Here is a 72,089-nt window from a genome sequence, read left to right as displayed (position 1 = left end):
TCAGTGTCTTATCAGTTTTGCATTTGGACTTAATTACTTTCTCCCCCTTTTTGGCATCAGCAGGTAATAGAAGAGAGACAAGCAATTGCACTGAGGCTTGGATTTCATTAAGTTGAGATTGCTGAGAAGCTTGATTTTTCAGAATATCATCAATCTGAGCTTGTTGGGTCTCTTGAGTCTTCTCAATATAAGCAAACCTGTCAAAGGTAGGTTGCAAGAACTTTTTCTTATCAATCTTTTGAACTTGTTCTTGCTTCATGAGTTCTTCCCTTAAGAGATGTAACTCTGCATGAGTAGTTGAATGGAGACCTTGTAAATATTTAGTACTCAATGCAGTGACTCTAAGCTATGTTTTGAAATCATCAGTATTTAAAAGTTCATCAGCTTTTGTCAAGTGCTCAGCCAGATTCTGTGCAGATGGAGCACAGGTTACTGAGTTCCATTCCTTAGTCCACTCCTGTCCTGCAGGAGTTTCACTCCAAGGAACTGGTGCTTCTCTTGTAACAAACTTCTTAACAAGTTCAGATTTAAGAACAGTTTGTTGAGGGGGCATGTCCTGAAGGACCTGCTTCATCAGCATCTGCATTTGGAGCAGCATCACCAGTATCTCCAGCATTTGCAATATCTGAACTTACATAATCAGTATCTTCTGATAAAACAACAGTATGAGTGACAATGGAGGCTTTAGCAGCATCCTCTAATTGCTGATCTGGTTCTAAATTCTTATCAACAGCCATGTCCTGATGTTCACCTATATTCTGATCATCAGTATCTAGATGCAGAGAAGGTGTAGTAGATAATTCTGGAGTTTGAGCAGTATCAGTAACAGGTGTTGTTGATGGATTAGTTGTTGTTGGAGCTTCTAAGCAAATTACTTCAGGCACAACCAAGGTCTGGATATCAATATCAGCACTTGTGCCTGTATTAACAGGAGATACAGTCTTTTGAACAGGAGACATAGATGGTGTGTTGGCCTTTTCAGTAACAGCTTCCTGAGTTGGAGTTGATGAAGAAGTAGTGACTGTAGTAGATTCTTTTTCTTATGAGATCAGAGATTCTTGATCTCCTTCCTTAGCTGCTGCTTCTTCATCATCTGAAACTAGCCTTTTTGCCCTCTGTTTCTTGTATCTCTTTGAAGATATGGATTTCTTGGGAGTTGCAGCAACAGTCATTCTTCTAAGTCGTTTGAGAAGCTTAGATCCCCCAATTCCAGAATCCTTCTGAGAAGAAACTTTCTCAGCTTCTTTGACAACAGGTTCTGATGTAGAAAACTGTTCCTCACTGTCTGACTCGTCTTTCAAAGCAATCCTCCTTCTCTTCTGAGGTGTTTGAGGAACAGTCTTTGTCCTCTTTGGCTTAGAGGATGAGGGCTTCACAGTAGGTCCTGAGGATGAAGATTGAACTTTCTGTGAAGTGATGAGATATGATTTGAGATATTGCCTGAGGGTTGGTTTAGTAGTATGGGTGGTATGTTCTGTTGGTTGTTGTGGTGTTTGGGAGGTGGTTGTTGGTTGAACATCAGGATAAACAGATCTATAGGATTCAGGATCAGCATTTACTAAGATCTGTTTTACAGATTAAGAAATCTGTAAAGGTCTAACCACTTATTTCTTAGTGTCAGCATTTACCAGGTCATTAAAGTAACGTTTTGCAACTTTGAAAGGTGGAGTTAAGGTACTGGCTAGCCGAGGTTCATCAGTACAAAAAGTATATATAAGCTGACAGAATCTAGCAAAGTAGACAACATTCCTATCCTCTGTCATCCTATCCCCAATAAAACCTATCACAGCAGTTGCAAAATCAAAATGAGTTTGGTTAATGATAGCATACCCGATGTGCTGACTCATTATAGGGATGGCATCAAAATTTGAACACTTGTTCCCAAAAGCTTTAGTGATACAGTCGAAGAAGAAACTCCATTCCCTCCTGATATGAGCCCGTTTCAACTGCCCAAGCTTTGCCAAACTCTGCTCATACCCCAAACTGGCCATTAACTCCTGAAGAGCTGATTCCTCTGGAGTTGAAAAAGTACATCCTTCTGGTAGATGTAGAGCCTTGCGTATTGTACCAGGAGTGACTACATATGTAGAATCACTCACTTCGAAAACAATACTAGGAGTACCATTTTGACCACCATTATCAAAGTTTCCAGTCCTCCAAAATGTCAGAACTTGTTGGCTTGAGAAGACTGAAGGTCGGGTCAATGCATACCCGATTTCACTGTGTGCAAGAAGATCTAGCACAAAATGCAACTCAGACGGAGCTTCAGCATTATCAAGAATTGCAGAATAGTTGTTTGGAACAAATTTAGCTCCATCAATGATTAAATCCTTAGGTGCCATGAAAATAATCGAGATTTATAAGTGCCTGTTAGGTGTTTGATAGAATGTCTATATGAAAAACCAACGTTAGAAGAAGAAAGAGAGTAAAAGCAAATAGAGAGAAAAAAATATAAAAGTGAATAAAAGATTAGAAAATCCTCTCTCTGTCTTACTTATACTTTTGAAAAAATAAATGTAACCGTTGGACACCTGTCAGACATGCAGTAATAACGAATAGTTAATGGGCACGGGAAAACAGTAATCATTACTTACCCACTTGCAGTTTTTCAAGGAAAAAAACTGTTCCATTTACCTAGTTATTCCGTTAATCAAGGTAAATCGGTTTTAATTCAGAATTGAAACTGTTTTCACTTATTCAATTATTTTTCACTGCAACACCAATATTCTGAAGAAAAAAAATTCGAGTGAGTATGACCAAAATAAATCAAGGGAACAAGTACTGATAGTGTAAAATCAGAACTTAAGTTAAATTTAGATTATAATGGTCATCAGAATATGAATATTTATCAGGATTTATCAATATATTTCAGATGATCTCAGAGACAAGAACTTGCAAAAAAAAAATCATTAATATATTGAGAGAATACATTCATTCATGAAATTTAAAGTACATCAGAACTTTTACAAGATTGTCCTAAGCTGCTAAACCTAACATCAACAGCCTTAGTCCTAGCTCAAGAAGCAGAGCAAGGCTGACGATGAAGAAAAACAGGAAGAAGAAAATAAATCATTTCTTCTTCCTACTCTCGACAAACAGAATCACGAGTCGAATGATTCGCTCTTGCTGGCGGAGAGCTTCCAACCTTTCCTCCTCCAATCGCTCCAGATGGCGATGGTAGTCCATGTAGAAGAACAGGAGGTGGGTGAGTACCTCCTGGGGAACTGAGTCCCATATCTCATCAGGAATGGCAGTAACGTGCCATTCCTACTGCCAGGCTTCACAGCTTAGCTCCATGTTAAATGTTTCATAGTTCAAAAACATATTGTAATTGACTATGGTGTATTTGATATAAAGATTATGAAGGTGAGTTTGTGATAAAAGATTTGATGTGAAGGCTGATGTGAAGTGGTTGTTTATATAGATAAGAGAATGTCAAGAGACACAAAGAAATTTAATGCTGATAGGTATAATTAATCCTACCTCGTCTCCCCAGACTTGGAAAAAGAAAAACAGTCATTGGAAAGGTAAAACATGGTTTAATGCGCACAAGTAGCAAAAAATTAATTGTGCATGTACGAGTACCACTATCCCTAAATATAGTGACTGTTAATCTTCCACTTCAACATATTCTGGTTTAAACTGAGACTGTTTTTCAAATTTTATCCACAAATAAGTCAAGTAAAGAATCAGAATTTAATATCAGAACTTAGACTTATATCAGAACTTAACGGTCATCAGAACATAATTTCTTGACTCGAAAAATGAATGCCTATATTAGTAAGTCCTCACACAAATTCTGATTTAGATTCTTCAGAACTTAATCATCAGAACATGCAATCAGAACTTGTCCTCGGAATTTGTGCAATGTGACACAGAAACTGTTCATCTAAAATAACATAGATCACCACAGTTATTTTCATCATTCATATGGAGTGTTGAGTGTGTGCATTAAGCTAAATATCAGACAAAGAGTAAAGTCTGATTCACTTCAGTACATCTTAGAAATAAGGCATAACTAAAACTTTACTAAAAACCTGTCATTATTCTGAAACCTACTGTTGAATGAGTTCATGCTGGAGTCCACCTCAACTATTTTGTGCTAATTTTGTGCATCTTTTTAAATTCCATTTTACAGTGGCTTCTCAGTGTAAGTGAGTCACGACTGCTTATCAGAATTTATGCTATTATCAGAGTATTTCTCCAGTAATCATAGAGTGTGAAAAGTCACCAAGAAAATATTTTGCTTTTCTGATGCACATTTACTTAATACCAGCAATGCACTTGGGTCGTTCCTTCCACATTTGTACTCTAGATCTCAAAGGAGTACCTGAATTTTAATCCTTGATTCTTTTTCTTTTTCTTTTGATAAGTGAGGTTTATCAGCACTTAGTACATCCAAACAGATTTACTAGCATCAGAACTCAACAGATAAGAAACATATTCTAGTTTGTGAGTTAGTAATAAGATAGACAAAGTAAACTCAACTAAGCTCAATATCAGAATTTGCTTGTGTCAATGAATTTCCACAAGAATAATTACTTCTAACATAGGATCCCTTGTTTATTGAAGACAACTAGGTCAGCATCTAGCACAGGTATCCTCATATGATTGAATAGTTACCTAAACAGACATATCACTATCAGAGTTTAGAAAGTTACATCAGACAACAGTCAGTACTTAAGCAAGTTTTCAATTAAGCACAAAATACACAAAGAGAGTAATTTCTGTAAATACTGATCATAAAGTCTGATGCATCAGAACAAAACTAAGCAGATTTAGAAAAAGAACCTGAAACCATTTCATGTTTATTTACCAATCTTGTAAAAGTAGCTTCACATAATGGTTTGGTGAAGATATCTGCTAGTTGTTGATTTGTTGGAACAAAGTGCAATTCCACTGTACCTTCATCCATATGTTCCCTGATGAAGTGGTACCTGATGCTGATGTGCTTTGTCATAGAGTGTTGAACTGGATTACCTGTTATAACAATAGCACTTTGATTATCACAGTAAATAGGGATTTTGAAATATGTTAACCCATAATCCAGTAACTGATTCTTCATCCAAAGAATCTGTACACAACAGCTTCCTGCAGTAATGTACTCTGCTTCTGCAGTTGATGTGGAAATTGACTTTTGTTTCTTGCTAAACCAAGAAACCAATCTGCCTCAAAGAAATTGGCAGCTTCCACTTGTGCTTTTCCTGTCAATTTTGCAACCTGTAAAATCTGCATCTGAGTAACCTATTAGTTTAAAATCTAATTCTCTGGGATACCACAATCCTAGATCAGCTGTTCCTTTAAGATACTTGAAAATTCTTTTCACAACTGTTAGGTGAGGTTCTCTTGGATCTGCTTGAAATCTTGCACAAAGACAGGTAGCATACATGATATCAGGTCTACTAGCAGTTAGATAGAGTAGAGAGCCAATAATACCTCTATAATCAGTAATATCTACTGATTTACCAGTATCCTTGTCCAGTTTTATTGCAGTGGCCATGGGAGTGGATGCACTTGAACAATATTGCATTCCAAATTTCTTCAGCAAGTTTCTGGTGTACTTAGTTTGACAAATAAAAGTGCCTTCTTCATTTTGCTTGACTTGAAGGCCCAGAAAATAGCTAAGTTCTCCCATCATACTCATCTGATACCTTGACTGCATCAGTTTGGCAAACTTCTTGCAAAGTCTATCATTTGTAGACCCAAAAATGATATCATCAACATAAATCTGGACCAGAAGCAAGTGCTTTCCATGGTTGAGGTAGAACAGTGTTTTGTCTATAGTTCCTCTGGTAAATCCACTTTCCAGAAGAAACTGAGCTAAAGTCTCATACCATGCTCTAGGAGCTTGCTTAAGTCCATAAAGTGCTTTATCTAGCCTGTAGACATAATCTGGAAATTTGGAATCTACAAAGCCTGGAGGTTGTTCAACATATACTTCCTCCTCCAATTCTCCATTGAGAAAAGCACTTTTCACATCCATTTGAAAGACGGTAAACTTTTTGTGAGCAACATAAGCCAAAAATATCCTTATGGCTTCTAACCTAGCAACTGGTGCAAATGTTTCATCATAATCAATTCCCTCCTGTTGAGAATATCCTTTTGCAACCAGCCTTGCCTTATTCCTTGTAATTATGCCATCACTATCAGTTTTGTTTCTGAATACCCACTTTGTACCAACAACAGATCTATTCTTTGGTCTTGGCACTAGGGTCCAGACTTTGTTTCTTTCAAATTCATTTAACTCTTCCTGCATTGCTTGCACCCAATCAGCATCTTGAAGAGCTTCTTCCACTTTCTTTGGCTCAGTCTGAGAGAGAAAAGAATTGTAAAGACATTCGTTTGAAGTACCTGTTCTAGTTCTGACACCTGCATCAGGATTTCCAATTATCAAATCAGGTGTATGTGATTTAGTCCACTTCCTTGCAGATGGAAGGTTTTTTCTAGAACTGGATGCTCCCCCATGATCCATGCTATCTTTATTTTCATTTTCTGTTGCTCCCCCTGAAACTATGCTCTCTGAGTTGGATTCTTCAGAATTTAGATTTTCAGAACTATCAGAACTTGGAATATCAGAACTTGACGGATCAGAACTTGAAGAGCTAGATGTATGTTCTGATGCTTCTTGAGATATGGTAAGATCTTGAGTATGCTCCCCCTGCATAGGTGCATCTTCCTTTGGCGTGGTTACCACAGTTTCAATAACATCAGAGTTTAATCCATCAGAGTTTACAGTATCGGGACTTAGACTGTCAGGATTTTCAGTATCGGAATTTGAGTCTTCATTTTCAAATCTCAGCTAATCATGATCAATAAAATCTTCAAGTCCAGTAATCTTCTTGTCATCAAAAGAGACATTGATAGATTCCATGACCACTCTTGTTCTCAGATTATAGACTCTGAAGGCTTTTTTGGAAAGTGGATATCCAACAAAGATTCCTTCATTAGCTTTTAGATCAAATTTGGATAGTTGTTCAGGATGAGTCTTGAGAACAAAACACTTGCATCCAAATACATGAAAATACTTCAGATTTGGCTTCTTTTTCTTCACCATCTCATATGGTGTCTTTCCTTGCTTGTTAATGAGTGTTGCATTTTGAGTAAAACAAGCAGTTTGCACAGCTTCAGCCCAGAAATAGGTTGGAAGCTTTGCTTCTTCAAGCATTATACGTGCAGCTTCAATGAGAGTTCTATTCTTCCTTTCAACAACTCCATTTTGTTGTGGAGTTCCAGGAGCAGAGAATTCCTGCTTGATTCCATGGTTTTTGCAGAATTCTTCCATTATCAAATTCTTGAACTCAGTGCCATTATCACTCCTTATGGTTTTCACAGAGTCTTTGACCAATTTATCCAGTTGTTAGACATGATCAATCAAGATAGATGCAGTTTCACTTTTTGTGTGCAAGAAATACACCCATGTGTATCTGGTGAACTCATCCACTATGACCAAAGCATATTTCTTCTTTGCAATAGACATGACATTCACTGGACCAAATAGATCAACATGTAGTAGATGATAAGGCTCAAGAATTGATGATTCAGTCTTGCTCTTGAATGAGGATTTTCTTTGTTTGGCCTTCTGACAAGAATCACAAAGGCTATCAGGAGCAAATACTGACTTTGGCAGTCCTCTCACAAGATCTTTCTTGACTAGTTCATTTATATTGTTGAAATTTAAATGAGAGAGTTTCTTGTGCCAATTCCAGCTTTCTTCAATTGATGCTCTACTCATCAGACAGATTGCAGAACCATCAGTACTTGTTGAAAGCTTAGCTTCATAAATGTTACCACGCCTGTATCCTTTCAGAACAACTTTGCCTTTAGATTTACTCACAACTTCATAGTGTTCTTCAAAGAAATCAACATGATAACCTCTGTCACAGATTTGACTTATACTTAGCAGATTGTGTTTAAGTCCTGAGACCAGAGCTACTTCTTTAATGATGACATTCCCAAGATTGATATTGCCATATCCCAAAGTTTTTCCAATGTTGCCATCTCCATAAGAAACACTTGGGCCAGCTTTCTCCACAAAGTCTGATAGCAGGGCCTTATTTCCAGTCATATGTCCTGAACATCCACTGTCCAGAACTAAAATATTTTTCCTGTTGCCCTGCAATCACAAAGACCACTAATGATTAGTTTTAAGGACCCAAACTTGCTTGGATCCTTTGGTCTTCAAGTTTGTTAACATTTGCAGCGAATTTAGCATCAGAGTTTATGTTAACATTTTTCTTATCAGAATTTACACTATCAGACTTTGAATCAGAATTTACACTAAAAGGAACAATGGAAACTTTCTTTAAAGAAGGTTTTATTTGATAATAATCATAGTACAAACTATGATAATCCTTACAAGTATAAATGGAATACCATAAACTACCACAATGAAAACAAGGATTTTGTGGCTTATATCTAATAGACTGACTCTTAACTCCTGACTTTGAAGGTAAGGAGTTTATGTTCTTATTATTCCTGTAAAAAGAAGCCAGATGGTTAGAACTTCCACAGTTATGACATGTTTTCCTAGGAGCTTTAGGAACAGGCTTATAATCATTGCTTTTATTCACACCTTCCTTTCCATTCCTATTTTCCTAGGTGATTTTACCTTGTTTGTATTCTTAACATCTTTCAGCTTATGCTTAAGCTGCTTCTTTGTCATTAAACCTATGTTTACTTCAGCTGTCTTTTCCTGTTTTAGTTTGTCAGAAGTTAATCCCTCTTTAACTTCTAATTTCTCATTATCAGACTTTACAGTTACAAACTTAACAGGTTTTAACTTTGGATTTTGCTTAACAATGGGCTTAATTTCTACAGTTCCTTTATCATTCTTATCCTCTCCATAGCCTAAGCCCTCTTTCCAATTTTCACTAATTGTCACACCCCCAACTTAAACAGCAAATTAAATATAACTATTACAATATTTTAAAAAGAAGTAGACATAACCAACTCCAAGATCTTACAGTTTAGGGTTAGGAACAGCCCAACACTACCATCTATTACAACTGATTTTAAATAGTGAGTCCTCACACAAAACTACTATCTCTTATTCTACCTGAGCTCGAACATAAGCATCAGCATCACAGGTCTTAGGGGCAGTCTGCTTAAATCTAACCATAGCTATTAGCTGTAATATCAGGGTAAAGCAAGGAGTGAGCCAAATGCTCAACAAGTGCTAAACAGTACGATACAAAACATAAATCGAGATATACATTAAAGAATGACAATGGAAAGACATAACCAATGATAACGAGAGATAAAACTATGGGTGATGGCATCATTTTGCTTGTATCAAAACAATTTTAAAATCATATCTTAATTAAAATCATTTTATGACGCTACGAATTACAGCCGGTGATCAGCCGCGAAGTAATCCCGAACCTCGCTGGGTTCTAAAACATTAATGGGATCCCTAGGCAACTTTTAAGCCTACAATATAAGTGTGGAAAGGACTCGCGTCTCAGTCCAGATCCACTATTCAAAGAAAACATTTATCCCCCTTTGGGACTGAAAATCCATATTTTATTTATTTCAAAAACTGATGCCGATTTATGACCAAAAATCTCTTTTAAAAGTAAACATTTTTATCAAGGGATTATAGTTCAACTCGAAACATGGGAAATATGGTACTAAATCTCAGGGCCATGATTCACAAAACTATACTCTATTAAAGTAACTGATTGGTTTTCATATATCAAAGATTGGACAAGGGGATTTAGTGAGGCTATTGGATATTATAAAAGGGTAATGCCAAATTGGGCTTTAAGCAATGGTTTCTCATCAAGGTTCAAGTGCTGGATCATCAAGAAGATAAGCTTTATGAATACTATGGGTGTTAAGGTATGCAGAAATGATCTTTAACTCAGGATATATCAGAATTGTCAAGCTTCAGGATAAGAAAGAGGGGTATCAATCAATGAGGAATCACTTTGATAAGTATCTGACTATCAGGGTTCAAGGTAAGCTTCTATAGGGGTTCAAGTATCAGGATGAGATATCAATACTTAGGAATCATCAGCATGTTAATCAAGAGAATCAACCAAGAGTTATAACTACCCTTTATTTTATCATGGCATTCATCTTACTTTAATATACTATCATGATAAGATTACTTTGCAATACGTACTCGAGGGTTCATGGAATTTCTATATGATTCAAAGATGAACATAAGATATATTGATTTAAATATATTAAAATGACTCAGGATAGTTACGTCAATATATATGAACTATTTGTTACACAATTGCAGTGGATACGAAGATAGGTTGAATCACTTGCCTTGAGAAAGGCTGGTTTGGTCTGCCTGGTAGGAGCAACTGGAAGCTTCACTCGACCTTTATGGCAAGTTTTCCCTCTTCTCGAGATCCTACATAATAATAATAATCCTCATTATAATATATTCTCACCAACTTAACCTATTTACAACCCGAATTTAAACACGGATGGCACTTAGGCCTATATGCACTTAATTTATATTCACCTTATAAATATAATTGCACACACATAGCCACATATACTCACATATCATATATTAATACCAAATAACACCATATACACCATAAAGCAACACTAGGCTTGGATGATCTCGACTCACAACTTAAGTCACTTGGTCGCTAAACTAGACAAAGTCTTCTAATTTTGGCTTCCTAACTCGATGTGCCTTTACTAAACTATCCAAGACCTATTGACCCTCACTTGGGCCTTTTTCTCTACTGACCTTATACTATCTTACAACTATGGTGGTCAACCTAGATCTCACTCCTAAATGTTCTAAAACTATGTGTTAAGTGAAAGTGCTCACTGGTGTAAATTTCAGAATGACAACTATGGTTTCTTAAGTGCATTAGACACTCTTAAACTACAAGTTTTCCTTCAAAACTCTTACACAAGACTCTCCTGACCTTAGGGCATCTTCAAAACTTGATGTGGCTCAAGGGCATAGCTTGGGCCTTCTTGGGCCTAAGCTTAAAGTCCAAGGTTCCCCTGTTTTCCTGGGCAGAAAACGCCCTGACTTGAATTAACTTTTGACACATGATTCTAACTCATATCCTATGAACTATGGATGGAAAAACTTCTCTGACACTCCCTCTAACTAAGGCCCAACAGGGCCTAATGAGGGCCTACCCATGACATGGTCAAATCTCCCTATTTCTAAGTTGCAACAAAACTGTCCCCTGCTGGACAGATTTTGTGATTCTACTTGTGCACCTAACCAAACGACATGCAAACCTCCAACCAACTCCTAAAACCTTTTATATACTCCCAATACTAACGTCTGGTGGCTTGGGCCTCAAAGTGCACAACAAATGCTCATTCAAAACTTCCCCATAAACTAGTGCATCAAATCTGGAAAAAAATGAAAACACCAACTAATCCCTTTTCACCTTAACTCCAACTTAAAAACCAAGCACCCAACTCTTTCCAAAGCAAACCTAGTGTCTTAATGTCCTAAAATAGTATCTCAATAGAAGGGGAGATCATCCATGCCCAAAAATTAACAATATGCAACTAAAAATATGACATGGAAAACACATAACAAGATTTCGGCTAGGCATAAAGTTTTAAATGCTTGCAAAATCGACTTGCACCTATTGCTCATCCTTAATAATTATGAAATATAACTTCTTTTAACTATTAATAAGAAATTTATCATGGAAACTGTCATGCCCCCAACTTAAACAGCAAATTAATTATAACTATTACAACATTTTAAAAAGAAGTAAACATAACCAACTCCAAGATCTTACAGTTTAGGGTTTGGAACAGCCCAACACTACCATCTATTACAACTAATTTTAAATAGCGAGTCCTCACACAAAACTACTATCTCTTATTCTACCTGAGCTCGAACATAAGCATCAGCATCACAGGTCTTACGGGCAGTCTGCTTGAATCTAACCATAGCTGCTAGCTGTAATATCAGGGTAAAGCAAGGAGTGAGCCAAATGCTCAACAAGTGCTAACAGTACGATACAAAACATAAATCGAGATATACATTAAAGAATTACAATGGAAAGACATAACCAATGATAACGAGGGATAAAACTATGGGTGATGGCATCATTTTTGCTTGTATAAAAACAATTTCAAAATCATGTCTTAATCAAAATCATTTTATGACGCTACGGATTACAGCCGGTGATCAGCCGCGAAGTAATCCCGAACGTCGCTGGGTTCTAAAACATTAATGGGAATCCCTAGGCAACTTTTAAGCCTAATATAAGTGTGGAAAGGACTCGCGTCTCAGTCCAGATCCACCATTCAAAGAAAACATTTATCCTCCTTTGGGACTGAAAACCCACATTTTATTTATTTCAAAAACTGATGCCGAATTATAACAAAATCTCTTTTTACAGTAAACATTTTTATCAAGGGATTATAGATTGTCACACCCCCAACTGAAATAGCGAAATAAATATAGTTATTACACCATTTTAATGAAGGATACACAACCAATCCAAGATCTTACAGTTTAGGGTTTGGAACAGCCCATCACTACCAGCTATTACATCTGATTACAAATACCGAATCCTCACAGCTATTATTACTTATTCTACCTGAGCTCGAACATAAGCATCAGCATCACAGGTCTTACGGGCAGTCTGCTTGAATCTAACCATAGCTGCTAGCTGTAATATCAGGGTAAAGCAAGAAGTGAGCCAAAAGCTCAACAAGTGCTAACAGTACAACGCAAAACATAAATCGAGATATACCTTTAGGAATGACAATGGAAAGACATAATCAATGATAACGAGAGATAAAACTTATGTGAGTTGGCATCATTTTGCTTGCATCAAAACAAATTTTAAAATCATTCTTAATCAAAATCATTTTATGACGCTACGGATTACAGCCGGTGATCAGCCGCGAAGTAATCCCGAACCTCGCTGGGTTCTAAAACATTATTGGGAATCCCTAGGCAACTTTTAAGCCTAATATAAGTGTGGAAAGGACTCGCGTCTCAGTCCAGATCCACCATTCAAGAAAACATTTATCCCCCTTTGGGACTGAAAATCCACATTTTATTTATTTCAAAAGCTGATGCCGAATTGTAACAAAATCTCTTTTAACAGTAAATATTTTTATTAAGGAATTATAGATCAACTCGAAACACGGGAAACAAGGTACTGAATATCAGAGCCATGATTCACAAAACTATTCTATATTCAAGTAATTGAATGGTTTTCATATATCAAAGATTGGACAAGAGGATTTAGTGAGGCTAATGGATAATATGAAGGGTAATGCCAATTTGGGCTCAAAATAATGGTTTCTCATCAAGGTTCAAGTGCTGGATCATTAAGAATGTAAGCTTCATGAATATTAAGGGTGTTAAGGTATGAAGAATGATTTTTAGCTCAGGGTATATCAGAATTTTCAAGCTTTAACAACATGAATCTAAATGATCAAAACTTCCAAAAAAATCAAAAGTGATTTACATGCATGCATGCTTTCGGATCTTTCAAGCCAAAGCAACATGATTTTCAAATAAATTTTTATCATAATTCAACATGCAAGCCTAACATGGATTACAACTAAATGATCAACTAGCATGCAAAAGGGTTTTATCAAGCTTTTACTATAAAATTCACGTTATCATCACAAAATACACAAAAATGTAACAAGGCAACAAAACACCATCCATTCGGCTCCTATCAAGTCATGGCCGAATGGATTAGGGTAAGAACAACATTTCATAAGTGTAACACTCTTATGTCTAGCCATTCTTGACCCTATGATACTATATCTCATGGTGAAAGCCTTAGATTTACAAGAATCAAGGAGGTTCACTTTGAGTTTAACAAAAACATCACCATGCAAGGTCAAAATATAGGTTTTTCACTCTAAACTTTTGAAATATATATAAGAATAACATATAGGGAGTAAAATTACTTGGATATAAGATGATTGTTTGAGTGAGAGTTGAAGAAAGAAGGGGATGGGGCTCAGTTTTGGTGGTTGCCGAGAGGGGAGGGGAAAACCGAGAGGTGAGGGAGGAGGGAGGGAGAAGAGAGTGAAGTGGTGGGGTGAAGTGAGGTGATGATCACTTCTTGGACTTGTTTTTATGCATTGATTTGACTATAATGTGAGTGGGTTTGAGATTTTACAAGAGTAACCCTCCAATATAGTTAGGTAGATTTGCATGCAAGGGTAAAGGGGTAAATTGGTTAGCAAAATGTGAGTTAGTGGGGTTGAGAATGTCTTCTTTGCCCTTTGATTAAATAAAAGAGAGTTTGCATGCAAGGTTATTCATGTAATTTGATAAATATGGCAACTAGAATTTATAATGATTTATTTTTATAAAATAAAATACAAGTTCAAAAATTATAAAATTTATACCATAAATTAACTTGTATTTTTAGAGATTTTATAAAATCATTTTCAAAATTTGTGAACAAAATGCCTTTTAAAAGAAGATTTTTCCAAAGCTTAGAATATTCCTTATAAATCAAAAATAAAGAAATTAAATAAACTCTTGCTTTGAAAAATCATATACTACCCAAAGCAAATTTATAATGCAGAAATTTTCACTCACACAAACGTACAATCATTGAATATATTTTCATTTGACTTAATATTATACCAAATTCACAAATAATATTACATAAAATGCCGGTCGTAACATCCTCTCCCCCTTAAGGGATTCTGTCCCTAGAATCTAAGAGAACAGATGAGGATACCGGGAACGCATATCAGACTCTAACTCCCAAGTCGACTCTTCGACCTTAGGGTTCCTCCAAAGTACTTTTACTAACTTTACTGACTTATTTCTAAGCCTCTTTACTTGCCAGTCGAGTATTTTAACCGGTTGCTCCACAAATGACAGGTCTGCCTGAATTTCTACGGGTTCATATTCTATCACATGGCTAGTGTCAGGATTATATTTCTTAAGTAACGACACATGGAACACATTATGCACATGCCGATACTGAGGTGGTAAGGCCAACTCGTAGGCCACCTTTCCTACTTGACTCAAAATCTCAAAAGGACCTATGTATCTAGGTGCTAACTTTCCTTTCTTGCCATATCTCATTAACCCTTTCCTAGGTGACACCTTTAGCAACACAGCTTCGCCAATTTGGAATTGAATATCCTTACGCGCTGGATCCGCATACTTCCTCTGTCTATCTTGAGCAGCAAGCAACCTTTTCTGAATTAACTTGACTGAGTCATGCAACTGTTGTACCAATTCTGAGCCGAGAATTCTTCCTTCTCCTACTTCATCCCAACTTGTTGGTGATCTACATTTTCGCCCGTACAAAGCTTCATATGGTGGCATGCCGATACTGGAATGATAGCTGTTGTTATATGAGAATTCAATCAATGGCAGGTGGTCGTCCCAACTTCCTGCAAAATCGATTGCACAACTGCGCAACATGTCTTCGATTGTTTGAATCATCCTTTCGCTCTGACCATCAGTCTGCGGGTGATACGCCGTGCTCATATTCAACTTCGTGCCAAGACATTCCTGGAATTGCTTCCAGAATCTCGAGTTAAATCGGGGATCTCTGTCTGAAACTATTGATACGGGTACTCCATGCCTTAATACGATTTCGTGCACATACAGATGAACCAACTTGTCCAGTGACGACTTCTCATTTATTGGAAGGAAATGCGCCGACTTCGTAAGACGATCAATTATAACCCATATTGCGTCATGTCCGGATTTTGTTCGCGGTAGTCCTACTATAAAGTCCATAGCGATATTTTCCCATTTCCATTCTGGAATCTTCAGGGGCTGAATTAATCCACTTGGTCGTTGATGTTCTGCCTTTACTTTCTGACAAGTATAGCACTTCGCAACCCATTCTGCCACGTCTCGCTTCATATTTGGCCACCAAAAGTTCTTCTTTAAGTCTTGATACATCTTGGTGCTTCCCGGGTGGATTGAAAATTTCGAATGGTGGGCTTCACGGAGGATCTTATTCTTTAATTCAGGTACATGAGGAATCCATATTCTGGATGAAAACCTTAGTATTCCTTGCTCATCCCTTTTAGTATTAATCTCTTCTCCAGATAACTGATTTTTCTCTTTTTCCATTACTTCCTCTTGACACTTCTTTATCTTTTCCATTAGTGTTGGCTGAAAGGTCATTGCACGACAAACTTCTTTGACTTTCCCATAAGCACAAAGTTCCAATTCCAATTTTCCGATTTCTTCAGATAACTCTTTTGATGTTATCATCATATTCAATCTCTCCTTCCGACTCAGCGCATCGGCCACTACGTTCGCCTTTCCAGGATGGTAATTTATCGAATAGTCATAGTCCTTGATCAATTCCAGCCATCTCCTCTGCCTCATATTGAGCTCTTTCGGAGTAAAAATGTACTTTAAACTCTTGTGATCCGTGTAGATTTCACACTTCTCTCCATAGAGATAGTGTCTCCAAATCTTGAGTGCGAACACTATGGCGGCTAGTTCCAAGTCATGCGTCGGATACTTTAACTCGTGCGGCTTCAACTGTCTTGACACATATGCTATTACCTTACTATGTTGCATCAACACACAACCCAAACCCTTATGTGAAGCGTCGCTGAATATTACAAAATTCCCTTGATCATCTGGAAGTACCAACACCGGAGCTGTTACCAACTTCTATTTTAACTCTTGAAAGCTATTTTCACATTCTGCACTCCATTCAAACTTTTGATTCTTTCTGGTTAACTTGGTCAATGGCGTGGCGATCTTCGAGAAATCCTTGACGAATCTTCTATAGTATCCGGCCAATCCTAGAAAACTTCGCACTTCCGTAGGAGTCTTTGGCCTCTCCCAACTCATAACTGCCTCAATCTTCGCCGGATCCACTTTAACTCCCTCATTTCCAATAACATGCCCCAAAAATTGAACTTCCTTTAACCAAAACTCACATTTGGTAAACTTGGCATACAACTTCTCTTGTCGGAGTATCTCCAATGTTATCCAGAGGTGCTGCTTATGTTCTTCTTCTGACTTAGAATAAATAAGGATGTCATCAATAAATACCACGACAAATTTATCCAAATACTTCTTAAATACTCGATTCATCAGATCCATAAATGCGGCCGGAGCGTTGGTCAATCCAAACGGCATTACTAGGAATTCATAATGCCCATATCTGGTCCTAAATGCGGTCTTGGGAATATCTTCTTCCTTGATCTTTAATTGATGGTATCCCGATCTCAAATCAATCTTTGAAAAGCATTTTGCTCCCTTTAACTGATCAAAAAGGTCATCTATCCTTGGTAGCGGGTAGCGGTTCTTGATCGTTACTTTATTCAACTCCCGGTAATCTATGCATAGACGCATACTCCCATCTTTCTTCTTCACAAAGAGAACAGGTGCTCCCCATGGCGACGTACTTGGTCGTATCACTCCCTTATCCAATAATTCTTGTAGCTGGCTCGCCAACTCTTTCATTTCTTCTGGTGCCATCCTATACGGAGCCTTTGAAACTGGTTCCGTGCCTGGAGCAAGGTTGATCTCGAACTCAATTTGTCGATCTGGTGGTAAGCCTGGTAGTTCGTCGGGAAACACATCGGGGAACTCATTAACTACAGGAATATCTTCCATGTTGGGGCTGCCTCTCTCTGAATCCACTACATATGCTAGGAATGACTCACAACCTTTTCTAAGTAACTTCTTAGCCTGAATAATTGTAAGAAATAGTTGCTCTTGCCTCTGCCCCTTAAATACTACCTTCTCTCCACTCTTCGTCTTTAAATACACTCTCTTGGTCTTACAATTTATCCGAGCGCTATTCTCTCCTAACCAATCCATTCCTAAAATTATATCAAACTCTCCCAGCTTGAAGAGTATCAAGTCGGCTGAGAACTTATATCCCGAAATATCAATCTCACATTTTGGACAAAATTGATTCACAGGAATCTTCTCTTGGTTCGCAATTATCACATTTACTACCTCACTCATAACCGTTTTATCACATTGGAGCTTATCAACAAAAGATTCTGATATGAAAGATCTTGTTGCTCCCGAATCAATCAATACTTTAGCTTTGACATTATTGAGTAAAAGTGTACCTGCTATCACCTCAGAATTCTGAACAGCATCTTTCATCTTTAGATCAAATGTCCTTGCTGTTGCTTGCGGGGTTGGTGCGGGTGGTGGAGGTAATGCCAATACCTCAGCTGGCACGCTTGCACTGGTACTTGCCACGTTCATCAGAGCTCTGACTGGTCCTGTTGCCTTACACTCCCTAGCCATGTGTCCAGTCTTCCCACACTTGTAACACGTAACTCCTGGCTTCGGCATCTTGCACTCGTTTGCCAAATGTCCCTTCTGATTGCACCTATAACAGGTCATACTTAGCTTATTGCATACTCCGGGGTGCCTTCTTCCACAGTGCTTGCATCCCGGTCTCTGGAACCTGTTTTCTCCAACTTGCCCTTGGCTTGCCTGATTGTTCCCCTTCGATTCTTGCCTTTTGCCCAAATTTCCTTTCTTTTGAAAATTTCCGCCCTTATGGAAACCAATCCTCTTTACATTCCGATCTTGTGAACTTCCTGCTTCAGACTTTTCTCCATAAAATGGAACCTTCCTCTTCTTGTTATCCCTTTTCTTCCTTGACTGCATCCCATTATTCTCAATCAGAGCAGCTTTCTGTACTACTCCCGCGTAAGTTTCAAGCTCAAACATAGCCACTCTATCTTTGATCCAAGGCTCCAATCCTTGCTGAAATTTTTTGCGTTTTCCTCCTCAGTGCTGGTATACTTTGTCACAAACCTTGACAACTCAGTAAACTTCTTCTCATACTCCAGTACAGTCATATTCCCTTGCTTCAGCTCCAAAAATTTAAGCTCCATCTAATTCTGCATGTACTTAGGGTAATACTTGTCCAGAAATAACTTCTTAAATCTCTCCCAAGAAACCTGCTGAGTGACTTCCATAGCTTTTACTGATTCCCACCAATAGATGACTTCTCCCTTCAAGAAGTAAGTAGCATACGGTGTCTTCTAATCATCTCCTAACTGTACCAACTCAAAAGCCCTTTCCATCTCCTTGATCCATGTGTTAGCTATCACTGGATCAATGGTATCATGAAATGCAGGTGGATTCACATTCTGAAAAGCCTTGAAAGTGACAATTTGTCTAGGTGGTACTGGTGGTTCAGGTGGTTGGTGTGGTTCGCGGTTATCTTGGTTTTCAATTCGTTGTTGAAGAGTTAGTTGTTGTTGAGCTATAGCATTGGTTTGCTGTTGCAAAGTTTCCAGTAGTCGAAGAATGTTTGGGTCTGTGGTGGATGTGGTTGTTGGGTTCTTCTTTTTGGGAGGCATGATCCTGAAATAAGAGTTATGTCAAAACAAATATGAATGATAAAATGATTCGAGGGTATCGCATGGCATTCTTATTTACATATGGGGTCAAGTTTCCAAATTAAGCAGATATGGTGATGCATATAAAAACGTAAAATAACAGTTGGGAGCAAATGGAACAATAGAACATAATTATTGAAATTTTTAAAGGTCACAATACATAGGATTAGGACAAAGTCTGATTCTAGGAATAACAGGCTTATTTAAAGGAAATAACGGAAACAACTGGGGATTCCACAGAGTCCTATAATTCAACAACATGAAAGGTAAATGGAAAGAACTAAGGCTCCACTTCATTTGAACGGGGCTTGGTAGTCTTTTCCTCTCAAAGCGTCTTCACAATGCTCTGGAGCTCATCCGCCACCATCTGAATGACATACTGGCTGGTACGGTCCCGATGCACTGGCATCTCCTCAAGCTTAGTGTTGACGTACTGAACCAAGGTCTCAAGTCTCGCAGTCTTATGCTCCTTGAGCTTCCCTTCGTAGTTTCGGCTGTCCGGATACACGTTCTTCAGTCGGTCTATCAGTCGGTCGTACTTGCCCTAAAGCATGTCGAACTCGCGCCTCAACTCAGCATACACAGTGAAAGAAATAGTGTCGTCCGACCCAGAGGATGACGAGGAATAAGCCCTTTGCTGACAACCAATAAGAGGAGTATTAATAATAAATCGACTTAACCTACTCTCTCGCATATTATCTATAACCTACACACATATCCAATAACCTATTTGGGCTGTCCAGGGACTCTAAACCGTAGCTCTGATACCAAAACCTATCACGCCCCCAACTTAAACAGCAAATTAATTATAACTATTACAACATTTTAAAAAGAAGTAAACATAACCAACTCCAAGATCTTACAGTTTAGGGTTTGGAACAGCCCAACACTACCATCTATTACAACTGATTTTAAATAGCGAGTCCTCACACAAAACTACTATCTCTTATTCTACCTGAGCTCGAACATAAGCATCAGCATCACAGGTCTTACGGGCAGTCTGCTTGAATCTAACCATAGCTGCTAGATGTAATATCAGGGTAAAGCAAGGAGTGAGCCAAATGCTCAACAAGTGCTAACAGTACGATACAAAACATAAATCGAGATATACATTAAAGAATTACAATGGAAAGACATAACCATTGATAACGAGGGATAAAACTATGGGTGATGGCATCATTTTTGCTTGTATCAAAACAATTTCAAAATCATGTCTTAATCAAAATCATTTTATGAAGCTACAGATTACAGCCGATGATCAGCCGTGAAGTAATCCCGAACCTCGCTGGGTTCTGAAATATTAATGGGAATCTCTAGGCAACTTTTAAGCCTAATATAAGTGTGGAAAGGACTCGCGTCTCAGTCCAGATCCACCATTCAAAGAAAACATTTATCCCCCTTTGGGACTGAAAACCCACATTTTATTTATTTCGAAAACTGATGCCGAATTATAACAAAATCTCTTTTTAGAGTAAACATTTTTATCAAGGGATTATAGATCAACTCGAAACACGGGAAATATGGTACTAAATCTCAGGGCCATGATTCACAAAACTATACTCTATTAAAGTAACTGAATGGTTTTCATATATCAAAGATTTAGGCAAGGGGATTTAGTGAGGCTATTGGATATTATAAAAGGGTAATGCCAAATTGGGCTTTAAGCAATGGTTTCTCATCAAGGTTCAAGTGCTGGATCATCAAGAATGTAAGCTTCATGAATACTAAGGGTATTAAGGTATGCAGAAATGATCTTTAGCTCAGGATATATATATCAGAATTGTCAAGCTTTAGGATAAGAAATAGGGTATCAATCAATGAGGAATCACGTTGGTAAGTATCTGACTATCAGAGTTCAAGGTAAGGTTCTATAGGGGTTCAAGAATCAGGATGAGATATTAATACTTAGGAATCATTTGCATGTTAATCAAGAGGATCAATCAAGTATTATAACAACTCTTTATTTTATCATGGCATTCAACTATCATGAAAAGACTTTTGAACTACTTGCAATACGTACTCGAGGATTCATGGCATCTCTATATAATTCAAATATAAACATAAGATACGCTTGATTTAATATATCGAATGACACAGGATAGTTGTAGCAATGTATGAACTATTAGCAGTAAATACGAAGGTCAAGTTGAATCACTTGCCTTGAGAAAGGCTGGTCTGGTCTGACTGGTAGGAGCAACTGGAGCTTCACTCGACCTTTATGGAAAGTTTTCCCTCATCTCGAGATCCTACATAAATAATAATAATCCTCATTATAATATATTCTCACCAACTTAACCTATTTACAACCCGAAATTAAACACGGATGGCACTTAGGCCTATATGCACTTAATTTTATATTCACTTTTAAATTACAATTGTACACACATAGCCACATAATCACATATCATATATTAATACCAAATAACACCATATACACCATAATGCAACACTAGGCTTGGATGATCTCGACTCACAACTTAAGTCACTTGGTCGCTAAACTAGACAAAGTCTTCAAATTTTGGCTTCCTAACTCGATGAGCCTTTACTAAACTATCCAAAACCTATTGACCCTTACCTGTGCCTTTTTCTCTACTGACCTTATACTATCTTACAACTATGGTGGTCAACCTAAATCTCACTCCTAAGTGTTCTAAAACTATGTGATAAGTGAAAGTGCTCACTGGTGCAAATTTCAGAATGACAAATATGGTTTCTTGAGTGCATTAGACACTCTTAAACTACAATTTTTCCTTCAAAACTTTTACACAAGACTCTCCTGACCTAAGGGCTTCTTCCAAACTTGATTTGGCTCAAGGGCCTGGCTTGGGTATTCTTGGGCCTAAGCTAGAAGTCCAAGGTTCCCCTATTTTTCTGGGCAGAAAACGCACTGACTTGAATTAACTTGTGACACATGGTTCTAACTCATATCCTATGAAATATGGTTGGAAAAACTTCTATGACACTCCCTATAACTAAGGCCCAACAGGGTCTAATGAGGGCCTACCCATGACATGGTCAAATCTCCCTATTTCTAAGTGGCAACAAAACTGTCCCCTGCTGGACAGATTTTGTTATTCTACTTGTGCACCTAACCAAATGACATGCAAACCTCCAACCAACACCTAAAACCTTTTATATACTCCCAATACTAAATTCTGGTGTCTTGGGCCTCAAAGTGCACATCAATGACATGGTCAAAACTCACTCTAAACCTCAGGGTACTAAACTGATTTTCTGCAGAAATTATAACTCTCATTTCTCCAAGGTTTTGACTTGACAAACTCAACTACCAACAACCCAATACCCAAACCAAGACTTAATCATGGTGATCTAATGAACTAAATCCCTTATTCTCAAAATAACTTTGGTGGAGATCATCCTTACCCAAGGTGCAATTATGGCAAAACAAAAGAAACTACACTTCACAACTCACAAATCATCAAGTTTTTGAAACAACAAGATATACATTTTTATAAAAGATAACCACAAATTATTACCATGCATCAAGGAGCATTAATCAATATTAACACCTTATTCCTACTGAAATTAAAGCTTACTAACAAAATCTTTCCAAATGATCAAAATCTCTCAACATTCCAAGAGAAATTTACATGCATGTATGTCTTCGAGTTTTACCAATCAAAGCAACATGTTTTCTAAATATATATTACCATGAAATTGACATGCAAGCCTATAATAAGCTATATCTAGATGATCACTTAGCATGCAAAGGGATTTATCAAGACTTCACTAAGATTTTCATGTTATCATCACAAAAACACACAAAGTGGAACATGACAACCAAAACACCATCCATTCGGCTCCTATCAAGTCATGGACGAATGGATTAGGGTGAAAACAACAATTACATAAGTGTAATATACTCATGTCTAGCCATTCTCAACCATTTGCTACTATAACTCATGGTGAAAGCCTTGAATTCACAAGAATCAAGGATATTCACTTGGAGTTTTAACAACACACCACCATGCAAGGTCAACACATAAGTTTTTCTATTCTAAACTCTTAAGATATACAAGGACAACATGTAGGGAGTAGGATTACTTGATAATAGGATGATTGTTTGAGTGAGAAATGAAGAAAGAAGGGAATGGGGGCTCGGTTTTTGGGAATTGCTGAGAGGGGGGGGAAGCCGAGAGGGAGGGGAAGAAGGAGATGAGAGTGAAGTGGTGGGGTGAAGTGAAGTGATGATCACTTCTTTGATTGTTTTTATGTCTTGATTTGACTATAATGTGAGTGGATTTGAGAAATGACAAGGGTATCCTTCTAGTTAGAACTAAGCTAACTTACATGCAAGGTCAAGGAGGTAATTTGGCTACTAGTTCATGAGTTAGTGGGTTTGGAATTGTCCTCTTTGTCCTTGAAAAGAATGAAAGGGTGGTTTGCATGCAAGGGCTTTCTTGTAATTTGCTAAATATGACAACTAAAATTTATAAAGATTTATTTTTATAAAATAAAATACAAGTTCAAAAATTATAAAATTTATACCATAAAATAACTTGGATTTTTAGAAATTTTATAAAACTACTTTTGAATTTTGTGAACAAATAACTTTTTAAAAAGATATTTATTCAAGGTTTAAGATATTCCTTATAAATCAAAAATAAAAGAAATAATTAAACTTTTAATTTGAAAAATCATATACCACATACCGAAAATTTAAGACGCAGATATTCTCATTCACACAAGCATATAATAGTTGAATATATTGGCATTCGGCTTTATAGTTACACCAAATTTTATAATTAATATTACACGGAAATGCCGGTTGTAACAGAAACAATCTATTTTAAGCACACATATTTCGAATTTATAGATTTTTAAACATAACAACATGATTTCGAAAAGAGTAGTATGCAAAACATGGTTGATCATCATTTTAATGTTTTAAAACTAGCATGCATGGCTAAACATAAATATATAATGAAATTTCAGTAGCATGCAAAGGATTTTAAAGCATGATATCTCCATAAAACACTTAGTTAGTACATATACATAATATATCTCATAGAGAGCTCTTGAATTCACAAGAATCAAGAGTTTCTCTTTGGAGATCACATAAGAACTACACATGCATCCATGGAACTTCAACTTCCAAGTCACAAAACACTTGGAAAGTATATAAGATGAATGTAAGTAGAAGATTTACACTTGGGAAGATGAAGAATGAATTGAAAAATGGAAGGGGGTGGGGAAATAGGCCTTCGGCCGAGAGCAATGGTGGGGGGGAGGAGAAAAATTTGTGGGGTGTTGGAGTGTGGAATGAGTGGAATGACTTCTCCCACTTAAACTTTTGTTTTATGCTTTTTGGTTGACAAATAATGAGTGGAAGTGAGAACTTACAAAAATGTCCTTTAGCTAAAGTTAGGCCATTTTGCATGCAAGGCTAATGTAGTAATTTGGTAATAATCAAATGAGTTAGTGGGGTTGGAAAAGTCTTATTTGCCCTTTGAGAGAATAGAAGGGTGATTTGCATGCAAGGTCTCTTATGTAATTTGATAATTATAACCAATAAAATTTGTAAAGATTTATTTTTATAAAATAAAATACAAGTTCAAAAATTATAAAATTTATACCATAAAATAACTTGGATTTTTAGAAATTTTATAAAATCACTTTTGAAATTTGTGAATAAAATAACTTTTAAAAGAAAATTTCTCCAAGGTTTAGAATATTCCTTATAAATTAAAAAATAAGGGAAATAAATAAACTCTCGCTTTGAAAAATCATATACTACATAAAGCAAATTTAAAATGCAGAAATTTTTCATTCACACAAGGTACAACCATTAAGTAAATTCACTTACAACTTTAATATCACACAAAATCCACATATAATATTACATAAAATGCCGGTCGTAGCATCCTCTCCCCCTTAAGGGATTCTGTCCCCAAAATCTAAGAGAACAGATGAGGATACCGGGAACGCATATCAGACTCTAACTCCCAAGTTGATTCTTCGACCTTGGGGTTCCTCCAAAGTACTTTCACTAACTTTACCGACTTATTTCTAAGACTCTTTACTTTCCAGTCGAGTAATTTGACAGGTTGCTCCACAAATTACAGGTCTGCCTGAATTTCTACAGGTTCATATTCTACCACATGGCTAGCGTCAGGATTGTACTTCTTAAGCAACGACACATGGAACACATTATGCACATGATGATACTGAGGTGGTAAGGCCAACTCATAGGCCACCTTCCCCACTTGATTCAAAATTTCAAAAGGACCTATATATCTAGGTCCTAACTTCCCTTTCTTGCCAAATCTAAACAACCCTTTTCTAGGTGACACCTTCAGCAAAACAGCTTCACCAACTTGGTATCAAACATCCTTACGCGCTGGATCCGCATACTTCCTCTGTCTATCTTGAGCAGCAATCAATCTTTTCTGAATTAACTTGACTGTGTCATGCAACTGTTGTACCAATTCTGAGCCGAGAATTCTTCCTTCTCCTACTTCATCCCAACTTGTTGGTGATCTACATTTCCGCCCGTACAAAGCTTCGTATGGTGGCATGCCGATACTAGAATGATAGTTATTGTTCTAAGAGAATTCAATCAACGGCAAGTGGTCGTCCCAACTTTCTGCAAAATCGATTGCACAACTGCGCAACATGTCTTCGATTGTTTGAATTATCCTTTCGCTCTGACCATCAGTCTGCGGGTGGTATGCCGTGCTCATATTCAACTTCGTGCCAAGACATTCCTGAAATTGCTTCCAGAATCTCGAGTTAAATCAGGGATCTCTGTCTGAAACTATTGATACGGGCACTCCATGCCTTAGTACGATTTCACGGACATACAGATGAACCAATTTGTCCAATGATGACTTCTCGTTTATCGGAAGGAAATGCGCCGACTTCGTAAGACGATCAACTATAACCCATATAGCGTCATGACCGGATTTCGTTCGTGGTAGTCCCACTATAAAATCCATAGCAATATTTTCCCATTCCCATTCTGGAATCTTTAGGGGCTGAATTAATCCGCTTGGTCGTTGATGTTCTGCCTTCACCTTTTGACAAGTATAACACTTCGCAACCCATTCTGCCACGTCTCGCTTCATATTTGGCCACCAAAAGTTCTGCTTTAAGTCCCGATACATCTTGGTGCTTCCCGGGTGGATTGAAAATCTTGAATTGTGGGCTTCTTGTAGGATCTCATTCTTCAATTCAGGTACATGAGGAATCCAAATTCTTGAGGAAAACCTTAGTATCCCTTGTTCATCCCTTTGAGTATTAATCTCCTCTCCAGATAATTGATTCTTCTCTATCTCCATTACTTCTTCTTGACATTTATTTATCTTTTCAACTAGTGTTGGCTGAAAAGTCATTGCACGACAAACTTCTTCAACCATTCCATATTTACAAAGTTCTAATCCGAATTTCTTAATCTCTTCAGACAATTCCTTTGGTGTTGCCATCATATTCAATCTCTCCTTTCTGCTTAGTGCATCGGCCACAACATTCGCCTTTCCGGGATGGTAATTTATCGAGCAATCGTAGTCCTTGATCAACTCCAACCATCTCCTTTGCCTCATATTGAGCTCCTTCTGAGTGAAAATGTACTTTAAACTCTTGTGATCTGTGTAGATTTCACACTTCTCTCCATAGAGGTAATGTCTCCAAATCTTAAGTGCGAATACTATGGCGGTTAGTTCCAAGTCATGCGTCGGGTACTTCAACTCATGCGGTTTTAACTGTCTTGACGCATACGCGATCACCTTACTGTATTGCATTAACACACAGCCCAATCCCTTATATGAAGCGTCGCTGAATATCACAAAGTTTCCTTGGTCATCTAGAAGCACTAAAACCGGAGCTGTTACCAATCTCTGCTTCAACCCTTGAAAGCTATCCTCACATTCTACACTTCATTCAAACTTTTGATTCTTTCTGGTTAACTTGGTCAATGGCGTGGCAATTTTCGAAAAATCCTTGACAAACCTTCTGTAGTATCCTACCAATCCTAGAAAACTTCGCACTTCCGTAGGAGTCTTTGGCCTCTCCCAACTCATAACTGCCTCAATCTTTGCCGGATCCACTTTAACTCCTTCATTTCCAATGACATGTCCCAAAAATTGAACTTCCTTCAACCAAAACTCACATTTGCTAAACTTGGCATACAACTTCTCTTGACGAAGTATTTCCAATGCTATCCAGAGGTGCTGTTTATGTTCTTCTTCTGACTTAGAATAAATAAGAATGTCATCAATGAATACCACGACAAACTTGTCCAAATACTTCTTAAATACTCGATTCATCAAATCCATAAATGCGGCCGGGGCGTTGGTCAATCCAAACGGCATTACTAGGAATTTATAATCCCATATCTGGTTCTAAATGCTGTCTTGGGAATATCTTCTTCTTTGATCTTTAATTGATGGTATCCCGATTTCAATTCAATCTTTGAAAAGCATTTTGCTCCCTTCAACTGGTCAAAAAGGTCATCAATTCTTGGTAGCGGGTAGCGGTTCTTGATCGTTACCTTATTCAATTCCCGATAATCTATGCATAGCCGCCTACTCCCATCTTTCTTCTTTACAAACAGAACAGGTGCTCCCCATGGCGACGTACTTGGCCGTATCACTCCTTTATCCAACAATTCTTGTAGCAGGCTCGCCAACTCTTTCATTTCTGCTGGTGCCATTCTATATGGGGCCTTTGAAACTGGTTCCGTGCTTGGAGCAAGGTTGATCTCGAACTCGATTTGTCGATCTGGTGGTAAGCCTGGTAGTTCGTCTGGAAATACATCGGGAAACTCGTTAACTACAGGGATATCTTCTATGTTGGGGTTGCCCTTTTCTGAATCCACTACATACGCTAGAAACGACTCACAACCTTTTCTAAGTAGCTTCTTAGCCTGAATGATTGTAAGAAATAGTTGCTCTTGCCTCTGCCCCTTAAATACTACCTTCTCTCCACTCTTCGCCTTTAAATACACTTTCTTGGTCTTACAATTAATCTGGGTGTTATTCTCTCCTAACCAATCCATACCTAAAATTATATCAAACTCTCCCAACTTGAAGAGTACCAAGTCGGCTGAAAACTTATACCCCAAAATATCAATCTCACACTTCGGACATAATTGATTCACAGGAATCTTCTCTTGGTTCGCAATTACCACATTTACTACCTCGCTCATAATCATTTTATCACATTGAATCTTATCAACAAAAGATTCTGATATGAAAGATCTTGTTGCACCCGAATCAATCAATACTTTAGCTTTGACATTATTGAGTAAAAGTGTACCTGTTATCACTTCTGAATTCTGAACAGCATCCTTCATCTTCAAATCAAATGTCCTTGTTGTTGCTTACGGGTTTGGTGTAGGTGGTGGAGGTAATGCCAATACCTCAGCTGGCACACTCGCACTGGTACTTGCCATATTCATCAGAGCTTTGACTGGTCCGGTTGTCTTGCACTCCCTAGCTATGTGTCCAGTTCACCCACACTTGTAACATGTAACTCCTGGCTTCGGTATCTTGCACTCATTTGCCAAATGTCCCTTCTGATTGCACCTATAACATGTCATGCTCAACTTATTACATACTCCAGGGTGCCTTCTTCCACAGTGCTTGCATTCCGGTCTCTGGAACCTGTTTTCTCCAACTTGCCCTTGGCTGGCCTGATTATTCCCCTTCGATTCTTGCCTTTTGCCCAAATTTCCTTTCTTTTGAAAATTTCCGCCCTTATGGAATCCAATCCTCTTTACATTCCGATCTTGTGAACTTCATGCTTCAGACTTTTCTCCATAAAATGGAACCTTCCTCTTCTTGTTATCCCTTTCCTTCCTTGACTGCGTCCCATTTTTCTCAATCAGAGCAGCTTTCTGTACTACTCCCGCGTAGGTTTCAAGTTCAAACATTGCCACTCTATCTCTAATCCAAGGCTCCAATCCTTGTTGAAATTTCTTTGCTTTTTCCTCCTCAGTGCTGGTATACTTTGTCACAAACCTTGACAACTCAGTAAACTTCTTCTCATACTCCAGTACAGTCATGTTCCCTTGCTTCAACTCAAGAAATTTAAGCTCCATCTGATTCTGCATGTACTTAGGGTAATACTTGTCCAGAAATAACTTCTTAAATCTCTCCCAAGAAACCTGCTGAGTTGCTTCCATAGATTTTACTAACTCCCACCAATAGATGACTTCGCCCTTCAAGAAGTAAGTAGCATATGGCGTCTTCTGATCGTCTCCTAACTGTACCAACTCAAAAGCCCTTTCCATCTCCTTAATCCTTGTGTTAGCTATTATTGGATCAGTGGTATCATGAAATGCAGGTGGATTCACATTCTGAAATGCCTTGAAAGTGACAACTTGTCTAGGTGGTACTGGTGGTTCAGGTGGTTGGTGTGGTTCACGGTTATCTTGGTATTCAATTCGTTGTTGAAGAGTTAGTTGTTGTTGAGCTATAGCATTGGTTTGCTGTTGTAAAGTTTCCAGTAGTCGAAGAATATTTGGGTCTGTGGTGGATGTAGTTGTTGGGTTCTTCTTTTTGGGAGGCATGATCCTGAAATAAGAGTTATGTCAAAAGAGATATGAATGATAAAATAATTCGAGGGTATCGCATGGCATTCTTATTTACATATGAGGTCAAGTTTCAAATTAAGCAGATATGGCGATGTATATAAAAGCGTAAAATAACAGTTGAGAGAAAATGGAACAATAGCGCATGATTATTGAAATTTAAAGGTCACAATACATCTGGATTAGGACAAAGTCTGATTCTAGGATCAACAGGCTTATTTAAAGGAAACAACGGAAACAACTGGGGATTCTACGGAGTCTGATAGTACAACAACATGAAAGGTAAATGGAAAGAACTAAGGCTCCACTCCATCTGAACAGGGCTAGGTAGTCTTTTCCTCTCGAAGCGTCTTCACAATGCTCTGGAGCTCATCCGCCACCATCTGAATGACATACTGGCTGGTACAGTCCCGGTGCTCTGGCATCTCCTCAAGCTAAGTGTTGACGTACTAAACCAAGGTCTCAAGTCTCGCAGTCATCTGCTCCTTGGGCTTCCCTTCATAGTTTCGGCTTTCCGGGTACACATTCTTCAGTCGATCTATCAGTCGGTCGTACTTGCCCTGAAGCATGTTGAACTCGCGCCTCAACTCAGCATACACGGAGAAAGCAACAGTGTCGTCCGACCCAGAGGATGACAAGGAATGCGCCCTTTCCTGACAAACCAATAAGAGGAGTATTAATAATAAATTTACTTAACCTACTCTCTTGCATATTATCTATAACCTACACATATATCCTATAACCTAATTGGGCTGTCCAGGGACTCTAAACCGTAGCTCTGATACCAAAACCTATCACGCCCCCAACTTAAACAACAAATTAAATATAACTATTACAACATTTTAAAAAGAAGTAGACATAACCAACTTCAAGATCTTACAGTTTAGGGTTTGGAACAGCCCAACACTACCATCTATTACAACTGATTTTAAATAGCGAGTCCTCACACAAAACTACTACTCTTATTCTACCTGAGCTCGAACATAAGCATCAGCATCATAGGTCTTACGGGCAGTCTGCTTGAATCTAACCATAGCTGTTAGCTGTAATATCAGGGTAAAGCAAGGAGTGAGCCAAATGCTCAACAAGTGCTAAACAGTACGATACAAAACATAAATCGAGATATTACATTAAAGAATGACAATGGAAAGACATAACCAATGATAACGAGAGATAAAACTATGGGTGATGGCATCATTTTGCTTGTATCAAAACAATATTAAAATTATATCTTAATCAAAATCATTTTATCATGCTACGGATTACAGCCGGTGATCAGCCGCGAAGTAATCCCGAACCTTGCTGGGTTCTAAAACATTAATGGGATCCCTAGGCAACTTTTAAGCCTACAATATAAGTGTGGAAAGGACTCGCGTCTCAGTCCAGATCCACTATTCAAAGAAAACATTTATCCCCCTTTGGGACTGAAAATCCACATTTTATTTATTTCAAAAACTGATGCCGATTTATGACCAAAAATCTCTTTTAACAGTAAACATTTTTATCAAGGGATTATAGTTCAACTCGAAACACGGGAAATATGGTACTAAATCTCAGGGCCATGATTCATAAAACTATACTTTATTAAAGTAACTGATTGGTTTTCATATATCAAAGATTGGACAAGGGGATTTAGTGAGGCTATTGGATATTATAAAAGGGTAATGCCAAATTGGGCTTTAAGTAATGGTTTCTCATCAAGGTTCAAGTGCTAGATCATCAAGAAGATAAGCTTTATGAATACTAAGGGTGTTAAGGTATGCAGAAATGATCTTTAACTCAGGATATATCAGAATTGTCAAGCTTCAGGATAAGAAAGAGGGGTATCAATCAATGAGGAATCACTTTGATAAGTATCTGACTATCAGGGTTCAAGGTAAGCTTCTATAGGGGTTCAAGTATCAGGATGAGATATCAATACTTAGAAATCATCAGCATGTTAATCAAGAGAATCAACCAAGAGTTATAACTACCCTTTATTTTATCATGGCATTCATCTTACTTTAATATACTATCATGATAAGACTACTTTGCAATACGTACTCAAGGGTTCATGACATTTCTATATGATTCAAAGATGAACATAAGATATGTTAATTTAAATATATTAAAATGACTCAGGATAGTTACGTCAATATATATGAACTATTTGTTACACAATTGCAGTGAATACGAAGATAGGTTGAATCACTTGCCTTGAGAAAGGCTAGTCTGGTCTGACTGGTAGGAGCAACTGGAAGCTTCACTCGACCTTTATGACAAGTTTTTCCTCGTCTCGAGATCCTACATAAATAATAATAATCCTCATTATAATATATTCTCACCAACTTAACCTATTTACAACCCGAATTTAAACACGGATAGCACTTAGGCCTATATGCACTTAATTTATATTCACCTTATAAATATAATTGAACACACATAGCCACATATACTCACATATCATATATTAATACCAAATAACACCATATACATCATAAAACAACACTAGGCTTGGATGATCTCGACTCACAACTTAAGTCACTTGGTCGCTAAACTAGACAAAGTCTTCTAATTTTGGCTTCCTAACTCGATGTGCCTTTACTAAACTAGCCAAGACCTATTGACCCTCACTTGGGCCTTTTTCTCTACTGACCCTATACTATCTTACAACTATGGTGGTCAACCTAGATCTCACTCCTAAATGTTCTAAAACTATGTGTTAAGTGAAAGTGCTCACTGGTGTAAATTTCAGAATGACAACTATGGTTTCTTGAGTGCATTAGACACTTTTAAACTACAAGTTTTCCTTCAAAACTCTTACACAAGACTCTCCTGACCTTAGGTCATCTCCCAAACTTGATGTGGCTCAAGGGCCTAGCTTGGGCCTTCTTGGGCCTAAGCTTAAAGTCCAAGGTTCCCCTGTTTTCCTGGACAGAAAATGCCCTGACTTGAATTAACTTGTGACACAAGATTCTAACTCATATCCTATGAACTATGGATGGAAAAACTTCTCTGACACTCCCTCTAACTAAGGCCCAACAGGGACTAATGAGGGCCTACCCATGACATGGTCAAATCTCCCTATTTCTAAGTTGCAACAAAACTGTCCCCTGCTGGACAGATTTTGTGATTCTACTTGTGCACCTAACCAAACGACATGCAAACCTCCAACCAACTCCTAAAACCTTTCATATACTCCCAATACTAACTTCTTGTGGCTTGGGCCTCAAAGTGCACAACAAATGCTCATTCAAAACTTCCCCATAAACTAGTGCATCAAATCTGGAAAAAAATGAAAACACCAACAAATCCCTTTTCACCTTAACTCCAACTTAAAAACCAAGCACCCAACTCTTTCCAAAGCAAACCTAGTGTCTTAATGTCCTAAAATAGTGTCTCAACAGAAGGGGAGATCATCAATGCCCAAAAATTAACAACATGCAACTAAAAATATGACATGCAACTCATGGAAAACACATAACAAGATTTCGGCTAGGCATAAAGTTTTAAATGCTTGCAAAATCGACTTGCACCTATTACTTATCCTTAATAATTATGAAATATAACTTCTTTTAACTATTAATAAGAAATTTATCATGGAAACAATCTATTTTAAGCACACATATTTCGAATTTATAGATTTTTAAACATAGCAACATGATTTCGAAAAGAGTAGCATGCAAAACATGGTTGATCATCATTTTAATGTCTTAAAACTAGCATGCATGGCTAAATATAAATATATAATGAAATTTCAGTAGCATGCAAAGGATTGTATAGCATGATATCTCCATAAAATACTTAGTTAGCACATATACATAATATATCTCATAGAGAGCTCTTGAATTCACAAGAATCAAGAGTTTCTCTTCGGAGATCACATAAGAACTACACATGCATCCATGGAACTTCAACTTCCAAGTCACAAAACACTTGGAAAGTGTATAAGATGAATGTAAGTAGAAGATTTACACTTGGGAAGATGAAGAATGAATTGAAAAATGGAAGGGGGTGGGGAAATAGGCCTTCGGCCGAGAGCAATGGTGGGAGGGGGGAGGAGAAAAATTTGTGGGGTGTTGGAGTGTGGAATGAGTGGAATGACTTCTCCCACTTAAACCTTTGTTTTATGCTTTTTGGTTGACAAATAATGAGTGGAAGTGAGAACTTACAAAAATGTCCTTTAGCTAAAGTTAGGTCATTTTGCATGCAAGGCTAATGCAGTAATTTGGTAATAATCAAATGAGTTAGTGGGGTTGGAAAAGTCTTATTTGCCCTTTGAGAGAATAGAAGGGTGATTTGCATGCAAGGTCTCTTATGTAATTTGATAATTATAACCAATAAAATTTGTAAAGATTTATTTTTATAAAATAAAATACAAGTTCAAAAATTATAAAATTTATACCATAAAATAACTTGGATTTTTAGAAATTTTATAAAATCACTTTTGAAATTTGTGAATAAAATAACTTTTAAAAGAAAATTTCTCCAAGGTTTAGAATATTTCTTATAAATTAAAAAATAAGGGAAATAAATAAACTCTCGCTTTGAAACATCATATACTACATAAAGCAAATTTAAAATACAGAAATTTTTCATTCACACAAGGTACAACCATTAAGTATATTCACTTACGGCTTTAATATCACACAAAATCCACATATAATATTACATAAAATGCCGGTCGTAACACTACTTAGCAAATTTTGAGTTGTTCTGCCAGAGTTAGTCCAAGTCCTGATAATCTCTCTTTCCTTTTCTACCTCAGTTTTTAGAGATTCATTCATTTTTAGCACTTCATCCCTAACATAAAAAACATCATCTCTATCCTTCTGAGTTTGATGGAACATAACTAACTCTTTTTCTAAGAAATCATTTCTTTTCTTAAAAGCAAGATTTTCAGAAGTTAATCTTTCACATGTTAAAGTTTGATCTCTATAACTAACAAACATGGTTTTAAGATATCTTCTCAACTCATTAATATCATCAGTATGAAAAGCATAAGTAGTCTGAGGTACCTTTGATTCAGCAGCTTCAGAACTGCTTTCAACACTTGCTTTATCAGCATTTGCCATCAAAGCATAATTCTCCTCACTTTCAGCGTCTGAGGTGTCTGTCCTGCTTTTCTTCTTTGTGACAAGAGCCTTGCCTTTGTCACCCTTCACTTTCTTGCAATCAGGAGATATGTGGCCTTTCTCTCCACAGTTATAGCATTTGACATTGGTATAATCTCCTCTATCGGTATAATCTTCTGAAATTCTTCTTATCAGAACTTGTGCCTTTCCTGGAAAACTTCTTTCCCTTCCTGAACTTTCTGTTTGGAATCTTTGTGATCCCTTTCACCATAAGAGCACACAGGTTCATCATCTCCTTATCAGCATCAGTCTCAGGTAAGCTTTCAGAATCTGAGTCATCATCACTCTCAGAACTTGATGACTCAGTATCAGACTTTGTGAAAAAAGCTTTACCCTTGTCTTTCCTTGAGGTAGCTGCCTTGGGGGATTCTTCTTCAGCCTTAAGAGCAATTGTCCTTGACTTTCCTCTTTTCCTCTTGCTTCTTTGTTCCATCTCAAGTTCATGAGTCTTGAGCATTCCATAAATTTCATCAAGAGTTGTTTCATCAAAATTGTAGTTGTCTCTTATTGTTGTTGCCTTCAAATCCCAGCATTCAGGAAGAGCTAACAGGAATTTAAGGTTTGAATCTTCAAGATCATACTCTTTATTAACCAATGACAAATCATTCAAGAGTTTGACAAATCTATCATATAAATCAGTCAATGACTCATTAGCCTTTGAGTCAAAGTGTTCATACTCTTGAGTGAGTATTGTCTTCTTGTTCTTCTTAATTGTATCAGTTCCTTGACACCTTGTTTCCAGAGCATCCCATATCTCCTTTGCAGTCTTGCAGTTAATTACCCTATTTGACATTACATTATCAAGGGCACTATGCAGTAAGTGTCGTACCTTAGCATCCTTAGCAATTTATGCGATATCTTCAGCAGTATAATCACTCTTCTCCTTTGGTACAGTCTTTGCTGCTTCACCTGCAACTGCAACAGCGAGCTTGGTTGGTTTGTGAGGTCCTTCCTTGATTCTATCAAGATATTCTGGATCTGTAGCTTCCAGAAACATGGTCATCCTCACCTTCCATATGGCATATTCAGATGGTCTCAGTATGGGAACTCTGATGGTCTCATACCGACTTTGAATTTGTGTCTTTGGAGGTTCTTCAGTTTTGGTAGGCTTAGTTGGAGTTTCTGTGTTAGACATGATTGTGTTTGGATCTTAAACTATATGTGCGTTAACAGAAGGGCTCTGATACCACTTGTTAGGTCACACACACTGTAGAGGGGGTGAATACAGTGTAAAGTATAATCAAATCGAACTCTAATAACTCAAGTAACAGAAAACAAACTTTATTGAAACAATAAACTCTGTTACAGTATGGAACTGTTACCTCTCAGTGATGAACAAATATCACGAGAGTTGCTAGGGTTATATTGAATAATCTTCTCGAATATAATAACACTTATAGTGTAAACCCTATGTCTGTGTTTATATACTACACAGTTACAAGATAATCACTAATTGATATGGAATATAATTCTGCTTCCTAAAATATATCAATCATATATCTTTTCTTCCAAGCATTCTATTCTTCATAGAACTCCTTCTTCATGCATATCTCTTCTTATGTTTATCTCGATCTTCTTTCTTTTAATCAGCTATTGTCCTTATCTGAACGTCCTTCAGTACTTAAGTTCTGATATCCATCTTCTGATGATTATCTCCTGATAATATAAGTACTGATATCCTTAAGTCCTGACTTCCAGTAAGTACTGATTTATCCTGTTTAAGTAAGATCTGAAAACTAAACATAAATCATATTAGCCATGACATTATCAAATATATCTAACAATATCAATTTGTTTATATAATTGTATCCAACCCCCATAAAAAATTATATTTTTAATGGGTAACAAGAAATAATTAAGTTACATATTCAAAACAAAAAAGATATAGAAAAATAAATATGTAACTAAAACTTTAGTTTAACATGATTGTATTAGATTCAAAATAATTATAAAAATATCATTTACGAACGTTGAGATGCAATTCTTTTTGTGAAGTTAATGTATCTATATTTTCCTTAATTTTCTTTTTGTTACAACGGGCATTAACCTGACAAAACATAATTATAAATCAGTATAATTGTTGTTGGCTCAAAAGATGTGATAAGAATGGGTATGATAAAGAAACATGTACATTATTTTGTTTTATTATATATATTATAACATGTGTCGGGTTAACAAAACTTGACATAAAATTAGCATCGACAATTATATGATTAATTTTTTTTATAGTTTATAGGGATGATCATTTGGTCGCTTCGGTCCAAAACCAGACCGAACCAAATAGACCGAAAAATTGAATTGACATTTTTTCTTGGACCGAACCAGTCTTAAGTTATATTCGGTTCTGTCCTGTTTTAAATCAAACAGATGATTTTTAAAAAAAAAATCATATCAAAAATTAAACCAAAAATTATAAAATCTAAAACATAATTATAGTAATGTGATAAATACACTTCTAAGAGTGTATAAATACTTTGAGTTAATAAATATCAAAAACTATAATTATTTTTCCTAAATATATTATCATTATTCGTAATATTCTCCTAAAGTTTCTACAAAATCTTTCATTTAAATTTTTGAAATCAACTTTACCATTATAACATTCTCCTAAAATTTCTACTTTCTCTTTAAATGAACTTACTATATTGATATTCTACTAAATTTCGTTTTCAATACCATTTTTTCTCTTTCTCCTAAAATCAACTTATTATATTATATTTTCCTAAAATATTTATGTTAATTTTTATCCTATAAAACATTACAAGATAAGTAATTATAAATATTTATCATCATTTGTAATATTCTCCTAAGGTTTCTACAACATATTCCATATTTTTCAAATCAATTTACCATCATAATATTTTTTCCTATAACCTTTCTTTTATCTTTAAGTCAATTTACCATTTTGACATTTTCCTAAATTCTTTTTTAATACAATTTATCCTTTTTCTCCTAAAATCAATTTATGGCATTATATTTTTTTCTAATTTTTTTTTAATTTTTAGCCAATAAAATACTACAAAAACAAGTATCTATTAATATTTTTTTCAATATTTCTTTCAATCATTGTGCCTGTTTGGAAACATCCACATTCACCTTAATCGGACCCAAAACACTTTCAGAATTTTGGTAGGCTGTTTGGCAAATAATGAAAGAACCCAAATTTTTGACATCGGTAAAAGACCTTTATGAATGGTAATATAATAACTTGAATTTTTGAGACCTTGTAAAACGTTTAATGAATAGTAACCCTGACGGACGGGAAAAACTTTTGAGCCCACACTATGTAGTGCATGAGAAAATGAGTTTCGGAATTGATATTACGATTATACGTACTAAATGAGTGTATGTAAATGCTATTAGTTTTCGAAGAAAACGAACTTTGAAAAACGACCGTATTTACGACTCATCGAGGATTACGGGAATCACAATATAATTACGAGATTAAAACCCTACGGATTTATATTCAAGTATGATAATTAAAATATAAGGAATAAATACGAAAGGAATTACGTCGCGAACCATTTACGAGTAAGTATTACGAAAACATTTAAGCAACCGAGCGAACGCGTAAATGATTAAATAAACGTAACGCACTAACTAAACCATGGTAAGAAAGTAACCATGGTTACTTTATCAAATAGTAAACTAACCATAGGATTATCAAGCAAGCTATCCAAATAATGTGCTAAGGAAACTAACATAAGTAGTTTCTAGGAAGCTACCAAAGATTTGTCCCTAAGATTTGCAACAAAAATAAACCTAGGATTCAACCTAGGAGAATAAAAATCAAGTGCAAGATCTTCCACCCCATTTCCTAGAAGCAACCTAGCAAATCAACCAAACTAAGTAACCAAGGGAAGCAAGTATAAATACCCCCCCTGCACATTGTTCCATTTGGCCTTGAAGAAAAAGAAGGGAAAATTCAATTTCAAATCTCAAAATCTATCCATGGTAAAATCATCCCATTAATTCTCAAGCCTCCTAAAAATTAAACTAAGGTAAGAAAATTCTTTCATCTCTTTTTATCAAGGTTTGATGGGTGAAATAAAATTAAAAAAGTCACTAGTGAATAGTATGAATAGTAACCCTTCCTTGGTTTCTTGATTTCAATGGTGGTTTTAGGTTCCAAAACTCATACCAAGCACTTCCAAGCCTCCACCATCCTCAATAACACATCTCAAGCTTTCAAGAAAGGTAAAAATCTTTGTCCCAACTTTATTTAAGATTCATTTTTATGATGCATTTAGTATGTGGTAGAAAACTTTGTTTAAGAAGTGGTAGTGTTGAGATCTTGAAGTTTAAGTAAAGTAGATTAAGGTTGATTGTTGTTGCCTCAAGAACATGATTTTCTTGATAGGAGTTTATGTGTTGATGATGAAATGATGATTATTGGTGGTTGTGTTAAGAGTTAGGGCGTAAACGAAACCCCGATCGTAAACGTAACTCCGTTAAAACCAACGAATCGTAACTTTAAGTTTCTGCAGAATGTCCCGAAGTTGTAAACTATAGTTTCATGTCATGGCCATAGAGGGAAAGCAAATTCCAGGAGTTGAAGCTCCTAGAGGAGTCTAAGCTGGAGTGGAAAGAGGCGCGGGTTGCGCAAAGTATAAAAGAGATTAGAAGGCTATGATCGCCCATTTATATGAGCTAGGAAACCCTATAAATCAGTCAGCTATAAGGGCTGCTACAGGAAAGAGAGCGGGCTCTCCTCCAGAAGGATAGACTCCTATAAAGACTCGGGCAAAGGGAAGACTAGCTAGCAGTCTTGCGTTCCTCTCTTGAGGTGAGAGGAGACGGGTCAGGCAATCTCTAAAGAGGAGAGCTATGTGGTGCCCGCATCCCTTAGTGACCTCAGAAGGCACTTTACAGGTGATAAAGATCAGAGGGATTCCTACTACTAGCTCTTTTAAAATATATATATCACCCTTATACCCCTTATAGAGTAAAATACATATATCACCCTTATACCCCTTATAGAGATAAGACAGGCCTATCTCTATAGTGAATTCTATCCAGGGTTCTATCATCTATAGAGTGTGGACGCTGGCTACTAGAACTAGCGGTCGTAGGGCAGCATGGAGCTGAGTTAGGCACTTCATGTTTAAAACATTCCAATCCATCTACAGGGGACCCTCTCACAGGGCTAATTTATGGATGCCCAATCCCGGAAAGTATCAGAGGCTGGATCGGATAGAAAATGTTATAAGGATCGTTTAGGCACTTGAATCGCTTGATTCCGATTTACGGATCAAAAGTTATGGTCGTTTTAGTAAAAGTGATTTACGCGACAAAAACTGCTACAAATCACGAACTTTGAAAATATAAAGGATCGACTTAATAATGTTCATAAATCATAAAAATTTTACAGAGAGTGGTATTTTGAGTTTCCTAACTGCCATAAAAATTTCAAGTGAAAACAATAATGTTTCAGTTTTATAAAAATATCGGAGCCGAGACTGCGCGAGTAGAAACCGTAAGAATCCATAAGCGGAGCCGACGATGATAAAGAGAATGAACCTAAGATACTTAGAAAAATGAAGCAACCATAATGTGAATAAGAACTTAAAGGAATAATAAGGGTAGTATAAGTTGAGAGGGTGCATAATAAGTAACGCATGAAGTGCGAGTCGCCGTAAATTAGAACGGGACCTAACGAGATAAATTGTGTTTATGGTCATAGATTTCCGAGCGAAACCTAGAGCATCCTCCACCTCGAGATACCCGGGCAAGTTTTCAAACCCTACCTTTTAAGAACTGTTGTGTTGTGAATATTTTAAAAAACTGTGATATATGCATACGATTGTTTTAAACTGTTTTACGAAGTTTGAGATGTATTACATTACTCAATTGTTGATAATTTCTAGTGTATGTTCATACTGAGTTCGAAATATTATATTTAGACCGAGAGTCGGTCGGTGTAAGCTTATAAAAACCCGGAGGTATCCCGGAGGAGTTTATAATTGAGAACGTTAACGCTAGCGAGTAGCATGGTATGTATATATTTTAGACCGAGGATCGGTCAGTTAAATTGATGAAAACCCGGAAGTATTCCGGAGGTGCTTATTTAAGAATATTAACGCAACAGTAGAGCGTGATGTATAAGTCGTAAGACCGAGAGTCGGTCAGTTTTGTTTTATAAAGTATAAACCCGGAAATCATCCCGGAGATGCTTTGGACGATTATAAGTCCATAGTAGTACGTTTTAAAAAGGGACTCAACGTCCACTTACGAAACATTAAAACACCTCAAACTTTTATTAAAACAATTTCCCCAACGATCATATTCCCTCAACTATATTTTATTATTCGAATAATAAATATTACACACTTATTCCTTTATCATGGGAGTAGTATACCCCAATAATTATTTATTTCAAACCTGATTAATCATTAAAGATTAATAATTATGTAGACACAAACTAGTTGAGGAATATTATTTTTAAATATTCTTTTAAAGAGTAAACTCATTCGAGATTTAATTATTTATCGATCATCATTTAATTATTTATTATTTATGAAAGGATTTATTGTTGATTTAAAAATCATAGATCCTGATTTAAAACATACTTTCTGATTTCGGATTATCATTCGAATAATTTCAGATCGTCGGTGAATATTATCCCAACTTATTAATATTTTGAATATAGTGTCAAGGAGAAATTTTTCCCCCTTATTGATTATGTGTTGACAACGGTCAACTCACATCCTTAGTACTTCCTCCGAAACTTTCGGAAGTACATATATATATATATACAGTAAAGCTATCAACAAGAATAAACGCTTGGAGGAACTTCGATGTGGTTCGAGTTCTCGAGATACGATAGAATTTCCTAAAGGACAAGGGAGGGGTAGGATCCAAGGGAGTCGTACTGGTTCTGTAGGAGACGATACAATATGTACCTATGGATCTACGAAGTGTGTACCTGAGAGGGATGGACACAGAAAAGACCCGAATGCGGCCAGGGTGATAACCGATAATAAAAAGGAAATTGTCCTTCTACTAGTAGAAAATGTTACTTTTATCGCAGTACGACTGATCATCGTACGCGGTGGCTCCAGTGAATGTCCTATTCTTCCAATTGGAATTGTGATGCAATACCGTAACCCAAGCCTAGGTGATGGGCTTACTATTAAGGTATTTGCATGTTAATAAAATCCACTAAAGGATTGTTTTCGTAAAAGGTGTGTATCACCAAGGGAAACTATTTTCGAATAAAACGTAACTATCAAATATTATATTTTACGTGAGTTTATCATACAGTTATTTTCTTACTGTACATTATTATGCTGGGCATTATTGTAATATCCGAGAAAATTATGTGAATATTATATGTTAGATAAATAAATATTATGTGTTTTATAAATTTAAAGTGGTTATTGTCATGCTATTAGATGTTATAGCTATTATGCGTGTTTCCGTGTGGGCCAGAAATTTTTTGATTAATTAATATATGCTTAAACTGCAATTATATGACTTTATCTCTAATCGGGATGCATATTTATTAGCGTCTTTATTAAGATACTCGTTTTATTTCGATTTATACGCGTCTGAATGCATTTTAGGTGTTTTCAGGTTTTTCTGGTAATTTAGGGATCGTTTCTGTTTTTCAAAAATTAACGGACCGGGACCCCACCGGGACGTCAAACCCCACAAAATCCGTGTTTTCATTTTTATAAAATTATTCGTATTTCAAATACCCTTTATTTTTTGTATTTTTGAATTATTCACAATTTTTGGGAAATTTTGACATTAATGTTGTATTTCATCGTTTTTAAAATTATTCCCCGTAATTATTATTTTAGGGCCCTAATTATTATAATTAGGGGATAAAAACACCCTTAATTTATTTCGGGATATAATTTTTGTAAAAATATAACTAGCTGAACTGGTTTTATTTATTTATTATTATTCTATTAAAAATCAGAAAATTCATAAAATCAAAAACAGTTTGTGGGGGTGAGATTCTAGGCAGCAACTTCAATCGTGACCAAATTAGACGTTCTAGTAGTCAAAATCATCCTCTCGAGGAGAGCTTTCTATTGGTATCAATATCTTGATCTGAGGTACCTTATTAATAAAAGTCGAAATTTTTGGGTATTTTTGTTCTTGAGAATCGTTTTTGATTTGTGATGATTGTTGGTTAATTTTGTTGTTACCAATAGCTTTAGATGATGATTTCCAGTCGATTTGATTATAAATTTGTGTTGTTTGATTCCCGGAATGTTTAAGTCTGTTAGGTCACACACACTGTAGAGGGGGTGAATACAGTGTAAAATACAATCAAATCGAACTTTTAATATTTCAAGTAACAGAAAACAAACTTTATTGAAACAATAAACTCTGTTACAGTATGGAACTGTTACCTCTCAGTGATGAACAAATATCACGAGAGCTGCTAGGGTTACAATGAATAATCTTCTCGAATATGATAACACTTATAGTGTAAACCCTATGTCTGTGTTTATATACTACACAGTTACAAGATAATCGCTAATTGATATGGAATATAATTCTGCTTCCTAAAATATATCAATCAGATATCTTTTCTTCCAAGTATTCTATTCTTCATAGAATTCCTTCTTCATGCATATCTCTTCTTATGTTTATCTCGATCTTCTTTCCTTTAATCAGCTAATGTCCTTATCTGAACGTCCTTCAGCACTTAAGTTCTGATATCCATCTTCTGATGATTATCGCCGGATAATATAAGTACTGATATCCTTAAGTCCTGACTTCCAATATAAGTACTGATTCCCAGTTAAGTACTGATTTGTCCTGTTAAGTAAGATCTGAAAACTAAACATAAATCATATTAGTCATGACATTATTAAATATATCTAACAATCTCCCCCAACTTGTAAATTAGCATAATATACAAGTTTAACAGATATTTGATGATGTCAAAAACATTAAGTACAAATGCATGAGAATTAGACTAGATAACTACAACTTACAGTCCTTAAAGCTTTACCAACATTTAACTTCTGATAACAGCTTCAGTCTGTACAAATATCAGAATTTAATCAGTTGTAGATCTTGACTTGGCTTCATCTTCTGATCTCTCTGATGTCAGGAGTTGTTCTGAGATAGTTCTTCAACAAACATCTCTCAGCATATCTAAGTTCATCAATCATCCTCCTTTTAGCATCTTTAAGCTTTGCAGTATCTTCACCAATTTGAAAGATTGCAGCCCTGAGATCATTAATCTTTGCTTTTCTTATATCCTGATCCAGTCTGATCAAATAAGCTTTATCAGACTCAAGATTGAATTCCACAGCCCTATACCCTAGAAAGGTAGTTATAATTTTAGCAGTGTTGGGTTTCATTTCAACTATATCACCCTTGTGATCTTTGTACTTTGGAACATATATGCTGTCAGACTTAACAGAATAAAGCCTTTTTTGTCTCTGAATCTGATCCTTCAAATAGTTTACAGCAGTTCCTGTCAATCTGTCATCCACTTGAAGTAAAAATAGTACATGCTCCAGTTCTTCAAAATACTTCAATGGAATGGCATTTTGCCTTATATGATAAACCCTACCATCTGTCACGAAGTACAACAAGATGTGTTCTTTCAAGTAGGTATGGTAAACCATTTGTACAGATTCTAGTTGATTCAATCTCTCAGGAGTTGCTCCAATACCTGGTTCACTCAAGGAAGTTGGATCATTGGTAGTGTTCTGTATTCTTCTTTCATCAGCACTTCCCAATCCAGTTTTATCTCTTGCTTCCTTTCCAGTAACTACTCTTGCTTCAAAACCACTTACAGCAGTCTTCAAAGGTTGAGTCTGTTTTGCTTTAGTGAAACCTGGTAGGAGTGTCTTTGGTCTATCTTCTGATATCAAGTTAACTTGAGCTGTGTCAGAGGTTACTTGCTTCTTTGAAATATCAGAACTTACTTTATCTTGACTCTGAACAACTTGAGCCATGTCAGAGGTTGTTTTAAGAACTTTTCTTGAAGTCAGAGCAAGATCATCCTTTTCATCAGTGATTTCTTCATTCTCAGGAGGCACATAAACCTTGATAGGTTCACCAACCTTTTCTTTACCCTTGGATCTTGGATCTATCTGCGGTTGTGATTTAGTCAATGTTGTTTCAGCATTTGTCCTTTCTTTTATCACAATGCCTTTGAGTTTTGGAAGTGTCTTTTTACCAGAAGCTTCAGATTTAGATGTGACTTTCTCTGATTTAAGTCTGGCTTCTTCTTCCATTAAACTCTCCAAGTCCATTCCTGGATTTTCCTGAAGAAATAACTGTCTTGATATTTCTTCATCAAGATTTAAAAGTTCATCAGAACTTATCCTTTTACCAGTAGCAGAACTAATTCTTTTCCCAGTATCAGAACTTGTCCTGTGACTTGTGATTTCACCTTTTCTTGATGTGAACCCTCTACCTTGACTATGACCTCTACCCATTCCAGAGCGTCCTTGATCATCCTTTTCATTATCCTTCCCTTTCAGTGTCTTGTCAGTCTTGCATTTGGACTTAATTACTGTCTCCCCCATTTTGGCATCAGCAGGTAGTAGAAGAGAGACAAGCAATTCCACTGAGGCTTGGATTTTATTAAGTTGTGATTGCTGAGAAGCTTGATTTTTCAGAATATCAGCAATCTGAGCTTGTTGAGTATCTTGAGTCTTCTCAATATAAGCAATCATGTCAAAGGTAGGTTGGAAGAACTTTTTCTTATCAATCTTTTGAACTTGTTCCTGTTTGATAAATTCTTCCTGAATCTTGTGTAGCTCTGCATGAGTAGTTGAATGAAGACCTTGTAGATGTTTAGTACTCAATGCAGTAACTCTAAGCTGGGTTTTGAAATCATCAGAATTTAACATTTCATCAGCTTTAGTCAAGTGCTCAGCAAGATGCTTTTCATTTGGAACACAGGAAACTGAGTTCCATTCCTTAGTCCACTCCTGTCCTGCAGGAGTTTCACTCCAAGGCACTGGTGCTTCTCTGGTAACAAACTTCTTAACAAGTTCAGACTTAAGAATAGTTTGTTGAGGAGCATGTCCTGAAGGACCTGCTGCATCAGCATCTGCATTTGGAGCAGCATCACCAGTATCTCCAGCATTTGCAGCATCAGAACTTACAGAATCAGTATCTTCTGATAAAACAACAGTGTGAGTAGCAATGGAGGCTTCAGCATCCTCTAATTGCTGATCTGGTTCAAAGTTCTGATCAACAGCCATAACCTGATGCTCACCTATATTCTGATCATCAGCATCTAGATGAAGAGAAGGTGTAGTAGATAACTCTGGAGTTTGAACAGCATCAGTAACAGGTGTTGTTGATGGATTATTTGCTGTTGGAGCTTCTAACAGAATTACTTCAGGCACAACCAAGTTTTGAACATCAATATCAGCACTTGTGCCTGGATCAACAGGAGATACAGATGGTGTGTTGACCTTTTCAGAAACAGCTTCCTGAGATGGAGTTGATGAAGAAGAAGTGACTTTAGCAAATTCCTTTTCTTGTGAGATCAGAGATTCCTGATCCCCTTCCTGAGTTGCTGCTTCTTCATCATCTGAAACAGGTCTTTTGGCCCTCTGTTTCTTGTATCTCTTTGTAGATTTGGATTCCTTGGGAGATGCAGGAACAGTCATTCTTCTAAGCCTCTTGAGAAGCCTAGATCCCCCAATTCCAGAATCCTTCTGAGAAGTCACTTTCTCAGCTTCTTTAACAACAGGTTCTGAAGAAGGAACCTGTTCCTCAGTATCAGATTCATCTCTCAAAGCAATCTTCCTTTTCTTTTGAGGTGTTTGAGGAACAGTCTTTGTCCTCTTAGGTTTGGAAGATGAAGGCTTCATAGTAGGTACTGAGGGATGAGGTTCTGATGGTTGAACATCAGGATAAAGTGCAGTGTACTTAACAGGGTCATAGGTGATTAAGGCTTGTTTGGCAGATAAAGGTATTAAGAGGGGTCTTAACACAGCCTTTTTATTATCAGTAGATAATAAATCAGTGAAAGCTCTTTTAGCTATTCTGAAGGATGGAATTAAATCACCAAAACTTTGGGGCTGATTACAATAGAACCTATGAATAAGCTAACAAAATTTGGCAAAATATACAGTATTTCGATCTTCTGTCATCCTATCCCCAATAAAACCTAAGACAACACTTGCATAATCAAAATCAGTTTGATTTATAAGAGCATACCCGATTTGTTGGCTGAATATGGGAATTGCATCGAAATTTGAGCATTTGTTAGCAAAAGCCTTGGTAATGCAGTCAAAGAAGAAACTCCATTCCCTCCTTATGAAAGATCTCTTTAACTTGCCAAGCTTTTCCAATGTTCCCTCATATCCTAGACTGGCCATCATGTTCTGAAGAACCGGTTCATCAACAGTAGAATAAACACAGTTCTCAGGTAGCTGCAGTGCTTGTCGAACCGTAGACAAAGTCACAACATACTCATTTTCCCCTGATGAAAAGATAATACTCGGGGACCCTTGAGCACCACCATCATCATATAATCCACTCCTCCAGAACTCCAGTACTTGAACTCCAGAGACTGATTCAGGCTCAGTTAGAGCGTACCCAATATCAGAACTAGTGAGAAAATCCTGAATGAAATGAAGTTCAGAGGGTGCCTCTGACGTGTTAAGTATAGCAGAGAAGTTATTAGGAACAAACTTTGCTCCATGAAAGATTATGTCCTTGGGTGCCAATAAAATTTGAGAGAAATGCGGTAGCCTGTATTGTGTTTGAGAAAATGTCTATATGAAAAATCGTCAGTAGATGAGAAAGGAGAAAAGTAAAGAGAGAGAGATAAAAGAGAAAAGTAAATAAAAGATTTGACAATCTTTTCTCTCTGTTACTTATACACAAAAAGTAACCGTTGGGACACCTGGCAGACATGCATTTAAAAGTAGTGGAGCATACCTTGACAACTGTCATACATAGATAAGGCAAGAAGTAATGGGCACGGTAAATAAGCAATAATTACCACCCACTTGCAGTTTTTCAAGGAAAAACCGTTCCACTTACCCAGATATTCCATTAATCAAGGTGAATCAGTTTTAATGCAAAATTGAAACCGTTCCCACTTATTTAATTATTTCTCATGCAACATCAATATTCTGAAAATAAATTTGATTGAAAATGACCAAAATAAATCAGATGAGTAAGTACTGATAAAGGAAAATCAGAACTTAAATTAAAACAGAATTTACGTGGTCATCGGAATATGATTATTTATCAGGATTTACCAATGCATTACAAATTATCTCAGAGACAAAATCTTGAAACAAAAACAAATTTCATTAATATATCAAGATAATACATTCATGAAATTGAAATTACATCAGAATTTATATAAGATTTCCCTAAGCTGCTAAACCTAACGTCAACAGCCTTTGTCCTAGCTCAAGAAGCAGGGCAAGGCTGATGATGAAGAAAAACAGGAAGAAGAAAATAAATCATTTCTTCTTCCTACTCTCGACAAACAGAATGGCGAGTCGAATGATTCGCTCTTGCTGGCGGAGAGCTTCCAGCCTTTCCTCCTCCAATCGCTCCAGATGGCGATGGTAATCCATATAGAAGAACAGGACGTGGGTGAGTACCTCCTGTGGGACAGAGTCCCATATCTAATCAGGAATGGCAGTGACGTGCCATTCCTGCTGCCAATCGGCACAGCTTAGCTCCATATTGAAGGTTTCGTAGTTCAAAAACATGTTGTATCTGACCATGGTGTTTTTGAAAGAAAAAGTATGAAGGTAAGGTGAGTTTGTGAGAAAAGATTTGATGGGAAGGTTGATGTGAAGTGGTTGCTTATATAGGCAAGAGAATGCCAGGAGACGCAAAGAAATTTAATGCTGACAGGTAGAATTAATTCTACCTCGTCTCCCCAGACTTGGAAAAAGAAAAACATTCATTGGAAAGAGAAAACATGGTTTAATGCGCACAAGAAGCAAGTAAAAGTTGACTGTTCAAGTACGAGTACCACTAACCCTAACCATAGTGACTATTAATCTTCCACTTCAACATATTCTAGTTTAAACTGAGACTGTTTCCAAATTTTATCCACAAATAAGTCAAGTAAGGAATCATACGTTAATATCAGAACTTAGACTTATATCAGAACTTAACAGTCATCAGAACATAATTTCTTAACTCGAAAAAGGAATGCCTATCTTAGGAAGTCCTCACACAAATTCTGATTTATATTTTTCAGAACTTAATCATCAGAACATGCAATCAGAACTTGTCCTCAGAATTTATGCAATATGACACAATGACTGTTCCTCTAAAACAACATAGATCACCACAGTGATTTTCATCATTCATATGGAGTGATTAGTGTGCGCATTAAGCTAAAATATCAGACAAAGAGTAAAGTCTGATTCACTTTAATACATCTTAGAAATAAGGCATAACTAAAACTTTGCTAAAGAGCTGTCATTATTCTGAAACCTACTGTTGAATGAGTTCATGCATGAGTCCACCTCAACTATTGTGTGCTAATTTTACGCATCTTTTTGAATTCCATTTTACAGTGGCTTCTCAGTGTAAGTGAGTCACGACTGCTTATCGGAATTTATGCTATTATCAGAGTATTTCTCCAGTAATCATAGAGTGTGAAAAGTCACCAAGAAAATATTTTAGTTGCTTTTCTGATGCATATTACTTAATACCAGCAATGCACTTGGGTCTTCCCTTCCACATTTTTACTCTAGATCTCAAAGGAGTACCTGATTTTTAATCCTTGATTCTTTTGCTTTTTCTTTTGATAAGTGAGGTTTATCAGCACTTAGTACATTTAACAGATTTACTAGCATCAAAACTTAACAGATGAGTAGCATTATTCTAGTTTGTGACTTAGTAATAAGATAGACAAAGTAAACTCAACTAAGCTCAATTATCAGAATTTGCTTGTGTCAATAGATTTCCACAGAAATAATTACTTCTTACATGGGATCCCTTGTTTATTGAAGACTACTGGGTCAGCATCTAGCACAGGTATCCTCATAGGATTGAATAGTTACTTAAACAGACATATCACTTATCAGAGTTTAGAAACATATATCAGACAACAGTCAGTACTAAAACATATTTTTCAATTAAGCACAGAATACACAAAGAGATTAAATTCTGTAAATACTGATCATAAAGTCTGATATAACAGAACAAAACTAAGCAGATTTAGAGAAAGAACCTGAAACCATTTCAAGTTCATTTACCAATCTTGTAAAAGTAGCTTCACATAGTGGTTTTATGAAGATATCTGCTAGTTGTTGATCTGTTGGAACAAAGTGCAATTCCACTGTACCTTCATCCACATGTTCCCTTATGAAGTGGTACATGATGCTGATGTGCTTTGTCATAGAGTGTTGAACTGGATTACCTGTCATAGCAATAGCGCTTTGATTATCACAGTAAATAGGGATTTTGAAATATGTTAACCCATAATCCAGTAAATGATTCTTCATCCAAAGAATCTGTGCACAACAACTTCCTGCAGCAATATACTCTGCTTCTGCAGTTGATGTAGAAATTGACTTTTGTTTCTTGCTTAACCAAGAAACCAATCTGCCTCCAAGAAATTGACAGCTTCCACTTATGCTTTTCCTGTCAATTTTGCAACCTGCAAAATCTGCATCTGAGTAACCTATTAGTTTACAATCTGATTCTCTAGGATACCACAATCCCAGATCAGCTGTTCCTTTAAGATACTTGAAAATTCTTTTCACAGCTGTTAAGTGAGGTTCTCTTGGATCTGCTTGAAATCTTGCACAAAGACAGGTAGCATACATGATATCATGTCTACTAGCAGTTAGATAGAGTAGAGAGCCAATCATACCTCTGTAATCAGTAATATCTACTGATTTACCAGTATCCTTATCCAGTTTTGTTGCAGTGGCCATGGGAGTGGATGCACTTGAACAATCTTGCATTCCAAATTTCTTCAGCAAGTTTCTGGTGTACTTAGTTTGACAAATAAAAGTGCCTTCTTCATTTTGCTTGACTTGAAGGCCCAGAAAATAGCTAAGTTCCCCCATCATACTCATCTGATACCTTGACTGCATCAGTTTGGCAAACTTCTTGCAAAGTCTGTCATTTGTAGACCCAAAAAATGATATCATCAATATAAATCTGGACCAGAAGTAAGTCCTTTCCATGGTTGAGGTAGAACAGTGTTTTGTCTATTGTTCCTCTGTTGAATCCACTTTCCAGAAGAAACTGAGCTAAAGTCTCATACCATGCTCTAGGAGCTTCCTTAAATCCATAAAGTGCTTTATCAAGCCTGTAGACATAATCTGGATGTTTGGAATCTACAAAGCCTGGAGGTTGTTCAACATATACTTCCTCCTCTAATTCTCCATTGAGAAAAGCACTTTTCACATCCATTTGAAAGACAGTAAACTTTTTGTGAGCAGCATAAGCCAAAAATATCCTTATGGCTTCTAACCTAGCAATTGGTGCAAATGTTTCATCATAATCAATTCCCTCCTGTTGAGAATATCCTTTTGCAACCAGCCTTGCCTTATTCCTTGTAATTATGCCATCACTGTCAGTTTTGTTTCTGAATACCCACTTTGTACCAACAACAGATCTATTCTTTGGTCTTGGCACTAGGGTTCAGACTTTGTTTCTTTCAAATTCATTTAACTCTTCCTGCATTGCTTGCACCCAATCAGCATCTTGAAGAGCTTCTTCCACTTTCTTTGGCTCAGTCTGAGAGAGAAAAGAATTGTAAAGACATTCGTTTGAAGTACCTGTTCTAGTTCTGACACCTGCATCAGGATTTCCAATTATCAAATCAGGTGTATGTGATTTAGTCCACTTTCTTGCAGATGGAAGGTTTTCTCTAGAACTGGATGCTCCCCCATGATCCATGCTGTCTTCATTTTCATTTTCTGATGCTCCCCCTGAAACTATGCTCTCTAAGTTGGATTCTTCAGAATTTAGATTTTCAGCACTATCAGAACTTGGCTTATCAGAACTTGACGAATCAGAACTTGAAGAGCCAGATGTATGTTCTGATGTTTCTTGAGATGTGGTAAGATCTTGAGTATGCTCCCCCTGCATAGGTGCATCTTCCTTTGGCGTAGTCACCACAGTTTCAATAACATCAGAGTTTAATCCATCAGAGTTTACAGTATCAGGACTTAGACTGTCAGGATTTTCAGTATCAGAATTTGAGTCTTCATTTTCAAATCTCAGCTGATCATGGTTAATAAAATCTTCAAGACTGTAATAACCCCAATTTTTGGAATTTTTGAAACCCTTATGAATAGTGATTTTGCTGATTATGCTGAATAAGAAAACTTTTCATGCCACACTATGTAGGGGTTCTGTTATTGATATTCTGAGATTTTATTAGTACTCTATATGGTATATAAGTGTATGTAAAGATCGTCAGAATCCAATTCCGAACACTTTGATTTTTCCCGGAAATCCACCAGATACAGAAAGAAGTGAGTATAAGGTAACATGATAAATAGGATTTAAATTCAAGGATTTTAAGAGGGGATCATAAAAAGGAATATAAAATATTGAGGAAGGTTTAGGGGAACCCAAGTGATAAGATCCCGGATATGATTCCTCAAATGATAAACGAGAACGAAAGTTAAGCGAACCGTATAACAGATCAGCGGTCATTAGGCAAGCAATTAGGAGTTAATCAAGGAGGTTAGGGATGATGATGTCATCAAACCAACAAGAAGAAGACAAGTGTAACAAGATGACCTAAGCTTGATGACCTAAGCATGACAAGTGGGAAGGATTGGTTGGTTGATTGTGAGCCACACATTTTTCACCATGGTAAAAATTTAATTTAATTCCAAGACAAAAGGAAGCAACCAACCAACAAATATCATAACACAAATACAAATTGAAAGTTGACTTTCCCATTTCAAGATGAAAGCTCTCGGCTAAAACAAACCCAGCAACTTCAAACTGCCATATCTCCTTCAATACTCACTCAAATGTTGTGTTCTATAGCTCGTTGGAAAGGTATGATGGCCTACAACTCTTGTTCACAAGTCTCTTCCAAATAAGCATGGTAAGACCCTCATTTTTACAGTTCTTTAAATCGGACTTTTAGAAACTTCAAAGCCTAACTTTGTGTTCTTGATTTCTTTGGAAAGATCAAGCTTGTAGGAGGCTCCATAAGGATTCCTAGTAACTTTCCACCCTCCAAGAAAGGTATAAATCTTCACACCCTTTAGTAATAAGTTTGAATGTTGAAGTTTGGAGATGGTTTGGATGGATGAGTAGTAATTTGAATGATAAGCATGATTCGAGCTTAATTGTTAAGTAGTTTAGTTGAATTTGGAGATGTTATAATATATGATTGGATTGAGATCCTTGAGCTTATTATGACTGAAATCAGTAGCATTGATGTGTATCTTGAGTTGTTGTTGATTGGTAGTTGGATTGATATGATTTGGAATGGTAAAAAATTTGGAAATCGCGTAAACATAGCCGGCGTAATGTCCGATTTACTTTAGACTGCTTTTGTTCATAACATTAGGACCCGAGAACTCCCTCCTAGGTTTTGACCATTGCCATGTTTAGATAGTTCATGTTACGAGCTTCGTTTTGATATGTGGTTCGTTTGATTCCGATGTACGGTTTAAGAGAAACGGCCGTTTTAAGTAACGACGTTTCGCGAACGAAACATTACCCCTCGCCTTACTTTGAAACATAGGTTAAAGACCTTAAATGACTAATTGGAGTATGAAACATTTATGTAAAGTGTAATAGGCAGTTAGTAAGACAATCGTGAAGGAATCGCCTTAAAACTCATAATGGTTAATTTATTAAAAATGGTGGAGTCGAGGGTACTCGAGCGACTTAAGAGAATCAGTAAGCGCAAAGCGAGCGTTAGAGTCTAATTTGGTTAAAGTATAGATTTACAAGTGACTTCGGTTTAATTCCAACTTATATGTTGTTTATAGGTTACCAGACTCGTCCCGAGCCATTTGTAACCCCCAGTCGCTCAGGCAAGTTTTCTACCCGTTATACTGTTGTTGTGATGTATATGTGTATATGCATGATCTTGTGATAAATGCATATTTGTTATTAGCAAATTCTTGCGATATATTGTAGCATGTGATATGGTATATATGCATGCCTGTTTCATATTCTTGATTTATATATCTGTTGGTTCAAATGCTTATTCGTTGCATAATACCTATGCTAGAGATAAGCGGTATTTGCGTATACCCTTAGTATAGGGGATCAAAAGGTGAACTTTTTCTAAAACCGGGAGGCGAGGCTCCCGAGTATAATATATATTTATATATATATATATATATATATATATATATATATATATTGATATAGTTTTTAAAACTATTAATCGAATAAGGTTTATTCAATAACTTTATTTTATTTAATGAATATTATTACGAATATTCATTCGAGGGCTTATGACTCCTTTATTTTATTTAATGAATATTATTACGAATATTCATTCGAGGGCTTATGACTTTTTTTATTTTATTAAATGAATATTATTTTGAATATTCATTCGAGGGCTTATGACTTCTTTATTTTATTAAATGAATATTATTTTGAATATTCATTCGAGGACTTATGACTCCTTTTATTTTATTATTTGAATATTATTTGAATATTTATTCGAGGGCTTATGACTCTTTTATATTATTTATTGAATATTATTTGAATATTCATTCGAGGGCTTATGACTCAGTTTATATTATTTAATGAATATTATTTGAATATTCATTTGAGGATCTATGACTCCGATTATTTGCTGAGATATGTTCTTTATTTTATTAAAGAATAAGGTGTCGATGATCAAACTTATCTTTGCTTATTCAAATAAAGATAGTACTTTCGTATAAGTATATCTTTGGTTATTTAATACTCATTTCAAGTATAAGTTTTAAAACTTCTACTTCAATTATTTTTATAAATATTATTCTTTAAGGGAATATTATTTAAATAATAATATTCAGATATTTTCTAATATATTGGGACTGATTTATTTCATTAAATCAGCATTACTCCAAACACTCTTTAAAGTATTTTCGAGTCTTCAAAATGATTTTTAAAAGTTAGAGCGGATCCCAAAACTCATTTTTATATTTAAGATATTCTTTTTAAAGGGGATTTAAATACTCGTTCAAAACTTGAGGGATCCGGCTCAGTGTTGTATTTTACATTCGCAACGAGGTTGCTATTTTGAGAAAACATCTTGATTACTTGCCCATCGTTCGGGAAGTAAGTTCTTCTATTTGAGTCGGCATAAGCAACATGGGCTCAGTGGGCGTTCATGAAAGTGTAAGTGGCTCAGTGGGAGTCCATCAAATGCGTAAGTGGTTGAGTGGCAGTCCAGCATAAGGTCCTATTGCGGCCAGGGTGATGAACAGTGGGGAATTCGTCCATCTACTAGTAGAAAAGGTTACTTATTGGTATCTTTGCCTGATCAGCAAGATATCAGGTTTATGCCAAGGTTTTCTCCTTTCCAAATTCATTGGATATTGCAACTCTGTTTATAATTTTCATAACAGAGGTTTTCAAGGAGTGTATGAAATGTATATATATAGGTGTATATATATATCAGGATTTAATGAAGTATCTCGTAACTTCATTATTTATAATGATATTCAAAGATTGAATCTATTCAAATCTTGTCTTGTAGTCTCATCTATGTGATGAACTTTTGAACTGATTATAACTTGAACGGTGGTAGTTCAAGTAATATTTGGAAAAGATATATGTATATTGGAGTATCTTGTAACTTCATATTTTCAACTTATATCTAGTTAATGATTATCTTATGCATATCAAAGATTTTCAGAAAAACGTTGAGACAAGGGTAGATATATGAGATCACCTTGCAATGATATTTTTATACAGTTATAAACTGGAACTCTGTGTATATTATGCATGGAAGAGGACTTCCAATATTTTGAAAAGTATATATGTATATATACTGAATATTTTGCGACTTCATCGCATTAAGATATCAAACTTGGTTCATTTCTTTTGACCAAGACTTTCATGAGTACTATGAGAAGGCTCATATATTGTTAATTATTATACATATTATTTTGGTGGGCTTGCTGCTCACCCTTGCTTTCTTCTTTTCTTCTTTCATCACACAACAACAGATAGAAAAGATAAACAGGACCAAGCTCCCGATTCGCAAGCGATTAGAAAATGTTTCGCAGTCTTCTGGAAGCGTTGATGCCGCCGTAGCTGAGGTAGGAGCTACCAATAGGCTAGGTTTTCAACTACTAATGAACCAGACTTATGTATAATATGAATTGTAATAATGGCAAGGAATATGTAAATTTATTCAGAACCCTTTTAAGGTGTAACGGTTTATAATTGTGGAATATAAGGACTTGTGTTATTTTTGAGTGTTCATCTCTGAGACTATAACTTGTGGTGTGTGTGTTTATTATGGGGTCACAGTACAGAGTAGTTGATTATTTATTAAGATTGGGTGTTATTAAGGGAAATGGAACTCGTGACAACCCGGATCCCCGACCCCGGATTTGGGGGTGTTACAGAAGTGGTATCAGAGCTAAGCGTTATAAACCTCAGAGATGATGTGACGTTAAGATAATAAGTTCACTAAGATAATAAGAACTCTTGCCAAGTTCCTAGTCGGGCTACCTAACGTAGTACTGACAGTTAAAATCCTTATGGGAACCCTTATAAATATCGTGATAGAAGCGTAGTTCATTATCGTATATGGTAGCGGGACTCCGAACCTTGAGGTTGAGGAGCAACAATGCGATGATGTTTTATTACTTATTGGAGATCAGATTATGGATCCGATAGAGCGTCCTAACGCGGGATCGAATGATGTTCATGTTGAGGATGTTGTCCTAGAAGGGATAGTTGCTGAGGAGGATCCCATGGAGGATCCTGACAAGAATGAATAAAGGACCACTGATGAATTGATGACCATGGTTAGGTCGACTACCAGAGGTAGAATTGGTCGGTCACTATCGGAGGTTCGTTCAAGTTTGTAAAGATAGTAGCCCCCTTTAACGCGGCTTACTCGTAAGACTGAGAAGTTTGAATGGACAGAGAAATACGAGAACAACTTTCAAGAACTGAAGCAAAGATTGGTGACGACCCCTATGATGGCGTTGCCGAATGGAAAAGGAGATTTTGTGATGTGTAGTGACGCTTCGCATAAGGAATTAGGGTGCTTCTTATACAGCACAACAAGGTAATCGCGTACGCATCAAGACAATTAAGGGAATATAAAATTCGATATCCCCACCCATGAGCTTGGGCCCGTGGCAATAGTTTTGCCCTAAATATTGGAGGCACTACTTGTATGGAGAGAAGTACGAGATTTACACAAGCCATAAGTGCTCTAGTGCATTTTCATGCAGAAAGAGCTCAACATGCGCCAAATGAGGTGGTTAGAGCTAATCAAGGATTACGATTATGAGATTCTTTATCATTCGGGGAAAGCCAATGTGGTGGCTGATGCCCTTAGTAAAAAGGAGAGACTCAAGATGATAATGTCTTTGAGAGAGTTTATAAGAGATTTTGAGAAAATGGAAATAAAAGTGAAGGTAATCGGAGCCGGTACCGAAAAGCTGTTTGAGATTGCAAGACAGACCGAATTATTGGAAAAGAACATATTGTGCCAGAAAAAGTGATGAATGAAAGCAGAGAGCCAACATATAGATATGAGATTAATACCGAGAAAGATGATAAGGGAATAATGAGGTATTCCTATAGAATTTGGGTTCCAAATGTTTAAGAGCTTAAAGATGAGATCCTAGATGAAAGTCATAGTTCAAGGAATAAGATTTAGGGCAAACCCTGAATGTGATAGTCAGGGAGGACGCCATCAAGATAGAAGGAACCCATAACATAATAAAGTGGAAAATGAGGATTTTAACGTATAAGATAACCCCAAGTATGGGAGAAGGATGAAACATTTCATACTGAGAAAATAGAAGTCGAGCAAGATAAGGAGACCCGAGACGGTACTCCTATATGGAAATTCATGGACCTGTCTAAACAGAACTTATACTTTTATTCCCAACCACCACCTTGAGGAAACAACGCGGTAGGAAATCCTTTCATGACCTTTAAGTTGCTAAGCTCTCAGAGTTCCAAGGAACAGTTTGACCCAGTCGAGGCAAGAGCCTGGCTAAAGGAAATATAGGAATTATTTGAGATTCTAAATGATTGACGAAGCACAAAAGACTATTTTTGTCACTTACCCCCGTAAGAGAGAGGCCACCCGTTGGTGAAAGGCCAAGAAAGGCACGGAGCCAGAGGTTATAATAAACTGATTAAAGTTCAGACAATTGTTTTCGGGAAAGTACTTCCCAAGGTTATGGAGGTAGTGTAAAAGCTTTAGAGCCAGAACAAAAGCGGACGAGTATGATGAATTATGAATCTAAGTTGTAAAAGTTGTCAAGATTCGTTCTGAGGACACGAATCCAGAATGACGGGATGTTTGAAATCAATGCTTATGTTGTGTTAGTTCATGTAATGGTTGTAATGGAAACGAAAATAAAAGACTGAAAAGGGAAGGAGTATAAAGGGATATAAAGGAAATAGAGTTGAGAAGTGATAAGGGAGTTAGGTATGGGAAACCCTAAGAAACCCTTGCAATAAATATAGAGAAGTGTGTCATCATCAGCGCGATGGTGACTGATCATGAGATAAATTCAAGGTTTGAAGGCGTAAGCGATATGTAAAGTTAATTCCCTTGAAGTCGACAGTATTCGATGAAAATTTGAGATAGATCGATTGATTAATAAGGAAACACGGATGGACTGAGGAGACAAGAAAGTAAGAAATTAGGAAAATTGGATGAAGGAAGTGACCTTCAAGAATGTGAAGTGTAAGACCGGGGGCATGATACCCAGAAAGGGAGACGCCAGGTATGAAAGATATCCCAATATTGAGATGACTGTTGAGATAAATAAAAGAGGTAAATGAGTAGTTAGAACTAAAAGGTTCACGTTGAACACGACAAACATCTTCTAGAACATCCCTGTTATCATTACTGAATCAGGCAAGAAAAGCGGATAACCGTTCTTATCTTTTGGAGGCCATATTGATTGACCTCATTTTGAATACAGATGTTATTGTGAAATTAGGCATATACTATCGAGGTGGGAATGATTGAATAAGATACCCTTATCAGGGATATATGACTTGCTTTATCCATGGAAGGATGCATGTACCTTTTAAAGGTGGAATTAAGGATAGAACATCGGTAACTTAAAATGAATCCTCGGGGAATGCATAAAGGTTGGAATTTCACCCTTAATAGGGATAGTGTGAGTTTTGACAGTATGAATTGGAAAGAATTAAGGTAATAACAACCTTTAAGAATCAGTGGAGAAATTTTTCAGAAGTATATAGAAAATGATTCTGGTATTAATAAATGGTATCTTGATATGCCCTGTATCTAGGGAATACAGGAGGAACGATTCGAGGATAACCTTAGAGGTTTTACAAGGAGAAAGGTAATATTCAAAATTCTCAAGAATAAAAATGTTGATAAAGGAAATATGACATAATTATAATGATGCCAAGTGGGGCACGTGTTAAACCACAAGAAAGTATGGATCGAACCAGTAAAAGTCGAAATTGTTCAGGGCAATTAGGGCCTAGGATAAAAGATGTTCTAAGTATGATTGAGAGTCAGTCGTGACAGTGATTAACCTCTAAAGACTGAGGCAATAACTTATGGAAAAATGGTGATATTTTTTTTTACTCATCAGATTTTAAGGAAAACATCTTCACACAAGCAGTGATTGGAAATGAGGTAGAAAATTTAGTGAAGGTGGTTGAAATGACATTGATTGTAAGGAAATATTACTATCAAGAAAGGCCAAAGAGGTGGCCGACACTTTAAGTGTAAGAGGACAATTATAGGCGCTCGTGCCAGAGGAATATAGTGATAATGGTTAAGGCTGTGAAGGTTGTATTATGGTGTGGAAGATTGACATTCCTTCTGATGATTGTGCGATACTCAACCGTGATAGTAGTTGGGTAAAGATTAATTTTTGTAATCACCATGAGCGGGCTATCTATCTTAGAGGGTCATATCTTAAGATAAGCCAGGACCATGTTACGAAAGGACTAAATGAACCTTTGAGCTTCATGTCTCCTAATAAAGACATATGGTTAATAATGGTATTAACCTGCTATCATTGCTTTCATTGAAACTCTTCTGCAATTTTATCTGCTTCATGTCATATGTACGTCAAGTTCAGGAGTGTTCTTCATGAATCATGAACGGTGATCATGTTACCTCCTTAGAAGAATTCGATACGAGATGTATGGACTCCGTATGGTTAGCTATTAAGACTTCATGGAAAATGAATGAATACAGTAGGTCAACGATGGACCCTAGTAGTGCAGGAATGATTATGCGGGTAATGAGCCAATTAATTACAACCGTAAGAGTTGTATTGGAATGGATGTTGAGATTAAGTACCACTAATCGGGTTGTGGTGATGTATAAGTTATCATTGATAGACTAATTAAGTCGATTATCTACATATTGAATACTTATTCCTTCTTATCAATAGAGAGTCATATTACTATACGAGGAAGGTTGCAGTGCAAGCATAGAATTTTAGTAACGGTGATGTCTAGAATGAAAACCCAGATTCGATTTTCGATGTCGAGGGAGTTTTAAATGTGATTGTGTATAAGCTCGAGCAAGAGCATGGGTCCATAGAATGATGGATGGAATAGTAAATATTTAAGCATGTAAAATGCGATGCTATAATACTTGATATTGATATAAATACACATATGTTTTGTTCTCATATATCAAACCTCTATAGTTCAGAGGTAGGTTCCAAGCCAGATATTTGGTGGCAGTATATTTTTTTTTTCACATATACAATTCTCTTCAATTCGTTCTTTTCTCTTCTTTTCATTTCATATAAGCTGAGAAGAACAACCCTTCCAGAAGGGGAGGTATTGCCGAATGACTATCTATCTGTGTGATAGAAGCCGAGTAGGATACCATATATTGTTTAATTGCTTGTCAAGTACTAAAGGCTGGCCACCTTCTGTACTAACTATGCAATGTAACAAGTGTTCATGATCATAGTGATCTCTCAATAAATTCTTTTACTTCTATAAGAAGGACTAAGCTTTCGAAGATAGAAGCAGCTGAAAAAGGAGTAGTAAAGTTGCGGTGGTATGCGGAATGGAAACACATTCATGATACTAAGGTTGACGAGGTTATTAAAAGGTTATAGAACGCTAACGAGCAAAAGTATAATCAGTATAATATTAGGAATGGAAGGTAGTAGCGATTACGAACTGGAAAAGAATGGGTATTGAGAAGCAAAAGCTCTAATGCTAAAAGCTATAATGAGAGTCTGTGCAATAGACTTGAAAGAAATTGGAATGATCACTTAACACGGATTGAGTTTTCTTACGACAATAGATCTTATGTCATTATCGAGTTATCGCCTTATGAGATCCTTGAGGGAAGACAATGTCGATCTCCCTTATGTTAGGATAAAGTTGTAGAGCGCAAGATGCTCGGACCCGCAGTAGTCCAAAGGACCAAGGATATAATAGATCTAATCAGAGGACGGCTGGTAGTAACCCAAGATGGACATAAGAAGTATGTTGATTTGACACGAAAGGACAAAGAATAGGAAGTAGGGGACCTAGTGTTGTTAAAGGTATCCCCTTGGAAACCCTTGGAAAGGATTGATGAGATTCGGAAAGAAAGGAAAGCTAAGTCCACAATTTGTCGGACCCTTGGATATATTAAGAAGTATTGGGAATTAGCATATGAGCTAGCCTTACCCCAGAACATGTAGCAAGTCATAACGTGTTTCACGTATCAATGTTAAGGAAGTGTAATTCGGATGCCAGATAAATAGGGGCATATGAGCGCATAGACATGCAACCAGACGTAACCTATATGGAGCAACCAGGAAGGGTTATAGATTGAAAAAGGAACAAGTGCTTAGGAGAAGGGTTATCAAACTATTCAGAGTTTGATGGAAGAACCATAATGTGGGAAAATTTACTTGAGAGTTAGAAAGTGTAATGCTAAGAAAGTATCCCTATTCATTTTCTATCTGATTCCGGGACGGAATCCTTTTAAGGAGGGGAGACTGTAATAACCCCAATTTTTGGAATTTTTAAAACCCTTATGAATAGTGATTTTGCTGATTATGCTGAATAAGAAAACTTTTCATGCCACACTATGTAGGGGTTCTGTTATTGATATTCTGAGATTTTATTAAAACTCTATATGGTATATAAGTGTATGTAAAGATCGTCAGAATCCAATTCCGAACACTTTGATTTTTCCCGGAAATCCACCAGATACAGAAAGAAGTGAGTATAAGGTAACAGGATAAATAGGATTTAAATTCAAGAATTTTAAGAGGGGATCATAAAAAGGAATATAAAATATTGAGGTAGGTTTAGGGGAACCCAAGTGATAAGATCCCGGATATGATTCCTCAAACGATAAACGAGAACGAAAGTTAAGCGAACCGTATAACAGATCAGCGGTCATTAGGCAAGCAATTAGGAGTTAATCAAGGAGGTTAGGGATGATGATGTCATCAAACCAACAAGAAGAAGATAAGTGTAACAAGATGACCTAAGCTTGATGACCTAAGCATGACAAGTGGGAAGGATTGGTTGGTTGATTGTGAGCCACACATTTTTCACCATGGTAAAAATTTAATTTAATTCCAAGACAAAAGGAAGCAACCAACCAACAAATATCATAACACAAATACAAACTGAAAGTTGACTTTCCCATTTAAAGAAGAAAGCTCTCGGCTAAAACAAACCCAGCAACTTCAAACTGCCACATCTCCTTCAATACTCACTCAAATGTTGTGTTCTATAGCTCGTTGGAAAGGTATTGAGATGGCCTACAACTCTTGTTCACAAGTCTCTTCCAAATAAGCATTGTAAGACCCTCATTTTTACAGTTCTTTAAATCGGACTTTTAGAAACTTCAAAGCCTAACTTTGTGTTCTTGATTTCTTTGGAAAGATCAAGCTTGTAGGAGGCTCCATAAGGCTTCCTAGTAACTTTCCACCCTCCAAGAAAGGTATAAATCTTCACACTCTTTAGTAATAAGTTTGAATGTTGAAGTTTGGAGATGGTTTGGATGGATGAGTAGTAATTTGAATGATAAGCATGATTCGAGCTTAATTGTTAAGTAGTTTAGTTGAATTTGGAGATGTTATAATATATGATTGGATTGAGATCCTTGAGCTTATTATGACTGAAATAAGTAGCATTGATGTGTATCTTGAGTTGTTTTTGATTGGTAGTTGGATTGATATGATTTGGAATGGTAAAAAATTTGGAAATCGCGTAAACATAGCCGTCATAATGTCCGATTTACTTTAGACTGCTTTTGTTCATAACATTAGGACCCGAGAACTCCCTCCTAGGTTTTGACCATTGCCATGTTTAGATAGTTCATGTTACGAGATTCGTTTTGATATGTGGTTCGTTTCATTCCGATGTACGGTTTAGGAGAAACGGCCGTTTTAAGTAACGACGTTTCGCGAACGAAACATTACCCCTCGCCTTACTTTGAAACATAGGTTAAAGACCTTAAATGACTAATTGGAGTATGAAACATTTATGTAAAGTGTAATAGGCAGTTAGTAAGACACTCGCGAAGGAATCGCCTTAAAACTCGTAATAGTTAATTTATTAAAAATGGTGGAACCGAGGGTACTCGAGCGACTTAAGAGAATCAGTAAGCGCAAAGCGAGCGTTAGAGTCTAATTTGGTTAAAGTATAGATTTACAAGTGACTTCGGTTTAATTCCAACTTATATGTTGTTTATAGGTTACCAGACTCGTCCCGAGCCATTTGTAACCCCCAGTCGCTCAGGCAAGTTTTCTACCCGTTATACTGTTGTTGTGATGTATATGTGTATATGCATGATCTTGTGATAAATGCATATTTGTTATTAGCAAATTCTTGCGATATATTGTAGCATGTGATATGGTATATATGCATGCCTGTTTCATATTCCTGATTTATATATCTGTTGGTTCAAATGCTTATTCGTTGCATAATACATATGCTAGAGATAAGCGGTATTTGCGTATACCCTTAGTATAGGGGATCAAAAGGTGAACTTTTTCTAAAACCGGGAGGCAAGGCTCCCGAGTATAATATATATTTATATATATATATTGATATAGTTTTTAAAACTATTAATTGATAAGGTTTATTCGATAACTTTATTTTATTTAATGAATATTATTACGAATATTCATTTGAGGGCTTATGACTCCTTTATTTTATTTAATGAATATTATTACGAATATTCATTCGAGGGCTTATGACTTTTTTTATTTTATTAAATGAATATTATTTTGAATATTCATTCGAGGGCTTATGACTTCTTTATTTTATTAAATGAATATTATTTTGAATATTCATTCGAGGACTTATGACTCCTTTTATTTTATTATTTGAATATTATTTGAATATTCATTCGAGGGCTTATGACTCTTTTATATTATTTATTGAATATTATTTGAATATTCATTCGAGGGCTTATGACTCAGTTTATATTATTTAATGAATATTATTTGAATATTCATTTGAGGATCTATGACTCCGATTATTTGCTGAGATATGTTCTTTATTTTATTAAAGAATAAGGTGTCGATGATCAAACTTATCTTTGATTATTCAAATAAAGATAGTACTTTCGTATAAGTATATCTTTGGTTATTTAATACTCATTTCAAGTATAAGTTTTAAAACTTCTACTTCAATTATTTTTATAAATATTATTCTTTATGGGAATATTATTTGAATAATAATATTCAGATATTTTCTAATATATTGGGACTGATTTATTTCATTAAATCAGCATTACTCCAAACACTCTTTAAAGTATTTTCGAGTCTTCAAAATGATTTTTAAAAGTTAGAGCGGATCCCAAAACTCATTTTTATATTTAAGATCTTCCTTTTAAAGGGGATTTAAATACTCGTTCAAAACTTGAGGGATCCGGCTCAGTGGTGTATTTTACATTCGCAACGAGGTTGCTGTTTTGAGAAAACATCTTGATTACTTGTCCATCATTCGAGAAGTAAGTTCATCTATTTGAGTCGGCATAAGCAACATGGGCTCAGTGGGCGTCCATGAAAGTGTAAGTGGCTCAGTGGGAGTCCATCAAATGCGTAAGTGGCTGAGTGGCAGTCCAGCATAAGGTCCTATTGCGGCCAGGGTGATGACCAGTGGGGAATTCGTCCATCTACTAGTAGAAAAGGTTACTTATTGGTATCTTTGCCTGATCAGCAAGATATCAGGTTTATGCCAAGGTTTTCTCCTTTCCAAATTCATTGGATATTGTAACTCTGTTTATAATTTTCATAACAGAGGTTTTCAAGGAGTGTATGAAATGTATATATATAGGTGTATATATATATCGGGATTTAATGAAGTATCTCGTAACTTCATTATTTATAATGATATTCAAAGACTGAATCTATTCAAATCTTGTCTTGTAGTCTCATCTATGTGATGAACTTTTGAACTGATTATAACTTGAACGGTGGTAGTTCAAGTAATATTTGGAAAAGATATAAGTATATTGGGGTATCTTGTAACTGCATATTTTCAACTTATATCTAGTTAATGATTATCTTATGCATATCAAAGATTTTCAGAAAAACGTTGCGACAAGGGTAGATATATGAGATCACCTTGCAACGATATTTTTATACAGTTATAAACTGGAACTCTGTGTATATTATTCATGGAAGAGGACTTCCAAGATTTTGAAAAGTATATATGTATATATACTGAATATTTTACGACTTCATCGCATTAAGATATCAAACTTGGTTCACTTCTTTTGACCAAGACTTTCATGAGTACTATGAGAAGGCTCATATATTGTTAATTATTATACATATTATTTTGGTGGGCTTGTTGCTCACCCTTGCTTTCTTCTTTCATCACACAACAACAGATAGAAAAGATGAACAGGACCAAGCTCCCGATTCGCAAGCGGTTAGAAAACGTTCCGCAGTCTTCTGGAAGCGTTGATGCCGCCGTAGCTGAGGTAGGAGCTACCAATAGGCTAGGTTTTCAACTATTAATGAACCAGACTTATGTATAATATGAATTGTAATAATGGCAAGGAATATGTAAATTTATTCAGAACCCTTTTAAGGTGTAACGGTTTATAATTGTGGAATATAAGGACTTGTGTTATTTTTTAGTGTTCATCTCTGAGACTATAACTTGTGGTGTGTGTGTTTATTGTGGGGTCACAGTACAGAGTAGTTGATTATTTATTAAGATTGGGTGTTATTTAGGGAAATGGAACTCGTGATAACCCGGATCCCCGACCCCGGATTTGGGGGTGTTACAAAGACCATTAATCTTCTTGTCATCAAAAGAGACATTGATAGATTCCATGACCACTTTTGTTCTCAAATTATAGACTCTGAAGGCTTTTGTGGAAAGTGGATATCCAACAAATATTCCTTCATCAGCTTTTAGATCAAACTTGGATAGCTGTTCAGGATGAGTCTTGAGAACAAAACACTTGCATCCAAATACATGAAAGTACTTCAGATTTGGCTTCTTTTTCTTCACCATCTCATATGGTGTTTTTCCTTGCTTGTTAATGAGTGTTGCATTTTGAGTAAAACAAGCAGTCTGCACAGCTTCAGCCCAGAAATAGGTTGGAAACTTTGCTTCTTCAAGCATTGTACGTGCAGCTTCAATGAGAGTTCTATTCTTCCTTTCAACAACTCCATTTTACTGTGGAGTTCCAGAAGCAGAAAATTCCTGCTTAATTCAATGGTTTTTGCAGAACTCTTCCATTATCAAATTCTTGAACTCAGTGCCATTATCACTCCTTATTATTTTCACAGAATCTTTGACCAATTTATCCAGATGTTTGACATGATCAATCAAGATGCAGTTTCACTTTTTGTGTGCAAGAAATTCACCCATGTGTATCTGGTGAACTCATCCACTATGACCAACGCATATTTCTTCTTTGTAATAGACATGACATTCACTGGACCAAATAGATCAACATGTAGTAGATGATAAGGCTCAAGAATTGATGATTCAGTCTTGCTCTTGAATGAAGATTTTCTTTGCTTGGCCTTCTGACAAGAATCACAAAGGCCATCAGGAGCAAATACTGACTTTGGCAGTCCTCTCACAAGATCTTTCTTGACAAGATCATTTATATTGTTGAAATTTAAATGAGAGAGTTTCTTGTGCCAATTCCAGCTTTCTTCAATTGATGCTCTACTCATCAGACAGATTGCAGAACCATCTGTACTTGTTGAAAGCTTAGTTTCATAAATGTTACCACGCTTGTATTCTTTTAGAACAACTTTGCCTTTGGATTTACTCACAACTTCACAGTATTCTTCAAAGAAATCAACATGATAACCTCTGTCACAGATTTGACTTATACTCAGCAGATTATGTTTAAGTCCTGAGACCAGAGCTACATCTTTAATGATGACATTCCCAAGATTGATATTGCCATATCCCAATATTTTTCCAATATTGCCATCTCCATAAGAAACACTTGGGCCAGCTTTCTCCACAAAGTCTGATAGCAGGGTTTTATTTCCAGTCATATGTCCTGAATATCCACTGTCCAGAACTAGGATATTTTTCCTATTGCCCTGCAATCACAAAGACCATTAATTATTATTTTTAAGGACCCAGACTTGCTTGGATCCTTTGGCCTTATCAAGTTTGTTAAAATTTGCAGCGGATTTAGCATCAGAGTTTATGTTAACATTTTTTTTATCAGAACTTACACTATCAGACTTTGAATCAGAATTTACACTAGAAGGAACAATGGAAACTTTCTTCAAAGAAGGTTTTAATTGATAATAATCATAGTACAAACTATGATATTCCTTACAAGTATAAATGGAATGTCATAAACTACCACAATGAAAACAAGGATTTTGTGGTTTATATCTAACAGACTGACTCTTAACTCCTGATTTTGAAGGTAAGGAGTTAATGTTCTTATTCTTCCTGCAAAAAGAAGCCAGATGGTTAGAACTTCCACAGTTATGACATGTTTTCCTAGGAGCATCAGGAACAGGTTTATAATCATTGCTTTTATTCACACCTTCCTTTCCATTCCTATTTTTCCTAGGTTATTTTACCTTGTTTACATTCTTAACATCTTTCAGCTTATGCTCAAGCTGCTTCTTCATCATTAAGCCTATGTTTACTTCAGCTGTCTTTTCTTGTTTTAGTTTGTCAGAAGTTAATCCCTCTCTAACTTCTGATTTATCATTATCAGACTTTACAGTTACAAACTTAACAGGTTTTAACTTTGGCTTTTGCTTAACAACAGTCTTAATTTCTACAGTTCCTTTATCATTCTTATCCTCTCCATAACCTAAGCCCTCTTTCCAATTTTCACTACTTAGCAAATTTTGAGTTGTTCTGCCAGAGTTAGTCCAAGTCCTGATTATCTCTCTTTCCTTTTCTAACTCAGTTTTTAGAGATTCATTCATTTTTAGCACTTCATCCCTAACATAAAAAGCATCATCTCTATCCTTCTGAGTTTGATGGAACATAACTAACTCTTTTTCTAAGAAATCATTTATTTTCTTAAAAGCAAGATTTTCAGAAGTTAATCTTTCACATGTTAAAGTTTGATCTCTATAACTAACAAACATGGTTTTAAGATATCTTCTCAACTCATTAATATCATCAGTATGAAAAGCATAAGTAGTCTGAGGTACCTTTGTTTCAGCAGCTTCAGAACTGCTCTCAGCACTTTCTTTATCAACATTTGCCATCAATACATAGTTCTCCTCACTTTCAGAGTCTGAGGTGTCTGTCCAGCTTTTCTGCTTTGTGACAAGAGCCTTGCCTTTGTCACCCTTTACCTTCTTGCAATCAGGAGATATGTGGCATTTCTCACCACAGTTATAGCATTTGACATTGGTATAATCTCCTCTATCAGACTTTCCTCCTCTGCCTTCAGATCTTCTGAAATTCTTCTTATCAGAACTTATGCCTTTCCTGGAAAACTTCTTTCCGTTCCTGAACTTCCTGTATGCAAGCTATGTGATCCCTTTCTCCATAAGAGCACACAGCTTCATCATCTCCTCATCAGCATCAGTCTCAGGCAAGCTTTCAGAATTTGAGTCATCATCACTTTCAGAACTTGATGACTCAGTATCAGACTTTGTGAAAAGAGCTTTACCCTTGTCTTTCCTTGAGGTAGCTGCCTTGGGGGATTCTTCTTCAGCCATAAGAGCAACTGTCCTTGACTTTCCTTCTTTCCTCTTGCTTCTTTGTTCCATCTCAAGTTCATGAGTCTTGAGCATTCCATAAATTTCATCAAGAGTTGTTTCATTAAGACTGTAGTTGTCTCTTATTGTTGTTGCCTTCAAATCCCAACATTCAGGAAGAGCTAACAGGAATTTAAGGTTTGAATCTTCAAGATCATACTCCTTTTTAACCAGTGACAGATCATTCAAGAGTTTGACAAATCTATCATATAAATCAGTCAATGATTCATTAGACTTTGATTCAAAGTGTTCATACTCTTGAGTGAGTATTGTCTTCCTGTTATTCTTAATTGTATCAGTTCCCTGACACCTTGTTTCCAGAGCATCCCATATCTCCTTAGCAGTCTTGCAGTTAATTACCCTATTTGACATTACATTATCAATGGCACTATGCCGTAAGTGTCGTACCTTAGCATCCTTAGTAATTGATGCGATATCTTCAGCAGTATAATCACTCTTTTCCTTTGGTACGGTCTTTACTGCTTCACCTGCAACTGCACCATCGAGCTTGGTTGGTTTGTGAGGCCCTTCCTTGATTCTATCAAGATATTTTGGATCTATAGCTTCCAGAAACATGGTCATACTCACCTTCCATATGGCATATTCAGATGGTCTCAGTATGGGAACTCTGATGGTTTCATACCGACTTTGAATTTGTGTCTTTGGAGGTTCTTCAGTTTTGGTAGGCTTAGTTGGAGTTTCTGTGTCAAACATGATTGTGTTTGGATCTTTAACTGTATGTGTGTTAACAGATAAGCTCTGATACCACTTGTTAGGTCACACACACTGTAGAGGGGGTGAATACAGTGTAAAATACAATCAAATCGAACTTTTAATATTTCAAGTAATAGAAAACAAACTTTATTGAAACAATAAACTCTGTTACAGTATGGAACTATTACCTCTCAGTGATGAACAAATATCACGAGAGCTGCTAGGGTTACAATGAATAATCTTCTCGAATATGATAACACTTATAGTGTAAACCCTATGTCTGTGTTTATATACTACACAGTTACAAGATAATCGCTAATTGATATGGAATATAATTTTGCTTCCTAAAATATATCAATCAGATATCTTTTCTTCCAAGTATTCTATTCTTCATAGAATTCCTTCTTCATGCATATCTCTTCTAATATTTATCTCGATCTTCTTTCCTTTAATCAGCTAATGTCCTTATCTGAACGTCCTTCAGCACTTAAGTTCTGATATCCATCTTCTGATGATTATCTCCTGATAATATAAGTACTTGATATCCTTAAGTCCTGACTTCCAGTATAAGTATTGATTCCCAGTTAAGTACTGATTTGTCCTGTTAAGTAAGATCTGAAAACTAAACATAAATCATATTAGTCATGATATTATCAAATATATCTAACAAAGTCGAGTTCTAAGTTTTTTGATTTTTTTCAAATTGATTTTCTTGGTTATTGGGATGTTCTTGATGATGGTTGATGATATAGATAGATTATAATTGTTCTAAGCTTCATTTTGGTAGTTGAACTATCAAATTTGGTTCGAAAATGAAGCTTTTCAGTAGTTTGGTGGAGGTCGCCGGAGTTTTGGCGAGTTTCGGCCGGGGAACGTTTTCCCGGGGTAGTTTGAGGGGGATGAAGGCGAATCTAGGCTCCTGGAGTTACGAGGATGTGTTTGGGAGCAGAAACCGATGGAAATGGTGTTGTTTTGGTAACGGTAGGACTCGCCAGAGATGGCCGGATGTTCGGCCAGAATCTGGAAATTCCAGAAATCGGCGAACCGCCGGCCGTGTTCTTCGTATAACCGGCGAAGTCTCACCCCCCAAGGCCGTCGTTTGATTCAGCGAAGAAGAAGACCGCAATTCAAAATCTGTTTCTATTAATTCCTTTTTACTTTTATTTCAAAATTCATTTTCTTATTTTTAAAAATCATTTATTTTATTTCTAAAAATTATTTAATAATTATTTTAAATACTAAAAATTATTTACTTAAATTCCTAAAATTATTTTCTTTTATTATTTTTAAAAATACTATTTGATTTAATTATTTATAATTCATTTTAGTTAATTATTTATAAATTTAATTAATTGATTAAAAATTAATTAATCAATTAATTTTATTTATAAATAGTTAAATAAATGTAAATTATTTATAATTAATTCAAATAATTTCTAAAAATTATTTTGGGCTTTTAAAAATAATATTTTGGTATTTAAAAAATAATTAATATTATTATTAATTGATTTAATTCCATTTATTTCTTATTTTATTCATAATAAACAAAACCGTTCGTCCGTTTAATACGAAACGAACGCGTATAGACTCAGAAAAATATTGTGCTTCCAATAAAAATACTTTTGAGTCCTAATTTCTTTTGTATTGCAATGTCATTTGATTTGTGCATCAGTTTGAGTCGGTATTTGATCGGTAAATGCTAATATTGACCTAATTTTAGTTCTGAACGCCCTGAGACGTATCTTTTAAATATTTGACTTATGTGTTACATGAAATATGTGATTACGTGTTGTACGAATGCCATGATTACATGATATATGATATGCATGCTATTTGTTTACAGTTTTAAAATGTCATGCTTAGTTATAAACGATCGGGTAGATGTCAAGTCGTATAGTTACGTCGATTGAGTTTGGTTCTGTCAATTAAGATAGTCCTTTTGTTTATAGAATCGAGTAGCAAGGAGTGCGGTCAAGTGTTAGACGGAGATAGTAGCCAGCAGTTATTAGCAGAGTTATAGTAAGAGGTTATCGAGCATACCAGGCAAGTACCCCTAACTTCACTTATTGTTCAAGTGACGTTTATTTTGAATCATATTATGCAAATATTATATCTTCATTTATCATTCAATTG

The sequence above is a fragment of the Apium graveolens genome, chromosome 9 (genome assembly GCF_009905375.1).
Source record: "Apium graveolens cultivar Ventura chromosome 9, ASM990537v1, whole genome shotgun sequence".
Taxonomy (NCBI): Eukaryota; Viridiplantae; Streptophyta; class Magnoliopsida; order Apiales; family Apiaceae; genus Apium; species Apium graveolens.
The sequence above is the reverse complement of the archived record's forward strand: the minus strand, read 5'-3'. Positions refer to the sequence as shown.